Below are 60,948 nucleotides of genomic sequence, written 5' to 3' on the forward strand. Positions count from 1 at the left end.
CATGCCCATTGTTTATTTCTTCATTTTATTGTTTAAATCAAGTTGGACACATCAGCTTAATCTGTATCCGTGCCCAATTATTTCATATTAAATGTCTGTGGGCTAGAAAAACCCAGGAGGTTTTCAGTTTATGTTTTATCGCTTATTTTTCACAGCAATTGAACTGGTTCTCTCAGTGGGTTATTGATTGGTGGGTATCGGGTTCATATCACCATAAATGGTGCTCTTTTCATAATAAAAGGTTTTATATTGGCTTCTTATTTTAGTTACAATAGATTAAAGAATATTATGGGTTCTAGTGTCATACGCCAAGGGGTCTGTTCAGGAAGGTGAATGGGAGGTGTTGTAATGACTCCAGAGGTAGAGTCACATTAACCGGTTCCACTTGTATGCGCAGTCGTATTGGTAAGTTGGTTAAGTTCAACACCTGCAAGTGACCAATATCAGCATAAATATCTCGCTTAAATCTGAAATGGCAGATCAACTGCCAATCCCACGTGTGAAAGCAAAGAAAATATATAATAAAGAATTCTTTAGGCTCCCATTAATTGCAGCAGCCCAGAAAACACTCCTCGTAGTGTTAGAGAATCAGCATGAACAGCTTGGAGCGCATATACACGGGAAAAGAGTCAAATATATACTTTTTTGGGTGGCAAGTGTCTTTAAAGGACAAACTAGGACTGGACAAGAGAAGCAGTTATCCATGGAGCGGCCTGGGGCTATAATGAAGGTTGAAGGATCTCCGGGCAAGTGCCCTAGCAGTTATTTTGTAGGGGGTGCGTTTGCAAGATCTTGTACAGAGTACAACAATTCCTACTTATTTTGGAGAATGAGAATGAAATGTTTATTTGTACCTTTAGAGCAGTGAACTCGGTAAGTTACACTGATACATGTTGTGACAGCTCATATATCCTGCTGATATGGAGACAAATCTCCTTGCCGACCATGTCTGGCCATTTCAGCAGTTACATTGACACAAGCTTTGAACCTATTTAAAACATATATATATGTGTGTGTATATATATATATATATATATATATATATATATATATATATATATATATATATGTGTATTTGGTTTGTTTTGCTTTGGGTCTACCTGTAAATTGGATATAGAATGGTACCATGTTAGCTGTAGAAATAAAAGGCACAAATTTGGTAAAAATGATATTGACTATTTCAATTTCATTAGATTGCAAGCTCTCAATATAACTACAAATAGTCTCAAAAGCTTACAATTCAAGGTAATTCTGTTGGCCAATCAAGGTATCAATATTAGTAAATTAGGTGTAATTCAGGTGAGATACGTTAGTAAGATATACTATTTTGTGGATTTGCATGAGACTTAAGCACTAAGACAGCTGGTCTGCGTGTGTGTTCAGTGGGCTCTGCGTGTGTGTGTTCAGTGGGCTCTGTGTGTGTTCAGTGGGCTATGCGTGCATGTGTGTTCAGTGGGCTCTGCGTGTGTGTGTGTGTTCGTTCAGTGGGCTCTGTGTGTGTTCAGTGGGCTAGGCGTGCATGTGTGTTCAGTGGGCTCTGCGTGTGTGTGTGTGTTCGTTCAGTGGGCTCTGTGTGTGTTCAGTGGGCTAGGCGTGCATTTGTGTTCAGTGGGCTCTGCGTGTGTGTGTGTTCAGTGGGCTCTGCGTGCATGTGTGTTCAGTGGGCTCTGCGTGTGTGTGTGTTCAGTGGGCTCTGCGTGTGTGTGTGTTCAGTGGGCTCTGCGTGTGTGTGTGTTCAGTGGGCTCTGCGTGTGTGTGTGTGTTCGTTCAGTGGGCTCTGTGTGTGTTCACTGGGCTAGGCGTGCATGTGTGTTCAGTGGGCTCTGCGTGTGTGTGTGTGTTCGTTCAGTGGGCTCTGTGTGTGTTCAGTGGGCTAGGCGTGCATTTGTGTTCAGTGGGCTCTGCGTGTGTGTGTGTTCAGTGGGCTCTGCGTGCATGTGTGTTCAGTGGGCTCTGCGTGTGTGTGTGTTCAGTGGGCTCTGCGTGTGTGTGTGTTCAGTGGGCTCTGCGTGTGTGTGTGTTCAGTGGGCAATGCGTGTGTTCAGGTGGCTCTATGTGTGTGTCTTCAATGGGCTCTGTGTGTGTGCAGTGTAATGGTTTCAGTGTTGTGAGGCCACTAGATGTCAGTACACAGCCATTTTTCATGAAATCTTTAATTCCCGAACAGTGGCCTTATTGTCCTGAAATAATTGAGCTTGTCATAATATGCTAAATACAACATGCAGGTGTTACTATATCCCATATCTGTACAAAAGAGCAGTATGTTGGCCATAGTTTGCATGTATTAATAATTTCCAGTCGGTTACTCGTCATACACTAAGAAGACCACTGAAAAAGGGAAGATTCAAACTTTCTGGCAGGAAAATGAGAGGCTCTTTTTAATTCAGGCAGTGATTTGATTTAATTAAACCCAGAACAAACTTCTTCTTCTCTCCTACAAACCTTACAGTGAAAACCTTTATATCTTCGTATAGGAGCCGACATCCGGACGGCTAAAATCAAAGATGCTGGGCTTATCTTGGCAGACACCTTAAGGAAATTCCTGTTTGACCTGAATGTCGATGATGGTTTGGCGGCTGTAGGATACACTTCAGCTGATATTCCTGCTTTAGTCAAAGGAACTTTGCCTCAGGTAATTAAAAGGATATTATGGTTTAAGATACAGAACTCCTCCTCAAGAGAACTGACCAGGACGTAACCATTCATTATTGACCTGTACAGGGAGGCTGCTGAAACGTCCCTTCTTACCTAGGGTGTAATTATTTACTAAAAACGAGTTGCAGGTTAGTTGAAATATCTTTCATTGGAGAAGAAATTACAAAGATTCCAGAGATCACTAGACTATTCTGTAATCCAAGCACTTGTCAAATCCTTTTTTTTTTTTTAATAACCTTCTGTGCCATTGTAGTATCCTATCTTTTCTGTTAGCAGAGGAGCAGACGTGTCTATCTGTAATGAAATCAACCCAATGAGTCACATATTGTATGAAATATCTGGATGAATAAGTCATTGTATGACCATCCAGCATTCCATGCATTTTTGGCAGCCTAAGGCCCTCCAGCTTCTGGTGGACTACAACTCCCATCAAGCAAACATATATAATTATTATTATTATTATTTAATATTTCTTAAAATACACAATAATGCCTAAATATGTTTTTCTCTCTGCAGGAACGTGTGACAAAGCTGTCTCCTCGACCACATTCTATAGAAGAGCTTTCTGGTTTATTTGAGGCTTCCTTGAAACTGTATTAGTCTAGCACGTTGCACAATACCATACAGAGCAGTTCTATTGAGATTTTAGTTACATGGCGCCTCTATGCCAGCAGCATCCTGTAATTTGTACAATAGGAACAATAGGTTCTCAGCGCGATCCCGCACAATTCATCCGTGCATTTTTATAAGCTGCTTGGTGGTGCTTTTTATGTAGATGTACCAAAAATAAAACTGTGATCTCAACATATCATCTGGAATTCTAGTTCAGTCTCGTACTGTATTGTCCATAATACAGTGCTAACATTTGGTTGAATACAACTGACATCCTATGCAGAGAAAAAATCAATTGAAAATATATTGAATTCCAACAGGTTTCTTTTAAAGGCAGCCACATACATTATAAAGAGGATTTATCATTATGTTTCATTTTATGTACCAAGATCCATTTAAAGTCACATCTCAAAAAGTTATTTTATTCGAAGGAAAACACTGACAATTAATGTGCTTATAGCAAAATTTCCATTGCAGGCACAGTGAGAGTTTAGGGTTTTCAGCTGCAATTATCTTGGATTTTAGGCAGATTTGCCAGCTGTTGCTCGATTTCATTTGCTTTTTATGGAAAAGGTGCTAGACATGAGCAGTCCCCTCCAGTGCTGCACTTCCAACAGCAAATAATGTTAACGTGCAAACAATGTATGTGTGTGAACCCGAGTACCTAGTGTCAGCACTACCAGAACCTTTAAACTCCTTGATTTTTGGGCTATAACCTAATAAGGTGCCATTAGGACCAGGTCAAACTTTAACAATATGGTCGACTCATCATATTTGTCTTTAAAATCACAGCAGAATTTTTTTTCTGGCTGCTGATGAAAATCACCTAAAGCATAAATATCGGAAAATCCATCGCGTTATATGGCAGTAAATTGCTTAGCCTGGCATTTTTCTCCATTTCATTTTAATGGCAGGAATGTTAGCTTTGGAGGGAGAGAAGATAAGAGGTTCAGTTTAGGCTGGACTGGGGTGTTGAAACATACATCTAGTTTGAAATGGAGGCAAGGCAATTCATGATAATGAGAGATTGGAGAGAAAATGGAAGGACATCAGCATACGGGTGGTACTGTAAGCCAAAAGACAAATTAGTTTGAACATAGAAGGGGTTCTAGAACTTGAGGTACACCAACTGAGAAGGGAAGCAGAGGGGAAGTGTATTTGGAGTGGGAGACACTGAATGTGTGATCAGAAAGGTATGATGTGAACCAAGGAAGAAAAATGTCAGAGACCAAGAAGAGTGTGGTCCACCTGTACCAAAAGCAGCAGAATAGTCCAGAAGGATTCGTGTAAATGATTGTTCACTTCAGCAAAGTCCCAGTAGGTTGTCAAGGGAGAAATTCAGATTAAAGCTTTAAGAAAGACATCACACACACTGTTGGGTCCAGACAAAGGGAACCAAGTAAGGTCCAAGTGATTTTGCTAGCCTGATAAGGCTCTGTTTACTACCTGAATCAGACCCTGGCATGAAAACATCTGTACAAATCTTGGCCGAGAGGATCACCAGAAAACAAAAGGGCTACATTATCTTTCTGGTTTCTGAAGTCCCAGAGATAGAAGGGTGGGTTTGGGGTCCCTAGTGAGGAAGCATATTATTGGGTGGCTATCCTAGCCCAGGAGCTTGCCATGGCCCCCATGTTTGGAAGCATGAAATTAGTGTACTGGTTATGGTGTCCTAAAGGTAAGACATCTCCCTGTCTTTTATTGACCACACAGCTTTGCATACAGTGTTCTGACGTCAGACAGATTGAAGTCTGTTCTGTTTCCGGTTTCATTGTTTTTCGAGTGTCATCCCTATACAACTTTTAGAGGATGGCACAGCAAGGGGCTCTCTATTATCTCTGACTTATTTGTTGATGGGAGAGTGCTCTCTTTATCACAGTTTAGAGATACGTTTTTATTGTACGACTTTCATTTTCTACATCATTTGTAGACATCCTTCTTGAAGCTCTATCTTAACCCCCCGCTTCTGGCCCCGCTGTCAGAATAAGATAAAATATGTCTTAATGCATCATATCTCTGTAAAGTATCTCCACGGCTGGATCCTCGGTATCCCAAACTCTTTTAGAACACCATAAATGTTTGGCTGGGAAAGGGATCTAGGCAAATATTTCTTGGAAGAGCAATGGGAGGAATTGATTCTACGTATTTCTCTAGCCACGCAGTTAGCCAGGGCGAGAACATATATATGCAACATTTGCCCCTACAATGATGGAGGTTTAGGATATAATTGAGACTCACATGAATGTCAGCCAATTTGGAGGATAGGTTTGCGCAATGTGTTAAGATTTGGTTCTATGGGTTGAGCAGCTGGGTGAGGGAAATTTCCCAACATCTATTTTTTGTTTTCCTTGATCTTGGATAAACAGTAGCTTTTAGGTGCGTCAGAAGATTATTGATGGTACAATTCATACCTTATATCTGTGATCTGTATCTTTGCCATTGTGTCTTTACGATGTCAACTTGAATATCTACATGTCTTTCCTCATAAACTTAAAGGGAAACAAATATATGTAGAAGACTTCAACAGGAATCTAAAGAACATACAAAGAGCAGCAGGACTGGAAAGAACAATTGAGGGCACATATTAGCTCTAATAGATGTAGGCTTAAGGGAGAGAGAAAGAGGAATAATAGAGTAAGGTAATTAAGGGTGTAGTTGATTGGACAATTAAAGAAAGTTATAGGTTAGAGGCTTCTGATGTGATCCATGGAGACTGGATACTTAATATTCCCCTCATACACCAACATACGCAGAATGGCAAGTCCTTCGTGTCATAAATGAATGCTGTTCTTGGTAGCACCTGTTCCAGAGGTGGAGCAAACAAACCCCATAGTGACCATCTGACTGCTGTTACAATGGAAGAGGAGCTGCCATGCTGTGAATCGGGACAATACCGTCCTCCTCGAGACCCAAATGGGGGGTGCACCCTGCAAAGCAACAGCTCCATTCGCATCTCATCCTCCAAGCCTGGTTTCGGTGGAATATGAAAGCAAAAGGCAATGATAGGCCTTTTAAAATTTGGCCTTCGGTTTCTAGCCCCTGTCATGCCCAGTTACACCTATCTTCTATAATGCCGCTTGCCATATGTGTCTGCACATGGCATGTCACTTATACCGCTTTAGTATTTGGGTGGCGGCAGCTACTACGGCATAAACCCAGTCTTTCAATTTACTTTTTTATGATAGCATTAAAACCTAAACTGTGATCTTTGTTTAAAATATCTACGCACATTTGTGTGAAGAATTTAGAACAAGATGAAAGTTTAACGAAGCTTTAAATACTGAAACATGTTGTTTTTCTTTCCTGGACATATTCATGATATTACTAAGGCCCATCTTTGTTCTATTTCCCTGATAGGCACCCATGATGTTGCACATGACCCTATATCACGTATTTTAATACTATTGGCTTAAGGGGTTTGAGGTGAGGTAGTGATTTTTTCATATATAATTGTTTACTTATTGTGGTAGGGCTAAGGGGCGCTTTGGGGACCTCTCATACATTTTTGATCCCAGTGATGTCATGGTGACATCACTCGGCTCCCAATGAATGTTGTTTTTTTTATTGAGTGTGCCGTAGCCCAGCATTGCTGATTGCAATATATGTGATCAGCCAGCAGGGGACGCACTGGGAGAGCCCAGGAGGTCCTCGGGTGAACTTTTGGTGGGTGATACTTACCAGAAGGAAATGCCTGATTGTGCAATTCTGATCTGATCTCCCATGTAGCAACAGGGAGATGTTTCTGCCACTAATGGGTTTCTTGGCTCATTTTTTCAAAAACATACTGGTACATCCTAAGGGGACAAGGTACTAAACATGAAGCAATTATATGAAATATGAAAGTGAGGTGGCTACTATTTTGTGCCAATTTACATGGCGTATTCCACAGGGCTGCATAATAGGAGTTGTTTAGTTCCAACTATTTTTATTTGTAAAGGGTCTCTTTGCATGATATCAATGAAAATAAATGTTCAGCCTCCTGACACACATACTCAGCCAAGCCCGGGATTAAATCCTAATGCAGTGGGAAACCCTGTCCCCAACAGCCGTAACATTATAGATTCCTCTAATAGATTTTTAATCAAACCAATACCATTATGTATCACTGAGCCTTGTGACAAGTATTATACTTAATCCTTTTAGACCGTATAGGAACCTTAATAGGTTTACATGTTTCAATTGAAAGTAAACTATACTGAACAATACCATTGTGTGTTTTTCCCCCTTCTTTTATGGTGGTATCATGTTGTTTAAACATTTTAGCATACCTTTATTTTTTCAAAATGTATAGTTTATGCAAATGTACCAATTAAACCTGCCAATTGAAAGCGCCAGTTTAACAAATAAGAAATATATATTTCCATTAGCAGTTCCCATGGCTACAAAATAGTATCTCAGACATCTTTGTATAGTTCCATGTGGACTTCAGCATGAATGAAAGTGAATACAATCAATTGTACTGTGCTAGCCATAAAAATCAGCAAATCTGGTAATAATGATAGAAGCACTGAAATATGGAATTTGATGGCAGATAGGTACCGTCAAATCTGCCCGGTTTTTCCTACTGTAAAGATTCAAACCATAATCAGTCTTTGGTTTTGTCTTATGTTCAGGAGAGCTTTATGTCTATCTCATGCATGTTGAAAATACCTCACTATTTTAGCCTCTTCTGCCTCAGCTGGGAGGCTGTTCCACTTATCTACCACCCTCTCTGTAAAGTAAAACTTCTTTACATTACATCTAAACCTCTCGCTCTCTCATTTTAGATTATGATGTCTTCTTCTAACATCCCACCCTTTTAAAATAAACTCCCTTCCTGTATTTAAATGTTTCTATCTCGCCTGTCTTCTCTCCTCCATTTATCATTTTTGTGGCCCTTCACTGAACTCTCTCCAATATGTCAAGATTGATACTTTTCTTCCATAGTTAAAGTATAATATATTATTTTTGGGACTAGCTGGGGTTCTTCGGGCGTATAATACATCAATGGCCCAGTGGCAAAATAGAAACAGAGATGATGTAAGTAGTAAGTTGCTGCTGTTTATTGAATTATCCACTGCCCAGTCGCTGTGCTTAAACACTCCATTTATAGAACACATGGACCTAATTCATGCACGATATTATGTTACATACAGAATTATCTCTGCCTTCTGCCCAAAGCATAATAAGGGCACATATTGCCATAAGGATTCAGAGAAATGCTAAACCACAAAGATGGAATCCTAGATGCCTTCAATAATAACCAATGCAGTGCCAGATGCTGGATTTTCTTTGACACGGGGAAAATGCTGATAACGATACATTGTTAGAACCAGTCCATGATGACTAGAAGAGAATGAGGTGCAGATCAAATATGAATGAAAGAAATTGTTTCACTGTCATATCCACAATTTTATTACTTATTAAATGTTTTACCAGCTTTATACTTTCTCCATTGATCGACCATAAATAACATATGATATATATATATATATATATATATATATATATATATATATATATATTTACCACGTTCCTCTTATATATCATTTCAGTGACAGAGCGTGTTATGTTTATTACCATAAAGGATTTAAATCCCTACAGTACATCGCCAGTCTCATTCATTCTTGAATTGAGGTGCTACTGATCTTTTTATGTGTGGGTAATGGATTTGTTGTGATCACTTGAGTGAGCAATAATAGGAGGATAAACAGTCCCTTTGTAGGACATCTAAGTCCCCATCTGCTAAGGGTATTTGGAGAGCAGGATAGTCAAGCTTGGAGCAGATGATCACTGCAGCCTTGGGTGATGATAATGACCTAAACTCTGCAAACCCAACACGTGCTTCAATTAATCAAACTCTAATTGAGTCTTGGGGTTGGGTTTCAGACTCACATCAGATGTGCATTTTTTTGGAACAAAAGAAACAGAATGGTAACACATTAGGTTTCAGCAAGCATGTATGATAAATGATTAGTATTATTTTATGTAGATATACCACAATTGAACAGTTGTTGAAAGTTATATGATTTCTTGGTTTTGTTAATTTAATTTCTACATGATAGCACTGATGAGTTTGCAATTCTCTCTGCGAGCAGATTGATACGGTATATGTCTCTAGTGAGTGCTTCACTATTCATTACTCCACTACCATTTGACAGTAAAGATTTACAATTAGTAATTTGAAGAGGTGAAAAAAATCAAAGATTTGTGCTTATTGTGAAAGCTATGGTATGAGTACCTACAAGTAAATAGCAGACTGGATTAATAAATATAATCTAAATAGTTTTGTTTAACCCAACCAAAAATTTCTGTCCTATCCCATCGCTGACACCAATTTTTGTTTGTGGCAATGGCTATCAACCTGAATTGATAGAACTGTGATAAATCCGTTCTCCAAGTACCTTGTGTTATGACAATTCATTATGGCAGCATTTCATCTCGTTGGTACTTTTCAACCTTTTCGTTTATAACCTGGTAGATGAACTACAGATATGATTTATAGTCACAATACAAAGTACTTGGAGAACTGATACTCTGTCCTACATGTTTTATCGTAGTTCTATCAGTTGAGGTTTCTAAAGACTTTTTGGGAGGGCAATCAAACAATATTTCAAAATACAAACATGTAAATGTAGCTATTGGAATAACTTTTTCGAGAGTAACAAAGTGCATGATGTTTTACCAAAAAAACAAAACACAGATAAAAGAAAACAATGAGCCACATTAGCCCTGGGGTGTTGCCATGAGCTTTAGCAACAAACCTTTGTGTGAATGGAATTCTTAGGAAGACAGATGGGAGCAAATAATGTTACAAAGTAGAATAAGGAATGAGATGAGATCACAGCACCAGTCTGACCATCCTTTGTAAACCTGGACAATGATCAAGGGTGAGGGTATCAGAAAACTATTTAGGAGCCCTTCAGATTGGCTCTATCAGCCTACTGGACAACAGCTCTAACTCGGGGGAAAATGACCAGGACATCCAGATATAACCAGGACATCAACCTATAACCAGGACATCCAGAAATAACCAAGACATGCAGATATAACCAAGATATGCATGTATAACCAGGACATGCACATATAAACCAGGACATGCACATATAACCAGAACATGCATATATAACCAGAACATGCACATATAACTAGGGCATGCAGATATAACCAGGACATCAAAATATAACCAGAACATGCAGATATAAGCAGGACATCAACATATAACGAGGACATCAACATATAACCAGGACATGCACATATAACCAGGACATGCGCAAATAACCAGGACAGCTTCCAGACACTCAGCACTTCTCGTTCTACCAAAGGTAAATACGTATTCTAAATGTTTATGGTTTGCTTTAGCCAATAATTACTGCTGGCCGTACTTTGTATGGGGAACAAACATTTTACCGTTGGCATCTTTTTATAAATGGAACAGATTTCTAGGATAATATGATCGAGGAGTTTTATTGAAATTCTGTAAACTGGGGGCCAGTATGATGTGATGATTGACAGCTGTTACATCATCATGCAGAGATTGTACGGAAAAGCAGTACTTTGTGATGTTATATTATCAAGGTGATATCATCACAGAACGTCTTAATCAGATGCTCATAATAAAATGATTATGGGAAGACACAGACTGACAGGTCACAGCTTCTATAATTCTCCGTGAGGGTTTGCATCATATATAATGAGCATAGCATAAAACTTTGTAGCATTTTTATCTTTGTTATAAAATAGTAATTTATCAGGGGAGGACTGACATATTTTAACTCAGGGAAAGTTCAGCCAAGTGATCCAGGAATAAAAACAATCGATGGACGATGTGCTCAATTTGTAGGCTTGTACTGGCCACCGGGCTAATGTCTGGCAGGCCGATTACTGATTGACGCTTCTATGTCTACCATAAAAGGAACACAGAATGGATCCAGTCAATGTGTAAAAACTGATTCTAATCACCCTGGTGGCTATATGTGGAAATGGAAGCAAAACAAAAGAAGCTCCAAGCATTGGCCCAATTCTTCAAACTGCCGCAACTCCCCGTTAGAGCCCTCCACTGGAAACAGTGTACTAGAAGTTTTTGGGCTGTACACTAAAATGATGTATTCTCTGTATAATATGGTAGTAAGGCATTTAGTCCCACTCTATACAGCAATGTTTATGAAGTAGTTCCAATGTGTACCCTGTTAAACTAGAACAGTTTCCATCTTCTTATTTCATAATTTTATAGCAGGTGGTAGGTGACTGGAACAGCCTCCCGGCTGAGGTGGTAGAGGTTAATAGGTTAAGGAAATTGAAAAATGGATAGGATAGAAAAGGTTTAGAGTTTTTATAGTGAAAAGCATGCAGACAGGATGAGATGAATAGTTCTTATCTGCCAAAAGAGAAAAATATTTGCACACACTGCTGTTATCACCATTCCTTATGTCCCTTTCTAGCACAAGTACAGGGTTTTTATTACTAGCGAGCACGGAACTGCCCCAGGTTCAACAGCTACTAGAAAATGATGACAGGGGCAGAAAAAAGCTGCAAACGTATGTCCATATACAATGATTCTTAAACTAAGGCGTAATTCATTAATGTTACAGATTGTATATCGTGGATATTGTGTATTATACATATGATATATTATAATCTTTAGGATGACTTCCATGTGTAACGCAGCCTCAATCACCGACCTGCATCAATCGTGCATGTGATGAGATTCTGCTATCTCAAACAGGCTGTATATACATCTCATCCATCCTCTATACACTTACCCGTGAATGTTAGAAATGAGCTGACCATGCGCACCTGATATCATGAAGTTGGTGTAGAATAATAAGGAGTCAGCTATACTCTAAAAGCCTTATTATACTATAACAAACAGCAGAACAGCAGAACCTAGAGGTGCCCAACAACGCAAATCAACATCACAAGAGGCTCTAACATACACACTATATCATTATATAACGGGCGATCCCGATCTGTCCTTTTTATTGTTATAACGGGTTGACTGGCACGTGTGCGAGTAAAATAGGGATAATTAGTCACAGTTTTGGAATTTGAACTTTTAAACTCAAGAACTGAAGATCAGTTGACTTTATTTTGGTGTCCTCAGGAAAATGCACATTTTCTGCCTAGAGAGAAATCAAGGTCTGTGCATAAAAAATAGCACATATTTATCTAAAATATCCAGACATTGTGTCCAAGTAAACAGATCCAAGCATGGACACAACTGCTGCCTCTGCCATAGAAGACAAGTCCCAGGAGGAGACAGCATTTTTAGATGTTATATTATACTTTGCTCCATCTATATTTAGAATTTAGGGGAAAAAATTGTAATAAAGGGATACATTGTGTTAAAGAAAGAAAAAAATAATAATTGACCATTAAAAAACTATTTAAGAAATATTTATTAAAATACAAAAAACAGTTTCTAAGTTCTGCCATACTTTATCCCTTTATGGGAGCGATCCAGTTCTATTTTAGTGTTAAATGCATTTTCTTTAGTTAATTGTGTGACTCCTCCCCGGCTGCCTGTGCTGAAAGCAGGAAGCATACCTCAGTACGCATACGGCACGTGTCACTTCTATCAATAGGAACTGGGCAGCTATTGAAATAAATGAGGGTAGCAGCAGCCAAGCATGTTTGCAGAACATTGAAAATACATGTGTTTTTATTTCAGATTTCTAGCTGTCAACAAGAGGAGTACCAAGGACACAGCAGATTACAATGAACAGAGTAAGCATGTCAATGTTTAACTATATTTACTAAAACCCCGTGATTTTCAGAACATAATGCCCTCATCAAAATCTGCATAGGTATAAGCAAATTTTAATGCATCATTAAAGCACAAACTCCAGTTCCAACAGTTCCCTTCCAAGTGCTCCTTACAACACGCCACACGTGGTGACTTTTCATTAAGGCCCAAGGAACCAAGGGTTTATTCCCTAAAGCGAGAGTTGGCAGGAAAGTTGTGGTTTTACCTCCCTCCCTTCTCAATTAATTAGGAAGGGACAATAATAGCACGTTTCTCCTGCAAGAAGGGCCAAGCTGATCCTGTATAATGGATAATTTCATGTGTTAGGAGACCTTGAAGAAATCTTTCTGGTTTAACTATACATTAAACAGCCAAGCTCTTCCTGCAGCAGAAGATCACGGTGGTTGGACCTTCACTGTGAATAGTGAAGTCAAGGAGTAGAAACCACAGCTCTTCTGGAAGCTCTCCCTTGAATAGTGAATAGAACACATTGTGTCACTACCTGATGCTCCTTGACCCTTGTCTTGGAAAGCTCTGAGCCTTGATGTGTATATTTCGCTGTGTGTATCTATTATTGTTTGGAAGTGTCACGTACACACTACTTGCTCCCGCGTGTAAATACTGATGGAAAATGTCCAGGATAAGCATATGCAAAAACAGAATATAGCAAACTTTTATAGGAAATCATTTTCACTGCTGTATATCCCTTCAAATAATCAAAAAATAGATGTCTATCCAATTTTTACCTTTGCTGTCCCATAATTTTATACATATGTTTTTAACGATACCTTTTCGATAAAATGGAAGAGTGCAACATTATTACAAACAATGAGAATCTAATGTAATCTTCTCAGGTTTACCTATAACCATCACCTGCTTCCATTCTGTAGGCACCATCTACGTGTGATCGATATCCACGCTGGGCACACAAACGCCTGCAGGCTGATTTCGTTAATGATGCGTGTACGAGTGATGAGTTGTGGGGGATTCTGGCACACCAGAGCATTGCCAAACCCTGTAAGTACAAACTCACCTTTATTTCATCACGAATTGTTACTTGTCACCGAAATGAAATAAACACGTCATATAAACAGCATGTTGTGTGTCCTTCTGCTCTACTGAATGCAGATGGTTGCGGTCGATGGGTGTTGCTGCAAAACTGACGAATTGGCGAAATTGACACAAATTTTGTTAAAACTGAAATTCGTACGAATCCTAATGCACAAGTCTAGTGATAACCAAGTAACTAAACTGTAAGCTTGCATTTCATTTTCTTAATGCCGATGGATTGTCATAAAACCATATGGAACTTTCCTATTTAGACAGAAGGGGACTTGAGCCCCTTCCCCAGCACATGGTAAAAATGGGGGACATGCCTTTAATACATTTAGACCATTGTCTTTCTCTGTACCCTGCTGAGTATATTTTATTTTTGTTTTTCTGTGGTTTGGATTTTGTAGCGGGGAATTCGGAAAAAAAGACAAAGTCCAGCAAGTGGAAGAATAAGAAAGAAATGAGAGCCACAAAAGTAAGTCTAATTCTAAAAAGCCATGATTCACTCTTTTTTTTGTTAATTTTGTTAATTTGATTGCCTCAATAGTAACTCCGTTTCATAGAAAGAGATTAAAAGTAATTTTTATTTCAAGCCATCCTATCCAAGAAGGCTGATATTAACATAACAATCCAGCTGCTGCTTAGAATTCTTAATTGATAATTTTCTATGAAAGACAGAGGTCTATAATTGCAAGTAAGCCCATGCATATACATGAATAATTAGGCTTCACCTGCAGTTTAATGGGCTTAAGTACCCATTAAACTTTATGCTCACAAAATCCCAAATTTGCCCTCTTTAGTTAGCCAAAAAAAAGACTTGTTTCTGACAATAAACATGTCAGACCAGCTGCTTAATGATCAGACAACATTCATCAGGATAGTGGAAGCCGCTGTAGCAGGTAGCGTGTATGGATGTATGTATGTCCAGTATGTATGTATGTATGTATGTCCAGAAAAAAGGCTGGTGTGGTCACCAAAGCCCCTACTGGCCATGGACAATACCTGGCAAATACCCAGCAGGTGTCGGTGGCCACTTATGATAAGCGCTGCTCTTGCAGCCAGTCCAGCGACTTGGTGTGCATCCGCGGGTGATGTGCCAGGGCTGATTGTTATCCCCAGTCCATTCCTGTAGCTGAGGCTAGTGGGAGTTATAAATTGGCCTCAACCTGCTCTACCGCTTTAACCCCCTGAGCACAAGAAACATGAGCTTTGGTTGGCTAAGGATAGTGGGAGTCATAATTTTATGATTCAGATCCCCCACCTAATTGAGCTATGAAACGTAATATTATTTCATCGCAATCATAGCCACTCTTTTGTTTTCTGTCTTGTATAGAAATCCTCTTCTGCGACGTCAGCCCACAGGTCTGCCAAACAGATTGCCACCACCGTGCCAGATTCGCACGTCACTTCTGTCACAGTGGGGTAAGTTTGCTTGTTTTGTTCCTCCCTGTCCCGCATCTCACAGCGCAGCTGCTGTGTTCATGACAATAGCCCTGCTGTGTAATTAAAGTGGGTCACATCCCTAATGTGCCACGGACTCAGGGCAGTAACAGGTGGTCAGGGTTACAGGTCATCTATTTACCATGAAACTGTGTCAAGCGCAAATGATCTCATTTTGGACTTCAAACACCAGGAACCCATCATAAACACAGTGCCTTCCCACTCTATTGTCCTACCCATACGTGGAAAAAATGTCACAGTGGAGCACAGATTATTGGTGATAATAAAATAATTATTAATCATATAGAAAAGCAAGAAGTGTACTAGAGGTGACCTAGTATCGTTGGAGTCCACGCTGGTGGGTCCAGGACAAATAAAATACCCATGAATGTTTATCGTATAGTTTTATGTGTTTAGAACAGCTATAGGGTTCCATAGTTAAAAATCATTAAAACATTAGGATCTCAGTGATTGCAAAGATGTTATACAATAATGTGGATATAAAGGATATATATATATATATATAAAGATAGATATATATAGTGTAAGGATACTAAGCCACATGCCAAGCTGGAGCCAAACCAAATCTGAATCATGGCGTCTGTGCTAAAGCCTAATCCTCCTTAGGAGACAAAGGTCCTCGCTCGTGTCAGGAATGAATGACTGCTTTGGTGGGGAGGGGGTCTCTCTTATAGTTGATTCTGGCTCACACCTCTTGCCGAATAAATATACTTACAAAAGTTCCTGAAGAGATTAACACAAAGAACCCACCAAGGTGTTCATTTACTGAAGTATGCAAGAAAACAGCCGCCACCGTTGAATAGTCCATCAGCAAGAGAAAAGCTGAAAAATTTAAGCTGCCTAATAAAAAAAAAGCCAAATTGCTTGTATTTAGCAAAATAGGTTACATGTCAAGTTCTCTCTGTTCTCCAATGACCTGCAGGTGCAGCAAACACAGGCCGCACAGCATGGTTGATGAGCTCGTCTTTGAAAATGAAGCTACTCTGCCACTCACTGGAAGCACCTCCCGAAAAAAAGCACCGGGCCTACTCCAGAAAATGGGGCTAAAACTCAAGAAAACTGTCGAATATATTGGCGCTTCAAACTGTGCCTTTGAAGAGGACTGAACAAAACCAAGAGATCTTTTATGTTTCTCAAGTTCTTATGCCAAAAAAACTATTTGTTGTGTATTTTTCGGTTGTTATATTTATTTTTTGTGCACTGTGCATATCCGGGCTTTACTGTATTGCACTTTGGAAACAACAGAGCTCAATTATATAAAAGACAGCTCAGCATATTTAATATGTCCCCGTATTAAAGAGGGAATATGTTGTTCTATAGGACCACAGACTACTTGGCATTTGGAGACTGTCAACACATCTCTGCTTGTGGCAGTTTCGACAAATGTTAGAAAACCATTATCAGTCGGGTAGAGTTTTGCACAGTAATGTGATAAAACGACTTTTGTTGCATTACAAATATTCAGGGTGACCTTCTGCGGTTTCTTTTTGCATCTCAGGAGCTTCTGCGTTTTCCTAAATCAGAAAGGTTTCCCTTATTTATGTATTTTTTAAGTGCTGATGACTTCACAAAGACTGGGTCATCCGAGGTCCGTGGCAGAAAAGACAACATATTTATTAAAGCAAAGTCATTTCATTGAAGGACAATAAGACTTACTTTTCCTGTAAACAATGTATGCTTTGAATGGGTATGGTGCCAAGACATCTTACGTACATCACATATCCTCTGCGGTCTTCAGTACGAGTATAATGTATTATATTACAGCTTTACAAACTGCTTGGTAATGGATCCAAATGCCAAGCCGTCCATTAGACAGACTAGATAATAGTCACCCTGAAGCCTGATCTGCAGTACAGCTATGCTGAGAACATTGGACATATTAGATTTTATTTCACCAAATGCTTGTCTGATGTAAAATGATCAACTTCTCCTGTGAGCGCACAGGTGGACCACAGGTTGTTCTCCTCCCCAAACAGAAGGTGCTGTGCTTTGGTTTTTAGCTCGCCCTTTGGTCATGTGTGTCACATACTGACTTAAATGAGCAAAAACTCAGAAAAAGAGACAAGGGATATCACTAGAGCACAGAAAAACTGAATTTTTGATATATATATATATATTTGTGAGCCACCAGTCTGTGCAGATGATGTAGAGTCCCGGAATGAAAATATAGTATCCTATCTGCACATATACATGCAAACTCTTAAACCATCACAACATGGCTTTTCTTGTAGCAACAGCCACTAGTCCCCTAACTGATATTCTACCTGCAGTATATAACATGGAAAGAGATTTTTAAATGATTCTTAAGGAAAATAGAGTATATGTTTCTTTATTATTATAACTATTTATTGGTCGGTTACGTTTTTATTTATTTGTTTTTTTGTAACTGTGTTTTGCGTGATGATTTAACTTTAAAATGCATTTTAATATTTGTATAACATTATTTGTGGAAATGAATGGAAAAGTGGATTTAAATTTGTGAATGTTGTTTTTGTACTATAATAAACTGATACGTCAGTCTGGAGAAGCGTGAAATTAACGTTTCTATGAAAGATGGGGTTTATGTGTGTTCAAGGATTATTCGTGCATAATTTTACACAGCAGGGGTTTTAGAAACAGCATTATATTGTTTCTTATGGTTTTAGTATCAAAATGAATGAATTTTACATGTTTTATTAACATTATTGGAGGTAATAGGTTTCCATCTTTTAAGAATAAAAAAATAGTGTCGATGCTACTGTTGCACCAAAAAAAAAATTCCAAACTGACCTTCAGGAATCATGCATCCTGATCTTTGAATAATGTATCCTTTTTCGCCTTGTTATCAAAGAGTACAACGAAATTAAAAACAAAAAGTGACTCGAAAAGAGCCCAGGAGCCCAGGGTCGGGTTAGCAAAATTTACCCTCTGCGGAAAGTCCGTCAACTTAATGGCCCATTTCAAAAACGTTATCCAGTCCTGTCTGACATACATTTACAGAAAGGATCCATCCAGGATCTAAAGGATGCCCAAAGCCCTTCATGTGCCGTATACTGTATAGAACGGCAAGGAAAACAAAAAAATCCATAGTGGTCCAACTTTTTAATTAAGAGCAACCTAAATGACAACTGCCCCACTTAGCCCACCAATATAACAGTGGGGTATCTTGAAGCCTCTGCTACATAACTGGCAGCCAATCGCTCTATTAAGTGATAAGGTACTCCCTAAAGTGCCATTGCTGTTAAAAACTGTCCCATTAACACTATGGACGACTGTCCCGTGTTAGCACAGCCTCTGTAGTTTACTATATCATATCCCAGTGCTCAGCAGGAAAGATGGCGGAGCTGACAGGAAAGATGGTGGTGCTATCCTGGTTTAGGCCTAGGCCAGCACCGAAGATGAAAGTAATGACTTTTGTGAGCACTGTTATTACAATAATTTGCTTGCCACCTCTGGTAAGCCACCTGAAAAGAATCTTTGCAATTGAATATTGAAAGGTCGACATTTGGAGAGTCCTTGGGTCCCAAATATAAGAATCTATAAACATAATTGAAAAGGGCTAGTTGCTTGTGTGCGCACATAAGTGCTGTCTAAATACCTATAGCACAATGCAGCTCTTAGAAACGATATGTAGTAGCGGGAATTACGCAAATCTCTGTTGCTTTGCACTTTTTTTTTCTCCCCGATGCCCTTTTCAGGGCCAGCTGGTTAAACTACAGACACACAGCTTGCGGGGAAAGTATTACTCGCAGGAACAGGTGTTACCTGCATCCTGATCGCATCTCACATGTCTCTACAACAATGGAGCGCATGTTCTCTCCTGTGTGAAAACAGGGTATCAATAATCATTTAATCTGGATTAAGTGATGGGAGGGCTTTTGTAGGCCGTATTAAATCACACAACATTCTGATGGATATCAAGTTGCCAACAAAATATCCTTGAAGAGCAACCTCAGGTATAGGTTATTTATGGCAAAGGTACCAATTTTAACACTCGCTCTAAAAGGGTTAAACTACGTAGCAGTTTAGAAATGTAGTCGGAAATGTACTAGTTAATAACAACTTCACTTGTCAGCGTCTGTTAAGATGTTTATTGTGTGTTGTGCAATCACAAATTATCGACCCCCTTTTTTTAATGGTGTTTGATCTGTAAAGCGTAAAATTAACCGTTTTTTTTGTCTTATATATGCAAATTAACTACTTTGACCCAAAAATATAAATTTGACATATGAAGTCAGCAAGCAGTCTGCAGAAAGCATAAACTCACCGGAGAGAAATTATCACACAAAGAAGTAAGTGAACTTCACATGAACAGAACCAAAATGTGAAAATGTTATGTATCTTGGAAAAAGTGGTAGTTGTGACAACCCTTATATAAGATAATTTTCGTTTTGACCCTGATTTGGAATTAATTAAAGATGCATTTTAGCTGAATGCACTGCATCCATAAAAAAAAGCATTTTGTGATGCATATACATTATATTAGACAAAAAGTGAAAAAATGCAGTGAGGGGAAACATAACTAAAAAAAGCGTACGTTTATTGGACCAGCCCAAGCTCACAGTTTAAAGGTTTGCCCCAAAAAATGTGCAATGGGAGGGTTCTCGTCAATTTGTGTTCTTGTGATTCCATCCAGGGGGGAGCCTAGGGTCAGTGGCGCCAAGGTGCAGTATTTTTCTGACCCCCCACAGTAATTAAAACACCCACTCAATCTGACACCTTACACACACATCTCCTTCCTCTCCCTCGCACCACAAACCCTAGGCTCACCCCAGACAAACACGCTCACATATACTAGCACACACTCATACTAACGCCATACACTAACATATAAACACACTCTACCATAATATACCGACACACATTCTAACACCATACAGTAACATGCACATACACACATGCTAACGGCATACATTCACAAATGTTAATACCATGCACTTATGCACCTGTTAACACACACGTTACCACCATAAAGTAACACACGCTCAAACTGCACTGTACACTTACACACACAAATCACTTTGTCTCCCTTCCTGTCCTTCTTTGTCCCTTGCCTCGCACCGAACTGCTACACCGAGGTCGTATAACATGTGTTAGAAAACCCCACTGGGTGTCTCAGTTACTGGGGGCGCCATCTTGCCATGCGCCCGCGGCATCCAGCTCAGTGCGCACCTGATTCCGGCACCGTTTAAGGGTATAAACACACAATTGGACATCTCCTAGGGTTCATATCGCTTTAGGCTGCTCCAGCCCTCTGGCCAGAGGATAGGGCTATAGTTTATAATAACAAGGCCTTTTTGTAGCCTTAACAAAGAATACTAATAAAGGTAATGGTGATAATTTCTACATTATCGAAACAAAATATACAACGAAGAATTCATAGAAGTAGAAGAGTTTGGTAAAAAAACGAAACAAAAAAAACTTTTGGTATGAAAAAGGACCTAACAATTTGCAACACATACTAAACACTATATGTTCTCGGGGACCACTATGTCTTTACATTTTCCATATTTTTAAATATAAATTACAGGCTTTGAAGCCGATTACGTAGGTTTAATAAGTAGAAAATAATTGATATTGTGTGAGAATTGTTAAAAACCAATAAATGGTAATTACTGGAGGCCTGCATTATGGAACAGGGGTGGGGGGCGCACCCCACTGTAATGTATGCAGCCCCTTCATATGTCTGCCAGATGAACTGCCTGTCACTCATATAATTGCTCCCCATCTGGTGTCTGGAGCAGACAAAGGCCGGGCGCTTGCCAGAGCCGGAGGATGCATACACACTGGCCCACTTCTAATCAAACAGCCCAAACACATGTTGACCCGGCCATTTCCTCGGCTTCAAGGGCCATTCATGAATTTGTAAACTGATTGTCCATTGAATTATAGGGCATTGCTCTCTAAACAGAGGCACACTTCTGTCAGTCAAGAATGCTTTACAAAAGCCGGAGGCTGGCTTTGTACATTTGTCACAATCCCGGTAAGACAGTTTAATAACATGGGGATAAGGACACATTGTCATGCCAAAGTTATTGAATGCTCGTAGCATATTTGACTAAAAAAAAAAGTTTTTTTTATTTACAAATAGACACTTTTTACACATAAAGTATTTTGCCCCTTTGGAAGTATGCGGTACTGAGAAAAGTAAAGGGACGGATTGTTTTGTAAATGTAGGTGTTTGTTTTTTGATAAGCATAAGGGTCCTGGGTCCTAGTCTTATGGGACCCTTCTGTTATAGGTTTTGCTGTCAAATATTTTGGGACTTAATCCATTTGTTTCATTGGTAATCCTTTTAAAAAATATATAGATATATTTTAAGATGGATTGTTACCTGAAATTATAGAAATTAGATTTGTAATTAAACACCAGAGCCTTATCTCCTTATTAGATGATATCACAAGAATAACCTAGTCAGCCTTTAATCCAGTCTTATATTCAGGATAGCTTTATGCCTTCCCATGCATGTTTAAATTCCCTCACTGTATTAATCTCTACCACTTCTGTTGGGAGGCTGTTCTTTTACCCACCACCTTTGATTTATGGATTTATATTTAGATGCCAGAGTGATGTCACACTCCATGAAGTGCACCAGGGCTGCATGTAGGACACCTTCAATTTTTAATATTGTACCTTTTTATTGTTTTATATAGCGCCATCATATTCTGTAGCGCTTTAGTTAATCCCTGCTTGCTTCTATGGCATTCCTTATGGAAAGGACCCTGGATTCTAGCACCGCGCATGCACTGATTTGTTGTAAGTGTCTCATATGCCACTAGATGAAACCTCACCACTCACAGGAGGTACGATAACAGCCTAGAAAAAACCCAACTCATGAATTTAGAGTCAGCCAAGCAACACTCAGCTAGATAGGTTGCTCTATAAGTAATATAACATCTAGCATAGGGAGTTAGGGGCCGTCAGCTGCTCCACATTTGCATGTCATGCCATAATAAGTTTGTACCTTTTTTTTCTTAATGTAATTTCATTCAATTGTGACGGCTCATACGTATAGGCTAGCACCTGCATTCAGCACGCCATGCATCATATCACTTAGGGGTGAGAGATTCGGTTATAAATCAACACATTTCTCTGAAATGATCCAGAGGAAGTCTGCGGTCTCAGAACAGAAGGGCTATTGACTGCACAGCATGGCGCCCACGAGAGCACCGTCAGATGAATTTATTCTGCGGAGCAGCAGACTGCCCAAACAATAGCCAGTCAATGGGATTAATGCATGCCACAACGCACCCTTACAGCTGACCAGCACCGACCTTTCTATTCATTGCTTCATTTGCATCTTTGCAAGTAACAAGTAGAGAGATAAGCTTTGTGAACCTTCAGCCCCAGGTTCCTCATGGGGTTTCATACGTGGTCATCAAGGATATAAAAGAGGTTTATCAGTGATTAATTACAATCGGTACAAGCCATTGTCAACTTCCTTTGACAGCCATAAAAAGTGATGTAATACAAATAGCATCGGATTTTACAAATGATATATGATTTAATGTTTTCAGAACTAAGAAAGGTCTGAATGCCCAGCTGTCTTGTGTAAAGGGCCATCTAATCTCTCCACTTCTGTCTTTTACCCAAAAAACAGTCGTGGTTCTGAACCTCAAAGGTCAACGTAGCTTAACTGAATTGGCTTGGTTAGAGGTCACTTCGCATATAATGTTGCACAGAAGCACCCTGACCGTTTATACCGCACCTGCCTTTTCTTTTGTACCCAACCTGGTAGGGGGGGGATGGGGTGCCAACCTGTAGCTTTAATAGCAATATATTTTTTTTATTAAATTTTTTTAAGCCAGTCAGATATGGGTAAATATATTTTTTGTAGGGGCGTTTTGTTTTCGTAGACTTAAGTGATGCCCCACTGCAGAGCTGCCCTCGTGCTGGCATTATGGCTGGGGGAGGAAGGCGGTGCATATGCCTTCAGCCGCTGTGACCTCATTAGAAGTTTTGGGATCTGACGGTTTGCCTCCTCCACCAGCCAAAAGGAGAACACATTTTTTATGACATCTACTTAGCATCCCAGGTCCACCTCTGACAAAGTCACACAGCAAGTGGTGCTCTAACACAAACCAGAAGACACATTGAAGGGTCACATCGTGTACTTTGAGCATAGGGGCCACTATATACGGAGCACGGCCATTGTTTCTTATTTTAAAACACAACTATACATTATATTCTCAGCTACCTATAATTGTTTGTTGTCAAGTACCTCTATAAACAAACACACAAGATAAGTTGTTTATAAAACTTTTATTTTGTGACACCAGGGAACAAACCTAAAAAAATGGGCAACATTATAAAAATACAGAATTCTCTGTAGGCCCAAATCCTATTGTGCTATATTTCACAAAAAACTGCCTTAACCTACTGGATTTGTGCTTGTTAATAAGGATTTCCCTTATTATATATATATATATATATATATATATATATATATATATATATATATACATACATACATACATACAAACAACAAAAGCACACAAACTAAAGTAACATGGCTTAGGACATATTGCTGTCCAATCATTTTACATTTAAATTAGTATAGTTTACTGCTACACATAAAAAGGCATGTAGTGTACAACAAAGAGGAAAACCTACAACATGGATACATAAAAAGAGGCCAACACATGTTTGATGTGAATGTAAGTTAGATCTGAACATACAAACCAAGCATTTAAGCATAGGAGCTCAACAAAATACCAAATGCAGAGTCAAAAGTCTGATTTCAGGCAGAAATGGAAGTTATTGTAAAGTCACCAAATATGTTCCATATGACAGCATACATTCTAGTTCCCAGTTGGTCCAAAGCGTTTGAGAACCACTGGTCCGGCTGCTTTTGGACTTCAGTTGTGTTGGACGGATCACTCATGCTACTAATCAATACCTTCCAAAAAGCCATGTTGGCCTGAAGATAAGCCTCACATTCTCCCCCACAAAAGCTATATTGCCCCCCTCTAATCAGATTTGAATCTCCTAATAAAATGGAGAGTTATATTCAGGCCAACGTCACAGACCGATAGAGGCTCCTAAAATATCTGCTGCAATTTTATCCGGACTCTTAACGTAAAACCTGGCATTCTTGTTGACCATCCTAAATAACGCAAGGCCTTCTCATTATTATCATCATGTTAGAATATTTGTACAGTGCATGCAATTCTCTTTCATTCCATCTCTCAGTAACAGCAAGCCCACTTTGCCGTCCTATATAGCAGCACACCTATGGAGGAGAGGAACTTAAGATGGATTAAAAAATAAAGAAAGCTTCAGTATTGCATTCTATTTACTGGTCAGTAAATATGTTGCCAAGCACACCATTATGCTACACATAGTATATTCTCTATCACAAGCAAGACATTCCTTCAAAACAAACAGAAAAATAAATAATAAGTGCAAATACCTAAAAAATAGGCAAATTAAGCAACTGCTGCCACCTGTTTTAACGTGCAAAGCTTAGAAAGACCAAACATATTAAAATATACCTTAAGCTAAATCATTCTCTAGAACTAAGTGTAAAATAGCTCACTGAAAACAAATGTCGTAACCAAGAGTATATAAAGAAGTACAAATGATGGAACAGAGGGTTTCATTTTGTGGATGTTTTTGTAAAAAAAAATATCCATAAGAGGGTACCTAGAACCATCTCTGCTTTTGATTTACATGATTTAGTACATAGTGCAATAGTCATGTGGGTTAATATAGTACATCCGTAGTTACCGATATGTTAAATGAACATTTCCGAGTGGATATGGAAAAACATTGGTCGAAATGACAATGTAGAAGCTATTAAAAAAAGCAGGAAGCTATTTTGGCTTCTAGAGAAACAGCCTGTATACATTTAAAACATAGACCTCTACTTACAAGCATTCAAATAACTTAATAAAAAACAGACTCGTTTGGAACAAGTTTTCCTTGTTCATTCACCCTGTACAATACATTCAACAGAGATCACAGCACAATTCTCAGCGAGAGAATGAGAAATACTGATACGTTCTAATCCGCAGAATCTTACTTCTGCCTTCCAACTACCGACGCTAGACGTACCCTTACTATACAATATACATTTAACACTGTAGTTCCATACCAAGTTTAAGTAGTGCAACAAACTGACCCATCAGGCATCTAGAACATGTACCCAAGGAACATTTGGAATTTTTAGGCAGTCAATGCAAATGCTGCCATACATGGGAGTTGCCCCCCCTTAAAAAAACCAAATAAATAGTACTTTATATTCACTATTATAGACATGGGGGCAGAGGAGAGTGCTGTACAGGGCAAAGTATAAGTGGATACAGGAAGGACATGGATACATTTTGCCCCAAATGTATCTTCTGTGAAAGCCTGCCTGTTTTAAACAGACATACCTATTAAAATATACGGTAAGTTAAAAAGAAATAGGAAATCCAAGCAGAAAAGGAACGCTCGATACACATGTGGGTACTTCATTTGGTCTGGAGTATGGAGAAAAAAAAATAAAAAACCTACATATGCAACAGTTCCATGGATACCAAATATACATTAGGCTGGTTGTGTTTTATCTAGATAAAATATATACATAAATGCAAGAAAGCCTGTCCCAAGCATTGAGCCACCTAATGTAAGAACTTCCAAGTTCTTCTCTGGTGGAAAACCTAAAGTCAATCTTGATCTAATCTATGAACAAGTTGATTTCATATGCATTTAAAACGCTGCTCAGTTTGTCCATGCTACTCAACACCCAAACGAGCATTCTTCAACATGAGCCAGAGAAGACTGATTTTTTTTCTCCCCAAAATGTGGTGCTGGAGAGAGAGACATTACTGTTAACCTCTGGCTAATAGTCTTATTTTAGTGCAGAAAGCGGAAAACTGGGTTAACCAACATTCATAAGATGATGGGTCTTGATGTAGAGCTTGTAGTGCCTTTGTAGGTGTCAAGATATCTTCTTGCTTGCTCGGTCATGATCAGCTGGTCTTCTGTCTTTCCATACACAACAGCTTCCCACTCACAAAGGGACTGAAAAGATGGTGATTGTTAGAGAACGTTAATGATTGCAGAGTCAAAGTTGGACAAATGAATGTTTGCTTTAGAACCCGTGCTATAGCAGAAGGGATTAAGATACACGGCTACCCTAATTTAAAAAAAAAAAAAAAAAAAAAAAAAAAAAACACTAAAATTTAACATGCATTCCTATGCTGTATAGGAAAAAATAAAATGTTAATTGGTTGGATTTCGACCTCAGATTTCATGATGCTGGCGTGACAAGTATTTGGACATTTAAGCGCACGACCAATTTCTGCATTTAATATAAAGATTCAGTATGTGAATCAGACGATGGTCACTACGTATATATACCTGGACAGACGTTTCCACTTTGATTTGTTTCAAAACAGGATTAGGCTTTTTCCGGGGCAGTTCCTCGGGTTTTACTTCGCTCATGTCGCACTCTGCCTCTTGTGTTTCAAGCAATGGTATCAACAACGAAGAAGAAAGGATATTTTCATTCTTAAAAGAATAAAACATGTTATACAGAAGCAGTCTTATTTTTTTTTTATTAAAATGTTACTTTTGTTTTTTTTTTTAATAAAATATGCAAACCACTGTCTGAAAATAGGAAGAAATGTATTATATGATAGATTTTTTAGTATATTGTGTATTACTCATCACTCTTTGTCCAGTTGACATAGAAATTAGACTAATGGCAGACAGGAACCATTTGGCCCATCTAGTCTGCTGATTGTTGCTGATGTAGACTCAGACCTTTATCAGTTCAGGATAGCCATATACCCATTTCATACCTGTATAAATTGCTTCACTGTAGGAGACCCTACCACTGCTCTTGGGAGGCTGTCCCACTGATCTACCACTTCCCCTTTTAAAATAACCTTCCCTCCTGCACTTTGTTAAGCCCCTCTTTATATATTTAACCGTCTTTTTACCCTGCAAACAGTGCACCATATTTTAGTGGCCCTCCTCTGAATGCACTCCACTGAGATGGAGATGCAATTCTCTACAAATTCCTCATCATCTTTGTCCTCAAAGATCCACCTTAACTCAAAAGGTTAGTAAGCTTACAACATTTATTAAAGCGTTCATTAAGAGAGTTTCCGGAACAAGACAATAAAGAGGTACCTAACATATCGTATCTGAATATTAATTTAGGAAAAAAAGAAAAAGCCTGAATATAAGACGACCCTATAGGAAAAAAGTTTTACCAGTAAATGTTAATTCATGTAAACTATTAAATTTTTTAATAAAAGCTATGATTGAGAAAAATATTTTTTTGTATTTATTTCCTTGTATTTTCCAACCTGCCCCCCAGTTACGCACATCTGCCCCCAGGCTTGCCACTCCAATATGGCACTGTGGCCCATGATATGCCTTTTAACCCCCTATGTGCCACTCTGCCTCCAGAAATGCCTTATACCCCTATATGCCACTCTGGCATTTAGGGGGTTAAAAGGCATATTATGGGGCAGAGTGGCATAAGGCATTTCAGGAGGCAGAGTGGCGTTCAGGGGGTTAAAAGGCATTTCATAGAGCACTCTGCCTCCAGAAATGCCCTATGCCCCCATTTAACACGCCCCACACACACACACACACACACACACTTACCGGGGCTTCCAATTTCCTGCTGTATACCGGGGCAGCAGTCTTCCTTCTGTCTCCCCCCCATTTAACACTGCACCCCACCCCACACACTTACCAGTGCTTCCAATTTCCCGCTGTATACCGGGGCAGCGGGTTGACGTCCACGCGATCCGCGTAGATGCGCGATGGACGCAGACAACCCCCGCTGCGAGCCACACCTCCTTCCGGCTGCAGCGTAAGTTGTCTACGCGGATCGCGTGGACGTCAACCCGCTGCCCCGGTATACAGCAGGAAATTGGAAGCACCAGTAGGGCTGCAACTAACGATTATTTTAATAATCGATTAATCGGCCGATTATTTTTTCGATTAATCGATTAATCGGATAAAAAAAACAATATGCAAATTTTTCGTTTATTTAAAAGAATTTTGCATTGTGCCCCCACCCCTTTGCACTGTGCCCCCACCCTCACTCTGCCCTGCATCCCCACCCCCACTCTGCCCTGCACCCAGTCTCACAGCCTGCCCTGCACCCAGTCTCACAGCCTGCCCTGCATCCCCACTCTGCCCTGCACCCAGTCTCACACCCTGCCCTGCACCCAGTCTCACACCCTGCCCTGCCCTGCACCCAGTCTCACAGCCTGCCCTGCACCCAGTCTCACAGCCTGCCCTGCACCCAGTCTCACAGCCTGCCCTGCATCCCCACTCTGCTCTGCACCCAGTCTCACACCCTGCCCTGCCCCCCCACCCCCACTCTACTCTGCACCCAGTCTCACACCCTGCCCTGCACCCCAACCCCCACTCTGCTCTGCACCCAGTCTGCCACCCTGCCCTCCCACCCCCACTCTGACCTGCATCCAGTCTCCTGGCCCCACTCTGCCCTGCACTCACATCCTGCCCTGCATCCCCTGCCCCCCCACCCCCTGTGCCGCGGACCCCCCACCCCCTGTGCCGCGGACCCCCCACCCCCTGTGCCGCGGACCCCCCACTGTGCAGCGCACCCCCCCCCCCACACTGTGCAGCGCACCCCCCACTCACTGTGCAGCGCACCCCTCCACTCACTCTGCCGCGCACCCACACACACACTCTGCCGCACACACACACACACACACACACACACACACTCTGCCGCGCACCCAGTCTCGCACATAAACATTCGCACAGACAATAGACATAAAGAGTACTTACCTCCGCTACGAACTTGTTCCACTTCCAACTTGATAGTAGACGCGCGTCACATCCGTCGTCACGTAGCTTGAAGAAGGCGGAGACTGCAGAGCGTGGAGCAGAAGCGGGGAACGCTGGCGGAGGTAAGTAAAAGGAGCCTAGTGCTCCAACGACGAATCGATCACTCGATTAATCGATAACGGAAATCGTTATCGATGATTTCCGTTATCGATTATTATCGATTTTATCGATTCGTTGTTTCAGCTCTAAGCACCAGTAAGAGTGTGTGGGGGGGGGGGGAGTGTTAAATGGGGGGGGGACAGAAGGATCCAGGTCCCCTGCAGCGGTGCGGGGGATCTGGATCTTAGTCTCATAGTCAGACCTCTATTTGAGGTCTGATTATAAAGACGACCCCAATTAGAAGACGAGGGGTAATTTTCAGAGCATTTGCTCTGAAAAAAACCTTGTCTTATAATCAAGCAAATACGGTATGTATCTAGACAGGTGTCTAAATGCCCTTGATTCTACCATCATCTTAACCATAATATATTATATTCTGTAACAGATCCCTTCTGACACCAGATGGCTGAAGTTGTAAATGGGGGCCCAACAGCTGCTTTGGCCTTTCTATAATTATTCGGCTTTTTCATTCAACATCAGCGCTTACTCACGCTTCACCGCTAAAACACGGCTGCCTTCAAAATGCACATACCTGTAAGTCAGAAAACACGTTGTCTTCCGTCAACAGCTGAGCACCGAGTTCTTCTTTATCCCAACTATCCAGGATCAGAGATTTCCTAACTTTCTTCACAACAGAGCTGTGCTACAATTTAAACATTCAGGCAATTGTGTCAAAATATTAGATTCACAAAAAGATAATAACATAAAAAGAAAATTGTCATACCTGTCGTTTGTATGGTTTATACATCTGTTCAGCTTCATCTTTAGTGAATATGTCAGCCCCGGTCTCCTGCTTTAACACCTCTCTGATGTCTTCTTCGAGAAACGCCAGAGGCTGGGACTAGTGTTTGAAGTAAAAATTTATATTTTCAGACATTCAGACGCTCAACTAGCACTGTATGAAATCAAATCCCCAGCCCAATACAAAGGTTCGGCAATAAAAAAAATTTAGAATATGCCATTTTTATAGAACCTAAAATTGTATCAATGTTCTGTCTTATGCTTCGAATTGCATCCAAGAGGGTAAATGAGAAACTAAGAAGCGACTGATACGGTTTGACATTCTAATTCGTACACTTAAGGTAATTGTGCACAAAAACACACTAATACTTTGAAAATATATGGCCATATAGTTATAAATATATAGTAAAGAGTAAAAAAAAAAAAAAAAAAAAAAAATAAATAAAGTAACATTTTCATTGCGAAATTAAGATTATACGCACCACAACTTTAAGAGGTCCATATTTTTTCTCCTGGGCTGCAAGAGCATTTTTAAAAGGCGTGGGTGTTCTCGGCGCTGTCCCTAATAAGGACCTTCGGATGGTAGGTGTTCTAAACCTTTCAAACAAGTTATAGCTGTATTTAGTATGGGTTAAATAAATTACATTTGAGTGCAACAATCTTATTATGTTTTATTATAATTTTTTAATAATAATAATAATATATTAAAGCACACTTAGGACAACAGCTATGGTAAATAAAAGTGTTGTGAACACGTGTCTAGACATTCCTCCCCAAAGAGGGTTTTAAATGTAGACTGCTGCCCCCCAGAAAGAAGGAACTAATGAAGTTACTATGCCTAGCGAACAACTCTTCAACCAAACTCACACACTAACCTACCCAATGTTTTCTTTATCTTCTTTAGGAGTCAGTTGCTTTCGAAGAGGAGTTGTGAGGACTTTCTGGCCACATATTGGAGTGGATGTGTAGGAAGGATTTTCCAGACCGAACGGCTCTTGAACATTTCCAGAACACGTGTTGAGAAACTTAAAGGCAAAAAGACATTGAGGTTGACAATTTACATTTGCTTATAATAACCATGCACAAAATGCAATAATAGTGAGCATTGTGACTTTCATACGCGATTGGCCAACATAATCTCCATTTAAAAGGGTAAATAATCACTACACAATAGGATTTATACAGCATAATTACTACATTCTTTTTATTGCTTAGCAAGCCGCAGCCTCCGGCCCGGTGCGCTGCTGCCCAGCATTGCTCCATACGGCTATACATGGCCACAAGTGACGTGATATTCATATTCAGCCATCAGTCACGCTTACTCTAGTTGGTGGATGCTGGCCTTCAAGTGCCAGGGGCGCCTCCTAATTCCCAGGATTCAATGGAACGTTTATGGCAGTATTAGCTCAAGAAAAGGAAGTCGAAGTTGATACCCGTTATTGGGTAAAGTCACACAAGCTGTTTCTTCCCTAGATGAATTGAGGAGATCTCCGAGGTCCTGCAAGTCTATGTAACTACAGCCTTTCTTATGCTAGCTTTATCTATTAGCATACTTTTAAAAAACACAGGTAACCGAGACAGGTGAAGTTGAGATGCACGGGTTAATGCCTACCATTTGAATATAATTAGAAAGTGACCAGAACTGGCATTTCTGACTTGAATGTGTATAAAGGGAAGTGCAAATGCAAGCCCAGCTAGCATTCTATGACAGACACGAGCCTGTTTTAATACGTTTTTTTTATATTACTGGAGAAAGGCGTTTTCAGATGTTTGATGAGCCCATTTAGGTCTACATAGATTTGAAAATACCAGTAAAGGTCTCTTACCTGTGAAGGGGAAAACGGAAGTATCTTCACTGGAGTTCCCTTGACGACGGCATTGTTGCTGTCCAACATCCCACGCGAGAGGCTCTTTTGAACCCTTTTCTTCCTTAGAATAGTTGGAGGCGTGTTGAACTTTGACACGGCAGGGGGTGTAGCAGGATTCATTTTAGGAAGCCCCAGGTTGCAATGTGTTTGACAATCCTGTGCACCATCATGCTGAACGGGAACGAGCTTCAGCGGAGTGAGTTTGACAGGAGAAACGACAATGGGAACCTCAAAACCAGTGATATTATTCCATGCAGAAGGATCCTGTGGGGTTAAACATGAATTAAACTACTACATTCATGTGCACGGTATCTATACCAACGCAATGGACACTGTACATAGGTTTATAAGAATTTAATTTTAGGAATACAGAATTTGATTGTCGTAAGGAAGGAGACGGATCTTAAGAAGCAAATTTACAATACAGTTTTGCTTTTTTTTGGCGACACTGGTAACCAAGGACACAATTCATTCACAAACCTTTACAATGTCAGAGGTCTACCAAGAATTAGAATTATTATTATTGTACAATCTTGGAACAATAACTTACTGCTTCAATAAGATCGAAGCTTTCTGCAAACTCTGGAATGGTCTCTAATGTGGACAAAGCTGTACTTGGTTCCATGGTCAATATCTTAGACGGAGAGTTATTGTGGCCGGAGGTGTCCTGTGTCTCCTGCAGGCTGTAGAACTCGCTCGCCTGCTCCTCCAGGCTATTAAGTGCATTGGGCACACCATCTTCCATAAGAAAGCTTCCAGACCAGCTTGAGAAACTTTCCTTCTGGGGAGAAAGAGAGAGTAAGGATTATCGTTGCTGGCTTACATTGATAAGGAAAAGTCCATCTTAGCGTGAACATTTTTAAGTAGCTACATAAATTAATGCTAACTATGGAAATTCTGTGTAGTTCCTGGAGAAAACAATGCACCTGGAAGAAGGAATACATAGCTCTCCTTCACACAGCAAGCACATTGTAGCATATTGCATAGCATGGAAGATTAATGGCTGTGTAAGTGTACAAAGAAACAAGTTAGCACTTTCAACTAAGGAACCATATTAAACTATCCAAAGGACCCGGCAAATCGGCACCCAAGCGCTCATTGTCGACAGACAAATGGTAACTAAGACGTGAATTTATCAATCCAGGTATCACAAAAAAATAATCACCAAATTATGCATCAAGCTTCATACGTGGAAGCACAGAAATCTGATAAATGTAATGGGACCAATCATAATAATAAAGAAAAATCTTAATTTGGTTACATAAAACATTGGCGTTGATAGACAATCTTAAAAGCAAAATACTTGTGGCGTTGGTGGTACCTCTAGGAAAACATGACATGGTATTAATACACATAAAATACAAAGTGTAACCAGAGTGCAAACATTTCTTTCCATCACAGTAACTTTGCTTTCGCAGCAATCTGCTCATCATACACTTAAGCATTTATGGGGATTATTTATTCAAGGATGAAAATAGCCTAAGTATGTTGATCAACTAAAAGAATATATCTGATGTGCCAGGAAAATTACTTAATTACTTCTATACATGAGAGAAGAACAAGAGATCAACATGCTGAAGGCGCCCTTCAACCTTTAATGAAGGATTGTGAATAGGTTTCAAGAACCATTGGGGACAAGTGCATATAAAATAAAAAAACAAATGCCAGGGTTTCAAAAGCACCAGGAATAAGATGTACTGGAGCAGTACAAAGTTTAAATAGACAGCGAGTCCAAAGACTGATAAAAGCAACATGCAAAGAGAAAAAAGAGTCACACGCGTTCTTACAGATGACACCTGCTTTCTTCGGACTTCATTCTCAGCTGACATAAGCAGCAACTCAAGCTCCTTTATTCGCTTTTCCTTATCAGGATCATCCTCATCAGCAAAGGGCTGCTGAGACAGGCATGTAAGGAAGCAGAGGATGGAAGGAGAAAACACAGTCATGAAGGAAGACAGGAGAAGGTCAAGTACAAACTTTGGAAAAAACAGTGAATTTAGTGAAAGTGGCAGATTAATAATCTATACCAACATACAATCATAATATAACACCTGTAAAATTCGCCTTATTCAGCAATTACACTCCGGTCCCCACAGAGGCCGCAATGTAACACAAATTAGGAATAAAAGTAGTGTCTGACATTTACTTTTTCCCCTCATCTATTACAATGAATTTTTAATTTATGGAATAAACAAAGAATTAAACTTAATGTATTAAAATATATTGTTAAACAGGCTAGTAATAACAAACCTGCCCAATTCAGTATTTTAGCCGTTTCGCACCATGAACTAACCTGTATGTAAGCAAAAGAATTCTGAATGCTTTCTATGCAGCTGTCATCAAGAGACATATAATGGTATCCTGGAACCTGCAAGGAACAAACAACACGTGAACCTCATTCTTTCACCAGAACAGTCAGAGGAACCGACAGACAGAACAGAGAGGGCTTCTCTAATAAAACATCGGAGTTAAAGTGACAGAAGGGGGAGCTGTATAGTTTAAAATATAAGACCAATTACTTGTGTTTGGACAGGGATGTAAAATTGATTCTGCGCCTGTAACTGATTGCACGCATCAAACAATTCATGGCGCCGTACAGGTGGGTTTTCACATTTCACGTCCTGCAGGTAGCCTTCCTGCTCGACTTTCCGCTTCATTGTAGAATTCCAATGGTTCTTTATTGAATTATCGGTCCTAGAGGGGGAAGAAAAATTGAAGTTTTCAGACTTTCGCTGGGAAATAAAGAATGCTTTTAGCACAAGAGTTTTCCTGCTACAAAAACATTATAGCTACCTAGCTATGAAAACCAGGTGCAACCGGGCACAATACAATAGTGTTATCTTAAATCTAAGCGTAAAAATATTATGGGCATATACACACCACTATCATTTTAAAACTGGTATGAACCAAAGATCTGATCTCTCTCTCATGCAAGTAGTATACCTGCCAGGAAGCAGCTTGGCAATTTCCGCCCAGCGGTTCCCCAGGCGTCTGTGAGCCTCATATATAATGCGATCCTCTTCTTCTGTCCAGGAAGATTTTTTCACCTCTGGATTTAGGTGATTATGCCACCTTTCCCTGCATTGTTTGCCAATTCTCCCTTTCAAATGCTTTGCAATCAAGGACCATCTTTTTGGGCCATATTTATTAACCAATTCAATCACCTGTAACACAACCACAGAAGAATACATATGAGAGAAAGAACACTACAGCTTCAATACTAGTTACCCATATAGATTATTTTTTTTTAATTTAGCCTTATCAGCTGGATGATTATATATATTTTCACTTAATTTATATATAAATGATCACAGGTTTTAAATGACATTTAAATACGTGATAAGTGTTAACTGCACCAACCTATTAATAAAACAAGGTAAAAGTCACATTATCTTGTGATCCATTACTCAGATATGAAGGCATTGCCCACGTTCCCACAGCCTTCTTAGCAAGGTGGGATTACGTTATATGGTTATAGTAAGTGCAGGTTTCTGGGTGCACATCTGAGAGTTGTTGACAATTAAGCCAGATTGCTTCTGATTATGTCTAGACGCCCTAGAAGCGATGCAGAACATGTATAAAGGGTCGCCAGAGGAAAAAATAAATAAATAAAATGACCAAACCAGGAAATCTATTAGGATCAGGACCCACAGAACAGTTCTACACCTCGCTGGCAGACTTTAGGCAGAACAAAGTCTACATTCAAGTTCCATGCCCAACAATGAAACTTGACGGGTACATAAAAGGCAATTAAAATTCTGATCTGACATACCCGCTGATCCTCCTCTTTGGTCCAAGGGCCTTTAATGAGTTCAGGGTTTAAAACCTTTTGCCATCGATGCTGGCATTGGACATCTGAACGGCTCTGAAATATTTGGATGCATATGGAATATATTGTAATTAGGTTGTCATTAGTAACAGTAGGTAGCAGCAAAAATATTCTGATAACCACGAACAGTTCATAAATCCTGATTAAGCAACATTTCTAATGCTGCCATATGTTCGAACCTCTAGCAGAAATATTTAACACTCATCTTTTGTCATTTCTGTTGGGAACACTTAATTGCCATGCAGACTCTTATAGGTTGTTGCCACCAACACCGAAAAAGCTTGTGCTGTTGATGTGATTAAACCTTCAGAGGGGGAAAAGAGGGATTTTGTGCCCCCTTAAAAAGCTGTTTAACAAGCTACAGGCTTTGTGGTCCATAAGTAGATGCAATATTAAGCAATAACTTGGTCTATTTACAAACTCTTGGAAACCCTCTTAGGACATCTCCACAAACTAACATGGCCAGAATGAAGCTTATGCTAAAAACAAATCGGTTTTAGCCCCGTTAAATCGATGGAATAAAGAAGTCTAAGAAATTAAAAATGTATTTTAATACATTGACTTCTCAAAGGCAGAGTATCACAGGCATTCAACCCAGCAGATGAACAACTTGTGGCCACCTTGTGGGAGACTAAATTCAAACTTCCTTGGCTAGAACAACTTGCATGCTCTGCAGAATCATATTTTTTCATTTTGAAACAAAGACCCAACTTAGTTATAACAAAAGGGCCCATAACTTCAAGAGAAAAAGTTTAGTTATATAAGACCTACCACAAAATGGCACGCTATCAGAGTCCAGTCATCGCTCCCATGTTGTTCAACTAGGTCCTTGAGCTTTGCATCCTTATAAAAAATTTACAAGGTCAATTACAGAAAACATAAAGCAAACAAACATTACACTGTATTATGCCTCAGACATTACCTCATCTCTTGTCCATTTAACACGGTTCCAGATTTTCTTCAAGCCTTTCTGAACAGGAGCTTCATAATCATGATCTGCAAACTGAAGATCATCGTCCTCATCCTCGCTGTGGATATGAAATTGGGAGCATGTTTAATAGATCAGGTGCAGGCAGGGAATCAAAGCGTAGTAATTCAGAGTCCATAGCTTCTCAAAACGTGAACATCTATGAGCAACAATGTGTCATTGATTTGAGTCACCGGTGAGGTCATTGTTCAAAACTGTGGAGAAGATGACCAGATCACAAAGCCCAGAGGAAAACAGCAATGAAACAAAATACACACCGAAGAACCATTGAAAACCCCAATCTTCTACTATTTCCAGTGAAACAGGAACCTGCAAAACTATGGTTAATACCTTCACAGTGTTGCAATTCAAGCTCTCCTGGCCCTGAAGGAGTTTGTGCAATAAAGTGGAGTCACATTTTCCAAAGTGCATTCCTTTGCTATGAAGCCAAGGGCTGGGCTGCCAGCGTGAAGGAGAAGCTGCGAAGAGTAGCTGGGTTACACCACCATCCAAACACATCGATCACCGTCCCAAAATAATAGAAAAATAGAGGATTTCTGCACAAAAATTCTACAGAGCAAAGGGAAAGCAGCACCGTCTCCCCAAGCAAGAAGAAATAGCAATGATGGAGCCTCTAAACCGAAGTCTACCAACCCGACCTCATCTGGGACAGGAACATGAACCGCAGTTGCCACTGTATCACCCAACCCACTCGGTGCTATCGCTTTCAGTCCAGCTAATAAGGATTACGATGGGAATCTTTTTTTCATCACATGCCATATATTTCATTGTACAACACTAAAGAACATGATGATGACAAGCAGAAGAAGCGAGGTAGAAGTGCCGTCATACATTTCCTTTCCGACACGCTGTCTTTAATGGTTAACGTTCGACTGGCTGCTGCTCACTTTCTTCAGCTCATAAAGTAAAGCGCTGCTGTAAATAATTATTAATATAATTATGTAAAAAGGCTTAAAGCACAACCTCTGTCAATGTAATGGAAACATCAAGCATGTTATCACAAGCAAAGAAACTATGAGGATATTCAGCTTTATTTTAAGCAAAATATAATTTAAAAAATTATATATTAAAAAAAGGATAGAAGGAACGACTGCGAAATCATACCAAGTAGGTACTTGATGCTGCAGCTTTTGTGCAAATAAATCAGAGACTATAAAATTCAACCGCGATGGGCAAGTAGGCAAGAAAGGAATTGGGTATCAATCCAGTTAACTAGCCTTAAAAAAGTGGGGAAATTATATTTTTGTGATTTTTTTTTTTTTTTTTTTTTTAAACAAAACTTACTGAAGCAGTGCTAAGTCCCCATACAACACGGTAAATTATTAACATCTGCTTATTTTGCCCCCCCCCCCCTAAAATTCAATAATCATTACATTATTGGCACTACATAAATAAAAGATAATTCTTGATAATAATACACACACATTAGAAAATTGATGTACATTTATTTTGATTAAAGGCAGTATTGACTTTTTATAGTAAACCAATAAAATGCATGGATCTATATACTTTAAAAACTCTGAGATCCGCCCACAACTTACACTATATCGGCAGATTATTATTTTTTAACCTATAAAGTCCTTATTTTGTAGCATTTTTTTTCCCGCTGAAATAGTAAATGTCCCCCCAGCGCTATGTTCACTAAATCACTTGTTAAACATTCTCTGATGAATCCTATCACACATATACCCTAAGTTATCACCTAGTCCTAAAGCAGTTACATATGAAGCCTGTGAATGCTTGTAATATTTATACAATGATGAGGTCATAATGACATCATACACTTCTACAAAGAACCGCACCTCTCGCCCCCAAGCTATGAATGTCACATCACACATTACAGTACAGAGATCACCTGCTACGCATTCATTACTGGAAGAGGTATCTGGTACCTTCTCAGTAATGCCCTCTCCAGGCGGTGGCCCTTGGGCCATCACCGGCTCGTTATTGGTTGGTTTATTTGCCCTTGGCACACGGATGACTGCGCGGGGCAGTGTTGTGCAGCATGTTGCACCCAAATAAAGAGCAGCGGCCACCACACAGCAGGTGACACCGGCCTGAAAAATGGGGAACTTACTTTGTTTTTGCAAAAGTCACTGAAGCAGCGCTTGGGTTCAAAGTGATGAGAAAATAAAAAAGCCTAATGAGTTTGTTGTTTTAACACTTCACTGGGTGTCGTCGGAGTTACACGTATATAAAGCACAATGACAACACAACCAGCACCTGACACGGGGGGACAGGACACCTCAGTGTAAAGCAGGAGCTGCATGCAAAGCAAAGTTTAAGGGACACAGAATGGCCTTTGAGGAGAAATGACGAGGGTCCTTAATCCAGTAAATGCTCGTTCCCAGCGCCCACATATACATTCCCAGAGCCTCGCAGCCACACACATGAGCGAAGACCCATACCACTGATGGGCGGGAACGTGTAGATCTGTATGTGCGATTACACACGCATATATCATACAGACACATATATATCATACAGACACGGTTCTACATATATAGCTAGTTCCCAGCACTAAATATTTCAGAAAGGATTGTTAAAACATAACAGCAGGTTGCCATGCCAATGCTTTGACTTCAATACACATACAATATACATACATACATATATATACACACACACCAGTTGTCACTCATACTCACACGTGTATATACACAGGCAGTGATAGCATTGACCTAGTAGAGCCATCTGATTGACACAATACGCCATTCCTATACCTTGCCCCCTCTGCCAGGGCCTGACACTCAGGCACAGTAACCGCTCCCTGCCCCGTGCATCCCGCACAGCAGCCGAGACAGAGCTCAGCACCGGCCCAACACAAATCCGCTCGTGCGCCACTACCTGCATGTTTAAACCTGGAGTGCAAGCTCATAGGGCAAGTACCGCCCATCTCTGCTTAAAGTGGACAGAGATCGCCAATGCGCTCTGCTTGTACCGAGATACAGCGCTTGTTGGCGCTCTGTCAGTATAGAACACATAGGATACTTTGTGTCATGAAAGATATTCCCTATAGCTCAGTGACACTTCCGCCTCCATGCTGGCTGCAGGTGAAGTCAGTGGTGTCAGTAGATACACAGAGTACAGGCTGTCCGTCTCTACCGAGGGTCGCCATAGAAGTCATGTCTCACCTGCGAGATTTTCGGGCCATCGTGCACCGGCTGCGGAAAGACCCTGGCGCGTTTTCTCTCAATGGCATGAACTAGAGAGGGCCGGCAGGTGCTTGGCAGCACATTCCTGGCATGTCCGGAGTCTACAGAGCGCAACTGCCTTGTCTGCGTCCCGTCGTCCGCAAACCAGCCGAACTTCTACCAACGGCTCCGTCCCGCTCGCGAGCAGCTCGCTCCCCCTTCTACCCCCAAGGCTATCCGCTCCCCCGGGCAGGCAGACTGCGCCGGGGACGGGGCGGGGACAGCACAGCGACTGAACTAAAACAGCCAATAGAAAATAACTGTCAAATGGGCGGGGCCAATAGGACACGGGGGGCGGGGAATGCAAAAAGAAAATAGGAGGGGTCAACTCGCTTAACTTCATTTCGCTTTCCCGCGTTCTGCTTTTTTTTTTTCTTCTCCCCCCTTGTGTTGGCAGAGACACGGGCGCTTGTTTTGAATCTGCGCCGCGCGGCCAGCCTTGTAAATGGTTTCCCGTCTAGTGTGCCCGGACCAATAGGAAGCCAGCTTTCTATGGTTTTCGTTTTCCCATATTTCTGATATCTTTGCGGTCCGTGCCAAGAGCCGCAGCTCGAGTCGGACGCGGGACCCTCTCGCCTCCTACCTCCCCCATCAATTGGCATGGTACTGTCCACGTGACAGTGTGGAGGGCGGGGCGAGCTGTCAAACGAAATAGGTGCGGCGGGCGGGGTTTGTGAATGTGCCAGCTGTCAGTCATGAGGTTTGAGGACCAAGTTCCACGTTTGCAGGATAGGATGGGTTTGTTGTGTAAACACATTATACAAATTGCTGCGTGGATTTACACGCGGAAATGCAATAACACCCTTCGCCCACCCAGTGTCTAAAATACCTGATTTTAACAGTTTGAGCGTCAGAGTGATCAGGTGGGTTTGACAGACCCCACTTAGGTGCGTAACATTAAGGTGACACTCCATCCATCATTATAACAATTTATTTTTATTTAGCGCCATCAAATTCTGTAGCGCTATCATATGCTATGTATTGTGTATTTCAAATGTTCATGATGTTCCTTTTACAAATGCACGGAGAGGGGGGGGGGTCTGCGTTTGCCCCCTTTTCCTGCCCATGTTTAATTTTCATGCAGGATTTATGTCCAGCTGAACACATCTCCTGATATACTTGCTAACAGGAAGCCCCAGCGCTTGCTCAGCAAGCATGCAGCAAGTGCCTGCTTGGGAGTGCTTTCCTGCCACTGATTGGCTGCTTCAAGCATCCAATAAGTGACAAGAACCGTAGGACCGAGGAGGAGGGCCGCAGCTTCCTTCTCAGGTAAGTGCCCCCCCCCCTCATTTTCCAAAGAATTAATATTAAAATACTCACAAAATATGCATTCTTCCTTAGTGGGGCTTTTTTATGTAGCATTTCTAGACACAATAAGGTGTCTAGGTTGCAAAAGTCCATCAAGTTCAATCCTGCTGCTGTTGAAACAGTTTCCAAAAAAGGGGAGCAATTCTTTCCTGACTCCAAAATAGCGATCTGACTTCTCACTGGATAAACAAGCTATAACAATCGGGACTGTTTCCTCTGCCATGCCAAAGACTGGATTTCATAAAGTAACTTAACAGACGGGGGTAAAGACCAAGCCTTAGTACACAAGTAGGTCCTTTGATTCTGGCACTAATGAAATGTGTAATTGTTTACATTAGCAAGGTGTTATTTTATCAGTGGATCATTTAGGGAAATACTGCTGTCTAGGTTTAATTAGCTACATAACTGCATGTTATTAAGTTATCATTTCACACATGTACAATGACATTTCAGAGACCCATGCTTAACACCTTTGTGACACAGGATGTACCATTAGAGCCTCTTAAACATGCTTTAGATGACAGAAGACGTAATAGTACGTCCTATGGTTTTTGCACAGATGGGGCCATTTACCTGGGGACAGGCGAGAGATCAGGGTGTCATTTCACAGCGTGAAGTCTCCCCTGTCAGCAGCAGCCACTGTTTGCTTCCTGCTGACAGATCCAGTGTAACCGGAATAACAGAAATTCTCTGCTTATAAAACAATATATAATGCAAACGGGATCTAACACTGAGACCACTTACTAATTCATTTTGTACGTTAAGACTTTGTAATTAGGTATCTAAGTGGTAGTTTTCTGGTGAACTAAACTAAAATGAGAGGAAATGGTTGCTTAAAATAATGGTTGCACATGAATTTGTGTAGAAAATAAGGCAGAAGCCAAATGTCTACTCACCACATCAAATGGACCGGCAGACCAGAGGACAAAATCGGTCCAAAAGTAGGCATTTATTATAAAAAGAATGCCTATTAGGTGCCAGAGAACTTGAAGGGTTAAATGCTTTGTATACTGTATTGCTATTATGTAAAAGTTGTTTGTTTTTTAAGTGGAGGAGGGGTGACACCAAAGAGTTCTCTTGCATAGGGTGCTATTTGGTACAGGGCCAGCCCTGCTTCTGCTATAACAGTCTAGACCGGAACAGGCTATGAAAATGTTTTCATCTTCTTTAATAAAAGGAGTCTAACAAGTTATACATTCCCGAAATTCTCGGATATTTTAAGCTTACTGGGTTTTAGAAATAATTTTTAGTACCCATTTTTGTTTAATGTAGTTAAATTCTACAAAAAACAATATCGATGCAGCTTCCAGGAGTTCTTTATCTCGGTAATGAAGAAAGACTAGAAAAGAGACGTCTAATTGGGGATCTGATCACATTGTACAAATACATACAAGGTCAGTATAAACAGCTCTCTAGTGATCTATTCACCAAGAGGTCTCTACAAAAGACACTGGGTCATCAGTTGAGACTTGGGGAAAGGAGATTTCACCATCAGCATGGGAAAGGGTTCTTCACAGTAAGAACAATAAGAATATGGAATTCTCTGCCTAAGGATGTTGTATTATCTAATTCTGTGGATATTTTTAAGAAAGGTCTGGATGTTTTTCTGGTTTAGCATAACATAAAGGGCTACAACTGTTAAAAGGACAGTCGTATGAGAAAGTTAATCCAGGGAGTAATCTGATTGCTGCTATGGAATCAAGAAGGAATTTTTCCCCCTGTTGTGGGATAATTGGCAATTGCCCCAAGTAGGGTCTTTTGGATCAACTTTAGAACTAGGTATGTGTGAAAGGTTGAACTTGATGGACTGAAGTCTTTTTTCAACCTACTATACTACTACCGTGTTTCCCCGATAGTAAGACACCCCCGATTGTAAGACGTATCGGGGGTTTCAGAGGGGTCGGCTAATATAAGCCGTACCCCGAAAGTAAGACATATGTCTTACTTTCGGGGAAACACGGGGGATTTGCCGGGTCCGCCACTCTAAGGGGCCGGGAAGTCCCCACCAAGGCCGGCCTTACGTGTCTGCGGCCGCACAGGATTTAAATTAAAACATCGGGGGTTTTTTTTAACTTTATTTAACATCCTCCATGTTAAATAAAGTTTTTTTAACTTTATTTAACATGGAGGATGTTAAATAAAGTTGAAAAAAACCCCCGATGTTTTTATTTAAACCCTGTGCGGCCGCAGACCCCTAAGGCCGGCCCCTTAGAGCAGGGCCGACCTTTGGGGTGTGCGACCGCACAGGGCGCCACACTCCAGGGGGTGCCAACCTGCGGCACCCGGCACCCGGCACCCCTCCAGAGACGGACAGTAATGTCCGCCGCTGGAGGAGCAGGCTCGCAAGGGAGCGGTATCGGAGGTCTTTAACAGACCTCCGGCTCCCTTGAGTGATTTTAAGCCGGGTTCAACCCGGCTTAAAATCACTCAAGGGAGCCGGAGGTCTGTTAAAGACCTCCGATACCGCTCCCTTGTGATCTGCGCGGCAACAGCTGTTGTGCGCCGGGGTTTCTTGTCAGATCCCGGCGCACAACACTGAAGCCGCGCCCACCGCTGTCCGTGCCCTCTGAACCAGGAAGAAGACAGAACTGAAGAAGAGGAGCGAAGAGGAGGAAAAGAAGCTGAAAGAAGAAAGGAAAGGTAGGAAAGCATTAAGTGAGAGTGGATTGGTGTATATGTGTGTGGATTGGTGTATATGTGTGTGGATTGGTGTATGTGTGTGTGGATTGGTGTATATGTGTGTGGATTGGTATATGTGTGTGGATTAGTGTATATGTGTGTGGATTTGTGTATATGTGTGTGGATTGGTGTATATGTGTGTGGATTGGTGTATGTGTGTGTGGATTGGTGTATATGTGTGTGGATTGGTATATGTGTGTGGATTAGTGTATATGTGTGTGGATTTGTGTATACGTGTGTGGATTTGTGTATATGTGTGTGGATTGGTATACGTGTTGATTGGTAAGTGTGTGAGAGTGATGGGTGTTATGCTGTACCATTTCCAATGTCTTTTTCATGATCTAATTATGCTCTAAAAGTACATCATAACTCCCATCACTCTCAATTTTTTCCCAATATAAGACATACCCCGAAAGTAAGACATAGTGGGGCTTTTAGGGATAAAAAGAAAGTAAGACACTGTCTTACTTTCGGGGAAACACGGTACTAATAATAATAAAATGTTATAATGTCTGCCTACATATAATCCAAAATTGATCACCTGTCCCTAAACGTACTATTGCATGCAGCTCCCTTTTCTACAGGGCTTTCAGGGGCTGCAATTGAATACCCTTTCCAATAGTGAATTCCCCATTCAGTTAACAAATGACAGAGTGGTCAGTATGAATTTGTGTGTGTGAGTGGGGTTTAGAGTAGCTAGGTTGATGATCAGTAAAAAAAACTATGGAAAGGAAGGAACTAGTAAAAAATGGAAAATGAAGCAAATCTTAATTTTTATCAGAAATTTAATGGAATTCAAGAGGTAATCTATAATATGGGATGGAAGGAAAGTATTCCATCAAAATGTTTACAGTCAAGTTGCAAACCTCCATTATGAGCTAAAGTAGTGTTGCAAAATGTTTACAAACGGCCACCCTGGTAATGTTCCCAGACTGTTCTGGGCACGGCCATTAGAAACTGTGATGAGGATTATATTTTGGCATGGCTAGTTCTGAATATTGCTGACTACCCCATTCACATAGAAACACTCTGATATACCTTTAGAGCCCTGCCCTCTCTTTGCACAGTTGCATAGTTTCTTAGAACGTGGAAACTGTAATGTGGATTACATATTGAGCTAAAGTAGTGTTGTAAATCTCACCGTTAAATGGGAAGTAATATGCAGGGCTGGACTAGCGATGACAATGCAACCCGGCCACCTTAAGGCTGGCTGCCAGCTGAGGAGACTGAAGGAACTTCACTGACTTAACTATATGTTATATAGGGACAGCCAAGCTCTTTGTGCAACAAAAACATGAGTTGGTTCTTCGTAATGTCTGGTAAGGACCATCGTGTACATCAGTTTGTACAGTAAGATATGTGCTATGTTATCTGTCCATAAGCATCCATAATGTATCGTTACATATACGCATCTCTGAAGTACGGTCGCAGTTATTTGCTTAGGATGGGTGAGTTGCCCCATAAAACAGCGATGATCTCTGATACAGTCTATAGTCTAAACTGGGGTTAGGGTTCCTCAGTGGAAAATCCTCTTGTTTTACATGACTATTTTAATCCTTAATCCCTAGCGCCACCTAGTAGACAGCAGCAGGAACAGCAAGAAATATTGAACCCGACGAAGGTTCAAGAAAGACACACACAAGGTTTTCGATTGTAAGACACCATTTTTTTGTGGAGTTATAGTTCAGGCCGAATTAAGGAACTGTTATTATATACTGCTTCAATATATTCAGCTGATGTAAACAGTGGTCTGAAGTTTACCAAGCCATAGGTTTCCAGCAAACACATCCCTAGAATTTAAGAACTGACCCCAGAGAACTTCTGTTGCAAAAAGAGCTTGGCTGGCCCTGTGTCATGTATAGATGATGCAAGATGTCTTTAAAGTCTCCTTACACATTGAATTATGCATTAGACACATCAAGGACATTTGGTAGTGTTAACCTTTCAAGATGAATAGTGAAGTTAGAGAGTTTTATAACAACACTCCCTCTGGTGAATAAACCCATTTGTGTTATTTGCCAAGTCCAGTCCCATCATATACAGTTCATATATTGATTTTCTGTGGGGGACACTATCAAATGTTTTACTAAATCTTTAGTAACTACTCCTGACGGTGTTGTAAAAGTTTACATTGTGGTGCTGCAAACGCTGACCTATTCTTGGATGTAACCCCCCCCAGGACCCGTAGACTTCTCCATTTGACAAAACATTTAAGGATTTCTGTATTACGGGAAGTTGGCTCATCATGTATTCTCTCCTCTGTTTTGTGTTTGCTTGTAAATACATCTGTATTACTTTTACAGGTTTTTTTGGTTTTAGTTGAAGGGGTACAAACGTGTGTGTATTACAGTAGTGGTGGTTTTAACGTAATTCACACAATATACACAAAAAACTTTATGAACACGGATTTTCTCAAAACTGCGAAATCCCTAAGGTGGGCATCACAGCAGTATAGCTAAAAATCCATGCCGAGTGTCAGACCCTTTAAAATGTCTGCTATAGGAGGCACATGAGGCAGCTTGAGCTATTTCTCCTCTTGCCACGTGGTGACGGTAGCCTTAAAAATACAAACTGCACCATATGCAGCGTGATGTACAACTCGTATCATCTTCACCCAGACAGTCCCCATTCTTCATCTCATTCTCGCTCAATAACCCCCCTAGATTGTAAACTCACACGTTCAGGGTCGTCTTCTTCTTCTTCTATACCAGCGTGTCTTTATTTGTGTTGATGCTATTGTTATAGATGTTATTATCAATTTTCCCTTTCTCCTTAATGTGCTACAGAATCTGCTTAAATGTAATGTGTTTCGCAAATAGATTCTGCATAGATCAGAAAGCATTAAAAAAAAATCTGAGCACAATGTATATAGCAGAAGAATTATTTCTTGAGGGGTACTATAACATTTCTACCTACTATGACATTATATATTAAACAGGTGTAGAATATTATATATGCGCAACATGGCAGATGACAGCATTTCTAAGCCTGTAGGGGAAATCACTGGGGACAAAATCCATGCTACGACTTGTTGAGTAAGTGAATAATGGTTGATCGTAAGACATGTTATAGCTATAAACAGTAATAAAGTGTCAAAGGTGTTCATATAACCTGGGAAATTGAAATATTTCTTGTGTTGATTGTTCATTCATTTTTTTACCAGTCAAGTAATCCAGATTTAGATTAATACTTCAGAGCCTGAAGTGCATCTCACCAGCAACAGCCCGGCGGGATATCATTCTGACGGTATCCAAAGGTTACTCGCATTATCACATTCGTTCATTATTCGCACTTTGATTGTTAGGTAAAAAGTAATAACTAAGAAAAATGGTTACAAATACAGACTTAACATAGTTTACTAGACCAATCCAACTTCAAATACTGTACAGGCAGGTGTAATATAATACACTATTTACTATTATAATACACTATTATTACATTACAAATAAAAAAAAAAATCAGCATTTAGCACAGCAATCACAAAACAAAATCAAAATTGGCAAAACAAAAGCCAGTGCAGTGAAAACGGGTAAAACATATGTACACGGATCAGTATCCGCACGCTGCAATCTTAACCCTTAGAGGGCAGCAGTGAGCTTAATCTCTGCCTCTCACACGGGTTAAGAGGTCTGTGGATAAAGTGCACATTTCCTCAGTCGTAACAAATACACAGAAATAATAAATGCTTATTATACCTTATACTATATTCCTCATGGGCGCATAATCAACTTTATTCACTAAAGGGAGTTCTGGATTTAACTATTGACTATTCATTATGAAGGGCTAACATGAGCAAGGTTTTCTAGGAAGAAGGGCTGAGTTGGCCCCCGTATAGATAAATTAACTATACATGATACAGGGTCGGCCAAGCTTTTCCTGCAGAAGCTCACTGGGGTCGCTCCTTCATAATGTATAGTGAAGTCAACGAGATGAAATACACATCTCCGGCAAATCCTCAATTTTCCCTTTAGCGAATAAACCCCAATGAGTTGGACTAAAACTCTCATCACTCAAGGCCCAGGACATAACTGTAACTAATACAAGATGACAGAAGTTACAAACTGCCCACCACCAGATGTACAGCCCAAGTCATTTACAGCATATATGCTAATATACATATTATATCTTTCCTTTTACTCTGAACAGAGGTAATCTGGGATTAGAATCAAGTGCTTATAACAACATACAATATAAACCTTTACAAAACTGCATTTACTAAGCATGGTTTCTTGTGCCGATATCAGACACTCCATCGACTGGAACATTAATACCTGGGGAAAAATAAATATGTTCGATGTAAAGATAAGAAGGCGAGGGATTGGCTGGCCCATAAAGTAGATGAGTATATTTTGCATATTTTCCTTCTTTCAAAGCCTGGAAATAAGCACGTATAGCGGGATCATACACATGCCATGGTGTCCCCGGTAATGCAGTGACCCAAGTTAACGTTTGGGATAAGGTTACAGAAGTTTCACTAGACTAATGTACAAACAGAATTGTTTATCACAAAAAACATCCTTTAATAAACACATTAAGTGTTTATTAAAGTGAAAGATGGACATTTCCTAAATGCTTCTAAGAAGTTCTTTTATAAACTGAATTTCCCCTCATTTCTTAGGCGTTTTATTGTACGAGGGGGGCGATCACTGGTGATGATACAAGGTTTCAGAATAATTCCTTCTTGCTCCTTTGAACAGAGATGTGTTGGCTTTTTTACATTTCCCTGCAATTGGCACCTGTTCAAATGTAACAGACCACTTACAATATCTTATGGTTCATTCTATAATTGAATGTATTGATCCGTGCTTAACTAAAATAATTATGGTGTAAGCGTGTGTGTGCGATGTGAGTCAGGAATAGGTTGGCTGAGGGGGTGGCTCTCCCCAGGATGGGTAAATTTGATTTATACCTATAATTGTGTTCTCAGGGAACTGTGCTACAACAATCAAGAAATCAAAGCTCAGAGCAAATTGAATTTTCAGCTAAATAGAGAGGATCTTAACCAGACCTCCTCTCCAGATCTCCCTTTCCCTGACACTGTTAAGATCAGTCCATACCACCAACAGATCAGACCATCTATGCAGATGCACACAGGAAAGAAAAAAAAAAAAAAAAAAAAATATATATATATATATATATATATATATATATATATATATATATATATATATATATATATATATATATATATATATATATATATATATATATATATATATATATATATATATATATATATACCCCATTTTCTTAACATAAACTGACTTCTACCAGACGTGCCTAGAAGGAAAAAGAAAAAAAATCCACAAATATAAAAGGATAAAAGAAATGTCTTAAAGGCCACACAAAGAAAACAGCCAGTCCCTCTAATCCCTGCCACATAAAGTGTGATCCGTATTCATTGGAAAACAAATATATTTTCCTTATTGTTTAAAAATTATTTTAGCTCCAACATAAAAAGACACGGTGCGCACACCTTTGAAATCCCTTTTATATTGCAACAATTTAAACAGTTCGAAACCCACCTTTAAATCTTGTTTGGATTTTAGCAGAAATAGATGGATTTATTCAAACTTAAATAGTAACGGCACAATATGGCACCGAAAGTCTTAATGTATTAGCCGTGAAATGACTGGCTCAGACTAGGTGTAAATCTTAATAAGCTTACCTTATTTTTAATATTATAAAAAAGGTATCATTTCCCCAGAGTGAAATTATATATATATATATATATATATATATATATATATATATATATATAGCTGCTCCACTGGCAAAAACTGAAATATAATCTGTACCTAGAGAGGATTTGATAAAACCTCATATATATATTTCATTTCAAGCTATAGTGATTTTTAGCATATAATATACGAGCCTCTACATTTATAGCCAAAAAAAGAAATGTAGATTCTGCTACAGAAGAGCGCTGCAGAATCTCCTGGCACAACATAAATGAAGGCATTGTGACGTAGATAGGTTTTGGGGTGGAATGTGACAACGTGTATCATCTAGAAAAGTGTTTTGGCACAATTACATGTCTGCCCTCTAGCACAATGGAATCATTAGTGCACATTATCAAAGAAAACCACACAGTAAAAGCATAGTTATATAATTAAATGAACGTTCATTTGGAGTCATAAAAAGGTTTAATCAGTAAAGAGGGAGTTGGCAGAAGAGTTGAGGTGTCACAACAAAAGGGCAAACCCCAGTGAGCTTCTGCTCCAACAGCTTTGCTGGCCATGCATAAAGCATATTTAAATGACTGAACTATGCAGGGTATTTTCAAGCTGTATATATCATCTTTAGAAGGTCAGCTTGGGATGTAAACCTGGTCCATTTTAGGGGACAGTCTAATGTCCGGCACACCTCCTCTAAATGAATTAAACTAAATCTCCTACCGGACTGCTCCACAGTCTGACTGTTCTCGCCACCGATTGGCTGCTCTAAGCAGTCCGTCAGAGGCAGGAAAGTGAAATCAATGGGAGTCCATTTGGCTCGGGGTGTGGAAAGAGGCAACGGTGGAATCCCCCGAAGATGAACCACCGAATCCCCCCAAACCACATGAAGATTCAAAGGGATCACACAGCTATGGCTGGAGTGTCCCTTTAACAAAGCTTTCACCTTGGTGGGATAACACTCCTCAGTGCCTATGCTACTCCATACAATGTCCTATAAGGATGTAGAACTTGACAAGTTGTAGCCAAGAAGGTAGCTGTTGTGGAGCTACAAGGCTCATCACATTTAGCCAGCATACTAGCTTCATGATAGTTGTAACTACACAAGAGCTAGAGATCTGCCCATCGTTACACTTGTGGAGTGCCTCATCTTCACAAGATCACCCCCTAAAACGTTTGCAACCCAGGTTACATATATCACCTACAATAAAATGAATTAGTTAAGTTTTCTCATACTAAAGGCAATAATGTAATAATTCCCACTACACTAGAGGTTTTTCACTTAAGAGCAATGCATGTTCACTCAAAGAAATATTCAGATTCTATGTTCCAAAATCAAAATGCAACTTTTGATGTTACAAATATTACAAGATAAAGACTGTAACAATATTTGAAATCAGCATGGCATATTTTGTTTTAGCGGTACTAGCACTCAGATCCGATTATGGAAACATCCTATTCTACCACCGGATAAAAAGCCGACGCTACCGCTATGGATAGATATAAAATCTGTCAAAGGCACGCAGCTTCAGCATCAATCAGAAATACAAATGCCACGTCATGGATCACTTCTATATGGCCTATCTATGCAACCTACGCCATGGCGCTAAACATTTTAAAGTGTTTGAAAAAATAGAATGCATTTAGATCACTGTGCGTGTAATAAAACTAAAGAAAATATACCAGTTGTTGGTGGATGCTAATTAGGGATAAAACTGCATATGGGATTCATTTTCTCTAAATAGCTATGAAAGGCATCTTTTATGCAACGCGGAGCACAAAATAAATCTGTTTTCTCTTCTACTTTTTATCAATGAAAACAAACTAAGTAAATCATAAACCCTAACCTGCTCCGATGAGCAGACCTACCATTAAGATTAGGACCAAGTCATTTCTAGGTGCCCTCATACTGAGGGTATAGAAAAACCCACACGTCTAATTCTTTCTTAGAATTAACCAGCAACCTGTGCATTGAACATAAGTGACATTGGGACAGACAGTTTGGGAGAAATGCCTGGCTAACTCGCCCAACTACTCTGGCATGCAAATGGTTAATCACCTTCCAAGATAAAGGACTGGAGAGTGAAAATGTAAGTGTTATTGGATAGAGCGTTAAATCACCCCCACGGTTATTAATTCTCATGTAGAAGCACGGGTTTGATGCATTAGCTGTCTGCAAAAAAAAAAAAGAGGCGAAAAAAACCTCCTACGCTGAACAATGAGAGCGTTTCATATTCTAATTAAATGCTGAAGCCGAGAGTTAGTTTATAGGACGAATAAAGAATTTGTTCTCTTGTTAATGAAGAACCTGTTAAGGATATGGTGAAGAGCAGCAGATTTATTACTGGCTGACCCCACCATAAGTAGTAATAGCAGAAAGGGGTCAAGCAATGCACGATGATAAAAGCCCCTTCAGTTTTGAAAGAGATGACTTTTCATATGCATGAACATAGACCTTCATCTTAGACTTAAAAATTACTTGAGTCTGCTTCAAGCTAGAGTAACCCTGAAAGATTTTTTTCCCCCGCAATTACACACATTTTCATGCAGAGAAAAGGATTTTAATATTCTTTTTAACATACAAGATTCTCTGTAATGGATTATTTCACACTATGGCCCAGCCATCATATAACATATATTATATTAGCGTATTTTAATTTCACGGAGAACTTCCTACTCATCATGAATGATCCATAGGCTCGGCTATGTTGGTCATATCTATGTCTTGGCTGTCCATCTCTTCCGAATCCTCTGTAGAAACTCTAGGTTGCATCTTAGGCCTCACCGGCAATGCTGTTTCCATTGAACTTCCCATGTTACTACCTCTTGTTCCAGATCCCAAAGTTGTATCTGCAACCGTATTTGTGTGACTGCTCACGGGCTTTGAAGAAAGCCATTCTCCTTTCTTCGGGGATGTGTCAGCAACTGCTGAATGCTCCGAGTTTTGATCCCGTAAGTGCTTATCCATTGAAGCCTGAATGGAAGAAACCATCTCCTGCAATTTCTTCCTCTGGGCCTCAATCAAATTAGGATCAAGTTGTCTGCTATCCCTCATGGTCACTACTCCAGGAGCTACTCTGATAAGCTCCCCATCACTGGCTGTAGATGGCAAAGCAGAATTATCTGAATGCGTCAAGGTGCCACTGAAATCACTCGCTGCACTAAGCTTAGTTACCTCTCTGGGCCTCTGATTAAAATCTGGGCTACTAGAAGCTGTTCCAAGCGAGTGTCCTTTACCTTGAAAGGCTGTCACGTTATGATGCTGTTCGGATTTCTTTTTCACTACTCCACCACTGCCCAGCTTCATCAGTCCGTGCGAGGGACTAGACTCCCTGCTGCCCCTGGAAGATGCTTCCGAGCGTACTTGGATCAGAGCCTCTTTCACCAAGTCTTCAACCTCAGGGCCGACTGGAAAATGACCCGCAGCATCCACACAAAGCTCCAGCCGGTCTTCAGCTGCATTGTAAACAAATGTTTTTCCAGGAAGATGGGGAAATGTACAATGCTTCCCATCAACCACTCCTAGAAATAGACCAGAAACAACGTTAAATGTCCACACCGCTGAACCTGTATACATAGATATATATATTCCAATGTGTTAAATTACATCAATGAGACATGCAGCCTTAGCTGCAGTTAGTTCACTGCCCAGAATATAAAATGTGAAAACTGAGGGATGTATCGGAGATGTTTACAGACCGACGACCGAGATCAAAAATAGATAATGAAAGCATTCCTAAGCCAGAGAGTTCCCGATTGGCACCATTTATCTGCAGTTCTGGAGGCATTTGCCTTATCGCAGCCTCGTTAGTAGGTCACAGAACTACCTTCACTAGAGACCTCTTTCCAGCCGAGTAATCATTGGAAGTATTCCAAGGGACTTCAATACTTTGTATGAACTGCAACCATTTTTACATTAATATAACGACTAGATGATGAACACAGCAATCAGTAAATGATTATTACAAATATTGGCATTAAAACTGCAGCAAACCACCAATAAATTACATTTTGGCTAAACTCAGAACAATTATCTTGGAAACATTGCATTATTATGCAAATTATTTTTACCTACTTTATATATGACTTTCAAATTATACTTTCATAAGAAGCGGTTGCAATTTAGGAGTGAAACAGAAACGGTACAATTCTTACTATACCCATATTTTTCTTCATGATATTGTAAAATACACCTCCTTGCTGGAACAATTGAGGAAGCCCCTTCGCATAAGTCCAGATGTCTTCTCCTGAAAATATAAAAACAAAAGAGATTAAAACCAAATGGATAAGCTGGGGTTCAGTTGTCCATAAACATCTAGTTATTATGTATTGATTTCCATAGCCCCATCATACGCTGGAACCTGAACATACAGTAAACTAATGGTAAAGTCTATTCATCTTCTTTCTGGAAATCCTTAACCTAATCATAAGGAAAGATCTTATGCTCATGTCCTACACAAGCAGAGGACTCGTATATCATCTTCTGTATAAATCATGATGCTCCAGACCCGCAGAACACCAGATACGTCCCTCGGTAACAGAGGGAACATGCATCATATATACATATTACACACGCACATATATATATATACAGGGCCGGCCGAAGACTTAACGCCGCCTGGGGCGAAGTTTAAAACGCCGCCCCGCCAAGCCGACGCCGGGTGGGGGGGCGGCATTTTAAACTTCGCCGACGCCATAATCTACGATCCCCCCCCCCCGGTACTTACCTTTAAACAGTCCTGCAGCGAGTCTCCCTGCTCTGCCACGGTGCCGGCTTGCAATGCTGAGCGCCGGAAATTGACGTCACTTCCGGCGCTCTGCATTACAAGCCGGCACCGGGACCGAACAGGGAGACTCGCCGCAGAGGAGAGAGAGAGGGGCGCCGAGCGGGTAAGCGAAAACCACTTGGTGCCCCTCTCTCTCTCTCTCCTCCGCTTCAAAAAAAACAAACAAAAAAAAAGCACTTGGGGCGGCAAAGTGCCACCCCTTCTAAAGTGCCGCCTGGGGCAATTGCCCCAGTCTGCCCCATTATAGGGCCGGCCCTGTATATATATATATATATCAGTTATAATGTAGCTTTAGAACTGCATAATGTCATAAAGGCAAACTGGGGAATTAAAATATTAGATCTGCTACATGTGGTTACAAGTATAGAAAAAAAGTGAAAATTAGCCATCTTTAAACACTCCTAAAAAGAAGAAATAAAATACATAGTGAAGAAGGTATAATATAATATTGTATATATGTATGTATATATATATATATATATATATATATATATATATATTATATATATATATATATATTATATATATATATATATATGTCTACTTTCTATGGCCTTTGAATTAGCACAATTTCATCATCAGAGAAGCTGCGTAAACAACTTGTGATCACGGTGCGGCCGCAGGGCATGTAATGCTAAGCGATATCAGACACACAATGTGACAGCGATGCACAAATGCTATTTATTCTGCTCCTAATCGCTCGCATCAGATTCTGGCACAGGAGGGCTTGGAACGTTTTTGGATTTCTACCCAAAAGCACATATTTTATAAAAAAAACAACAAGACTAACAAAGAAACACTAAGCACAAGGCAATCGCTCTATGTCGAAATATCAGTAGCACACACAGTATAAGTTATGGAAGACCCCTCCACTTACAAATAAGGGGGTAGCAGAGGCATTATTAAACATCATCCACATTTATCAGGCAAGCCACAGAAATCTTCTAGCACTACCACCACTGCAAGGGATTCTGGGTAGGTATATGTAAGTAAGGCCAACAACGATCACCTTTTTGCCTCTATAGCCACTCTATACATGGAGCCCGTGGGGCAAACGTCCGCTGTACTACACACTTTAAACAAAGCCCAGGACAAAGGTACAGAGGCCAGATCGCCGCCCATGGACAGCTGCTTCATGGGACTCGCCAGCATTGTTGGTAATATCTGTAATAATACTTCCGCTGATAATAATTGCAGCCATAATAGCATTTACTGTTGTCTTCTGTTTTGAAGGATATCTGCACTGAAGAGGGAGAGCCCCTTAAGTTATCACATAGCTGAGCAAGAATCTGCCAGCGTTCAAAGTTTACTTTTTAGAAATATGCTTATATTATTTGACCAAGAAGGAGAACTTCATTTCTCAAAATTGGAATGATTGTTCCTCCCCATTATATTATCAGACTTGCCAAACGTGACACTCCAGAGTCCCAAGGAGCCCCTAAACAATGAATGCATATGAAAGGGCTTTGTAAGTACTTTCTTATGCATTATTAAACCTGCACCGTGGTATGATGTTGAGGGCCACTTATTGGATGCGCTACCACTGAATTCTATTTCTGCGCATGCGCACAGGTATCAGATCCCCCCCGAGCTGATTGGAGACCAGTATACCATGCATCAGGACGGCACGGCTTACGGCACGGCAAGTAGCTGAGGAGTGGCAAACATACAGAAAACATGAATTTATAAGAGTTCTGATATCCAGTTTTTACTGCACGAAATTTGCAAAAACGTCCTTTCCCTTACAGAGCTTTGTGCTACAGAATCTATTAAACATATCACCAAAAACACTTCGCTTTTGTTTTTAGCGATCACATAAAACAGCTTTTTAGCATATTCTTTAGTTTAAAAAAAATGGATTTCCGGTGCCGATTAACTTGAGATTGAAGTTTATTCTTATGAGGAATGAGTAATACGGTGCGCAGGGGCACTTATGTAACGGCCTCTCGCTCTTGCAGCAAAAACCCAAGACAACATCTGCAACTAGACACCAGCCAAATCCGCCACAGATCTCCAAGGAAGTAACAGCAGTAAGTAAAACACCGTAACCATGGCGTTCATTTTACAAACATGACATTATTCCGGCAACATAGAATGAGCACAGCTGTTACCGATGCTGATGTCAACCAAGAGAATACAACCAAGATTATTGTTGTGTCCAACCTGCTACTCAAATACAGTGACCGTTCAAGGCTACACGAGGTCAATTTTACAAATTATGTCTTTTTTTACGCCTGAAGAGCCGCCAGGATTTAGCAGTGCAGAGATGGGGCGAGAGGGACAGTGTTAGTAATACACAGTAATACAACAGAACCAACTTACCTAACCTTCTACATGTCCAACACATTGTTTCCCCCTTTACGGACTATGAAGCCAATGGGAATTTTAAGAGCAAATGATCTTTTTGGTGTTGTGATCTGGAAATTCCCATTGGCGTAATAGTCTATAAACAATGTCCTACATATAAATAAGGATACCTTCATTCAGGATAACAAAAAAAGGCACATTGTGAGAGAAGGTATAGCAGTCAACAGAAAAGGAAAAGCTCCACCAGAGTGAAAGTGAAGTTGGAAGCACACCAAGATGATTACATTGCTTGCCTTACCCATCAGAGTTGCCAGCAGACACAAAGAATACATTTCTTTGTCAATTTGCTCTTGAAGTTCCTTGGAAACGGATTTAGCAGAAACTGTAGAGTCCTCGTCTGTAACCTCATGGACCGAGTGGGATGAAGTACGCGGAGCAGGTTTATCCTTGGACTTTAAGATCTCCACTGTCACCCTGTCTCCGTGTTGCAATGGGACCGGCTCATTTTCCATGCCATCCATGGGTGGGAGAAGTTCCTTCGGAGGAAATCCATAACGGATGCACTGTAAGTATGGAGGAATATCTAACTCCTTTGCTATTCCTTCCTGCAGTTCAGTAAAGGTTGTTGTAGACTTTAAGGTAAGCATTGCCTGTCTACCATCATTGGTCGTTATCCGAATTTTCTTTTCTTTGGAAGAAGTTGGGGAGTAAGGTGTTTTAGTAGGGGTGGATGGGCTTGACGACGGGCTGTCTCTGATGCTTCCAGGAGATGAGGATCTCGCTTGTCCTTTCTGTTCATGTTTCATCATTTCTGTTTTGCGTTTCTGCACCACGGCCGCTTGGTCGGAAATGTTTTGCTGAATTTTCCTTTCTGCTTTGCTCATGTTTAATTCTTCTTTGTGCAAAGTCTTTGCTTTCTGACCAGTCAATATGATTTTGGTTGGAGTATGCGACTCAGACTCCTTGTCATGCTTAATGTCATCAATTCTTTGCACATGGGCACCATCAATAGATACCGGGGTGTAGTCATCTGGATTCTTTTTAGCAGTCTGGTGTAATATCGTATTAACAACTTTCTGTACTAAAATTTCACTCCCAAATTCTCCAGGAAAGTGCTTGGTAACAAGTTTCATTGCAACATCATATACATTGCTATTTAACGCGACATCACTTTCATACTGGAACCAGTATACAGTTTCTCTCACTACTCTGCCACCCCACTCAAGAGTAATGGGAAAAGCTTCAGGTAAATTATCATATTCTTTACCATCCCAGTAATGTTTGAAGCCACAGCCACATTTGCCACCAAAGGATCTGGTGTTGGTTCGGTCACCATCCAGATAAACGATTGAAGCATCACTTCTCACTCTGCGCACAGAAGTTCCACGGCACCAATTACAACTGGTCAAATTACTCAAGTTATAGTCGGGTATTAAGATGTCATGTGCAACATCGTAGGAGCAGACAACATTGTTAAGAGGAAAGCTATAATTTTTATCTGACTTCAACTGTCCGTGAGTTGTTTTTGCCAAATTATATAATTTTCCTCCAGGGGCCAACCACTCTGTTGGAACCAGAAGTTCAGAAAGAGCACCACATATTAGGCATTTGTAGAGGCGGTTCTCCTGAACAGCTTTCTTTGTGGCTGCTGTCACTTCTTCAGGCTGGACTCCAATGACTCCTGTCCTCCTGTAAAAATATTGATGCACATCTGCAACTAAACTTGGATGGATACCATGTTTGTCCATGAATACCTCCTCCATTGCAGCTACGAGCCGGAGTAAATACTTATCTTGTAAGCTCCTGTCTCCACCAATCACACAACTTCCATCCTCTTCCAATTTTATGTACTTTCTTATCAAGTCTTGAGGCACACCCCATGCTTTTGGGAGCATTTTTAAAGGCAGCTTTGGTAAAGACAAGCCTTTAATACCAACCAAAGGTATATAATGATTACGACCAGAGCTACTCCACGCAATGCATATTGGCTTATTCAGATGTCCGTCTTTACCCTTACAAGTCTCCACCGGTATGAGCCCGGGCAGGAACGTCGCAGAATAATCCCCAGAGCTCCTCATACCACTTAGGGAATCTAAAAGTATGATGGGACGGTGAAGGACATTAGCCAGTCCAAATATATGAATGTTTCTAAGACCCAAAGGGACTCCCTCAGGTGGAACAAACAACGGGTCACATTCGTTTATTATATCTTCCCATTCGGCTGCATCAATGAAGTCATGGAAGAGAGCTTTGTAGCGGTCCAAGTTTTCCTTAAAGTGCTTCTTGAGGTTCTCACGCAGCGCGTGCCAGAAGAGCTCCCTGCCCACCAGTGCCCGCGACACAGCGTGGACCAAGCAGTGGCCATCCCCATCAACATGCACAGGGATAAAGCATTCCTGGTTATTGTTGGCCCTCTTGATATCCTCCAGAGTGTCATGCAGATAGAGGAGGCTACCCGAGCGATCTTTCCCGTAGCCCACTGTGTCGATATGCTCCGGTTCAATGAGAAATGCCCTGTCACCCAGCAGGGAGCAGTCAAACACATCCCCTTGGTTCATGTCTCTTAGTAGCTTGGCCTTGCCTGTCTGCTTGTCCATGCCATATCGGGCCAGGATGGGGGAGAGCAGCTTACAGTGGTAATTGGAGAGCCCCATGACTTTAACCATGTCGGTGCTCCTCCGGGGAGGCCCAGCAACTCCGAGCAGGGCGTTCCTCAGCAGGTTGTGCAGCACAACATCTGGTTCCGTTACCTCCTCCACCTCCAGCAGCTGCCTCTGCTCATGCCTCTGGCCGCAGTCCGTACACTCAATGCTGGCAGAACCCTGCTGGGCCGGGAAAAACAGCCGGGCACGGCACTTCGGATCTGGGCAAGTCCCGGAGAAGATGCGCCGATCCCTTCTCTTCTGCTGGACCTGCGATGGGGACGGAGGTGGCTGAGACATGGCGACAGGCTGGATACGGGTCACCGTTTAGTCATTCTGCGACAGCCTAACATCGCCCACCATAATAATAATAACAACAACAGCCCCACCGGCCGGTCTCCAATGCGGAAGCGCAGCCCCCCTGACACCGCCTCCTGTCGTCCCTCCCTCTTCACCGCCGAAGCCGTTGACAGACGTTACTACCTATTTCCTTCATGCCACACCCCCTGCATTCGCGGGGAGTGACGGACGTTGTAGTCAGGAGGTCCGCGTCTTCCATTACAGAGACAGCAGTTAAACTACAACTCCCATGGTGCAGCGCGGCGTGGCGCAGCGCATACGCGGAAGTGTTGCTGAGGCCAGAGCGCGGTGTCACGTTAGGGTTGTGCACTGGCTGTCTGACAGCAGGAGGGCGGACTTTGTGCTTCCTGTTTATCGCTGTATTAGGCTGTGTCATGTACAGGTTGTTTATATATTGCAAGGGGAATGGGCGGAGTTATCCTCTGCCCTCGAGTCCCCTCTTATTCAGTCTGCTGGGGCTTATTTCCTAAATAGGGGGGTTTTTGGGCCGTCATAGAGCGTTGTGCAGGTTTATGCTCCCTGCGTGCTCTTTTATGTACGATGCATGCTGACTCCTACCTTGTGATGTGCAGGGGGTGTAAACATCTAACTGGGTGTCAGGCGCCAGCATTAACCCTAGACTGTTGTTCTAAGGATGTAACAGATCCCTGCAGCAGTTGGGGGTCCCTAACAGGCCCACGGCAGTGCTGTAGTGTGCAGCCAGCGTCTGGATATGCCCGGTGGTGCGCTTCGTTAGCATGAAAATGTAGCATGTGGCTGGACCTCTCATCAGGTGGCCGCTGGCCTTAGTGCCAGCACCATCTTACAATCACCAGTCCGCCCTTGGCCCTTAAGGCTTCACAGAGGAGAAGGGGGCCCTTTGAAACTGTCCTAATTATATTTGTAATCACACAAGTATTGGCTCACATACAGGCCCCTGCAGCGCCTATGGGGTCCTTAAGGCTTCTAATCTGCCCTAACGTCATCTGTGATTTATTATTGAGCACACAAGTGTTTGTTAGCATGCTACCGATTTATTTACTCCGGAATTTTTTACGCTCCATAACGAGATCCAAACGTTTGTAACGGGAGCTGGGCTGATGACCCTGCTAAACATTAGCATATGAGATGTGATTTTACTGAGCTGCAAAAAGCTATATGACACAATATATAAAATGTAC

The 60,948-nt window shown here is 40.7% G+C and overlaps 4 protein-coding genes across 8 annotated transcripts in view; 2 read left to right on the plus strand and 2 right to left on the minus strand.

Moving 5' to 3' along the window:
• The window catches only part of ADHFE1 (alcohol dehydrogenase iron containing 1), a 16,053-nt gene extending 12,593 nt beyond the window's left edge, over positions 1 to 3,460 (plus strand). For both annotated transcript variants that reach the window (XM_053466464.1, XM_053466463.1), the window contains exons 15-16: positions 2,475 to 2,632; positions 3,172 to 3,460. In XM_053466464.1, coding sequence (XP_053322439.1) covers positions 2,475 to 2,632; positions 3,172 to 3,255 — 242 coding nt within the window. In that variant the 3' untranslated portion in view covers positions 3,256 to 3,460. The remainder of the gene's footprint in view (positions 1 to 2,474; positions 2,633 to 3,171) is intronic.
• A 6,957-nt stretch (positions 3,461 to 10,417) lies between these two features.
• VXN (vexin) lies at positions 10,418 to 16,786 on the plus strand. The gene is made up of 6 exons (XM_053467734.1): positions 10,418 to 10,571; positions 12,917 to 12,972; positions 13,882 to 14,008; positions 14,452 to 14,519; positions 15,378 to 15,466; positions 16,428 to 16,786. The coding sequence occupies exons 2-6, from the start codon at positions 12,964 to 12,966 to the stop codon at positions 16,609 to 16,611; spliced, it is 477 nt and encodes a 158-aa protein (XP_053323709.1). The 5' UTR covers positions 10,418 to 10,571; positions 12,917 to 12,963; the 3' UTR covers positions 16,612 to 16,786.
• Positions 16,787 to 26,271: 9,485 nt separating this feature from the next.
• MYBL1 (MYB proto-oncogene like 1) lies at positions 26,272 to 40,117 on the minus strand. Of its 2 annotated transcripts, XM_053466994.1 has the most exons (16): positions 39,971 to 40,117; positions 36,771 to 36,876; positions 36,620 to 36,691; positions 35,792 to 35,884; positions 34,963 to 35,183; positions 34,539 to 34,713; positions 34,313 to 34,387; positions 33,807 to 33,914; positions 32,570 to 32,800; positions 31,978 to 32,283; positions 31,031 to 31,176; positions 30,634 to 30,748; positions 30,135 to 30,251; positions 29,943 to 30,053; positions 26,831 to 26,980; positions 26,272 to 26,491 (listed from the first exon to the last, which is right to left on the minus strand). In XM_053466994.1, exons 1-16 carry the CDS (start codon positions 40,036 to 40,038, stop codon positions 26,360 to 26,362), a joined length of 2,226 nt encoding a protein of 741 aa, XP_053322969.1. In that variant the 5' UTR covers positions 40,039 to 40,117; the 3' UTR covers positions 26,272 to 26,359. The 2 variants fall into 2 exon arrangements, with proteins under 2 accessions (XP_053322969.1, XP_053322968.1); XM_053466993.1 differs by lacking the exon at positions 33,807 to 33,914.
• Positions 40,118 to 52,231: 12,114 nt separating this feature from the next.
• VCPIP1 (valosin containing protein interacting protein 1) lies at positions 52,232 to 59,861 on the minus strand. Of its 3 annotated transcripts, none has more exons than XM_053467002.1 (3): positions 57,085 to 59,861; positions 53,886 to 53,939; positions 52,232 to 53,214 (listed from the first exon to the last, which is right to left on the minus strand). In XM_053467002.1, exons 1-3 carry the CDS (start codon positions 59,726 to 59,728, stop codon positions 52,373 to 52,375), a joined length of 3,540 nt encoding a protein of 1,179 aa, XP_053322977.1. In that variant the 5' UTR covers positions 59,729 to 59,861; the 3' UTR covers positions 52,232 to 52,372. The 3 variants fall into 3 exon arrangements, with proteins under 3 accessions (XP_053322977.1, XP_053322976.1, XP_053322978.1); XM_053467001.1 differs by having other exon boundaries at positions 53,853 to 53,939; XM_053467003.1 differs by having other exon boundaries at positions 52,943 to 53,214; positions 53,848 to 53,939.
• Positions 59,862 to 60,948: the final 1,087 nt, after the last annotated feature.

Source organism: Spea bombifrons, chromosome 5 (genome assembly GCF_027358695.1).
Source record: "Spea bombifrons isolate aSpeBom1 chromosome 5, aSpeBom1.2.pri, whole genome shotgun sequence".
Classification (NCBI taxonomy): Eukaryota; Metazoa; Chordata; class Amphibia; order Anura; family Pelobatidae; genus Spea; species Spea bombifrons.

Coding starts and splice junctions, on each gene's coding strand:
- VXN (XM_053467734.1), top strand. Junction 14,009..14,451: donor CCAGAGCATTGCCAAACCCT/GTAAGTACAAAC, acceptor TGGATTTTGTAG/CGGGGAATTCGGAAAAAAAG. Junction 15,467..16,427: donor GTCACTTCTGTCACAGTGGG/GTAAGTTTGCTT, acceptor AATGACCTGCAG/GTGCAGCAAACACAGGCCGC.
- MYBL1 (XM_053466994.1), bottom strand. CDS start 40,038: ATGCCATTGAGAGAAAACGCGCCAGGGTCTTTCCGCAGCCGGTGCACG. Junction 36,692..36,770: donor TTAAATGGACAAGAGATGAG/GTAATGTCTGAG, acceptor ATTTTTTATAAG/GATGCAAAGCTCAAGGACCT. Junction 32,284..32,569: donor GCTTCGATCTTATTGAAGCA/GTAAGTTATTGT, acceptor TTAACCCCACAG/GATCCTTCTGCATGGAATAA.
- VCPIP1 (XM_053467001.1), bottom strand. CDS start 59,728: ATGTCTCAGCCACCTCCGTCCCCATCGCAGGTCCAGCAGAAGAGAAGG. Junction 53,940..57,084: donor TCTGCTGGCAACTCTGATGG/GTAAGGCAAGCA, acceptor TTATATTTTCAG/GAGAAGACATCTGGACTTAT. Junction 53,215..53,852: donor TATCATGAAGAAAAATATGG/GTATAGTAAGAA, acceptor GTCTATTTCTAG/GAGTGGTTGATGGGAAGCAT.